Here is a 72,089-nt window from a genome sequence, read left to right as displayed (position 1 = left end):
AGAAAATTTTGGAACGAAAGTTATCTCTATCTTAGGGAAAGCCTCCAACAGTAGCTATAGTAATCCATATAATCTTTTAAGAAAATGATTTCTTCTTGAAGAATGCGAATCCATAACTAACAGTAAGAAAAATTTGGACTAAAAAATGGGCCTTTTAGGGGGCTTTACTCACTCTCTCTCATCCAAATGGGGCTACAATAAAAATTCTTCAAATGAACTCCAAATTTGTTGGACCTTTGTATGCACTCTTCGAGCTCATTCCATTTATCTATAGCCCACCATGATATTCTTCAAATTTTAAAAGATTCCAAATTGATGTGACCCCTTGATGTGACATCCATCCACGGTGTCACATCCAACAGTCACATTAATTTGGAATATTCTGAAATATGAAGAATCTTATAGTGTGCTATAGATCAATGGAAAGAGCTCAAAGAGTACCTATTAAATATCTAAGTTTTGAAAAAATTGGAGTTCTTTTGCAAAAAATTCACTATGGCCCTATTTTTTAGGTGATATTACTGAGTCAAACTTCTTAAAATACCCATTTTTGAGTCTCAATTTTTTCTAATGAAGGACTTTGTGGGTTCACTCATGAATATATAATATACCATGTGCATTCATAAATAAGGAGTTCTAAAAATACAAATTTTATATGTTTTTTTACATCTAGAAGGGCATTACGTAAGGGGATTATTTACAAATTGATTTAAAAATGGTTGTGTTTTATGTAAGGAAAGTTCACATATAAGGATATTTATAAATAGGCCTTGGCTACACATGATATGGAATATATACATACTGAACCCCTTGAGATGAAGGTTGTTGTTTGAATAACCTTGTAGATTACTACTAAGTATAGAAATGGAAGAAGAATTATCCTTATAAGAAAGTCCCTTGTAGAAACCTTCACATCACATATTGAAACTAGTTTCTTGACCTTGTGAATCCTAAGAATAGCTTTAGGGAGTTCTCCCTTTTGTTAAACCAACCAATTCTCCCACTAGTTTTTTATAAGAGCAAATTTGGGTGTGGGTTTCTCCCCTCTCTAAAGGATGCATTTTGTAAGCCCCATGCCAGTTTTTGCAATTTCACCTCTCTTTTTCTTTTCTAGCAACCACTAATATATGAAGTAAAGTTTTATTTTCAAAACTTTACTCATGTGAGTACTAGTGATATTAGACTTATTATTGATGAGAAAAATTACAGACTATTGGTATTTAAAGGACTCTTTCACATTCCATTCAGGAACTTTGATCTTGATGAGGCCATGGTATCACTCTTAATAGGTTTCAATTAATTTCTAGATAACCTAAGACTTGAAGCCATTAGGCAAACAAGTTGGGATTAATTTTGGAGGTTTCTTGAAGGAGGTCTTGAGGATGATGGAGGTTCTTGACCAAAATAGTAGGTCGTGGTCAAATGGAGGCCCATTTTGAAGGTTATTGACCCTATCTCAAGTCTAAACAGGGATTAGTGGAGTTAGACCTTGGTTACTTTTTGAGCCAGTTTCTCTCTCTTCTTTCTCTCAAGTTTTCCTCAAGCTTTCATGGTGGATCTTGGCTTCTTCCTTCTCCCAAGCCCTTCAATGGCTCAAATGACCTGTAAGACTGAAATCTCCAATGTGTAAGCTCTCAATAGAGTAGCTTAGTGCTTAGCTTGTAGTCTTTTAATTTTTTGAGTAAGAGAGGATGTGTTTGAACTAAACACATTCCCCCCTCCTCCATGAAAATTTTTAGCCAATGAGCTATTGGCTATGGCTATACTAAGCTTCCACAAAGACTACTCAATATTCCAACAAGTACTCAGTCTCATGTTCACTCTCTTGATCATTCTTGATCTCCCAAACCATGGCTATAGAATATTTATGACACTAGTGAATTTTTCTTGAAATTTCTTTAAGAGATCAAAGGGCTTTTACTCTATCAAGCTTCCTAGAGCTTCCTCAACACTTAAGGGATCGACATTGATCCATTCTTGGACTTGAAGCTTCAAGAATAGTTGGCTATTGAGTCAAAACAAGGCAACAAGCTTTAAGCATCAAATTCTTGGATTATTCTCTTCCATTTCATGGGGATTTTTCTCTAAATCACTCTAAGGACCTCTCTTCTAATTCAAGAATTCAAGATTTTGAAGAATCCAAGCAATGTATTCAAGATTGAAGCCCAATCTTCTCTTGAACTAGAAGTATGACAGGGATTGAAGAATTTCATTGAAATCTTCATCAAATAAGCTTCAAATTTCATGGATTTTCATTTATTCTATTCATTGGAGCTGAAGATTAGATCTAGACTTCATTCTTGGATCATATTTGGAGCTAATGGGTGGGATTATGGAGTCTATTCTTCTCTTGATCAATTGGTGGATTCAAGAAGAAGATCTATCAATCTTTGTGATTGAGGTTTGACTCAAGCAACATTTTCTTCTTCAATCATTGAAAGAGGTATTTCTATTACTCTTCTTTAATCTCTCCAATTCTTCATTCAATTGTTGTTGCATTTCCTATTGCTGAAGGAGAGGTTAAGTAGAGTACTCTTGCATTGAGCTTCAATTTCAGCATTGATTGATTGAACCATAATGCTTAAGTATTGAGGCATTGAATCATGAATACCAAGCATGGATTGATTGATGAATCAGCCCATTGAAATTGATGGTATCATTCTCCTTGCATTTTTGATTGATCAATCCATAACATAAACCCATGCAATTTCCTTTCAATGTTGACTAGCCCTACCGTGTATATTTCGACTAAGAAAAAAGGTCGAAGCTGGACGAGATAGCAAGACAGTAGTGAGGTGACCCTCCCTTGCTATTTATGCCTCTATAGGGGTGCATAACCTAGCCCGCAAGGAACTTTGCACACCTTCTAGAGTTTCAAAGCCCATCTAGGTGCCCGTTCTGCCATTTTATCCCTCACATAGGTAGTGGACCATGGAACACCACTTGGGAAAGAGTGGATGATGACTTATGATACCAAACAGGGCAAAACAAGGCAGTTGGTGATAGTTTTGAACAGATATATAGGTCTACAGGTACTTTGAAGGTGATCCTAGATTGGTGAAAGAGCCTACAGGTTGTATTTCAATGACCATAGATGATTCTTAATTATCTATGACCAAAGGGGTTGAAACAGGGTGGTTGAAACAGGGTCCAAACAGTGAGTCTATAGGTTATTATAGATTGTTGCCTCATCCTCAACAGTCGTAAAGAATCAATTACAAAAATGGGATATTTCACTCTAAAAAATTTCTTGTTATACTTTATGTGTATAGGATGAGTTAGCTTTGAACCTAGCTATAGAACATCTCATTTGGACCTACGGTTCAAAAGTTTTGGCCATTTTAGTGACAAGTGGTCACTGTAGACAAAGCCTGGACAGGTTGACAGGGTACACTATTTTGATCTGAAGCAACCATATACCTCTTCCAAATTTTTAATCTCAGTAAATATATTATATCTTCGTGTTATTAGCTTTGTTTGGAGCTATCAAGCACTTAGATTAGAGGAGTATAGCTCTAGTTATTGACCATTCTTTGTCAGGTAGTCCTGAATTACTACAGTTTCCATGATGTCAAGGAACAAGAAGAAGGAGCAAGTATTGGAGCACATTAATGAAGGATTAGAAGATTACCATGCTAAAGATAATCCTACCATTGGGGTCACAAATGAAGGACAATAATTTATGGGCAATAGTACAACTAATGAGGAGATCCAATGGCCAAGGGTTCCTCTGACAATGAGTCTATAACTAAAGTAAATGTTGCTCATGACTCCAATGATTTCCAGCAACTATCAAAGCAAGTTGGTAACATGAATGAAGGTCTAATCCGACTTACCCATTCAATGGATGACATGTTTGGCAAGATGATTACACACATGGAGTAGAAAAACCATAGGTTGGATACCAAATTTGAACGGCTGGTTTTATAATATTCAACAACTTGGGTAACAAATTGCAAAGAAATCCACCTTCACATGCTGCAGATGTACCTATTATTCATGGCAATGTGAGGCCCACAACAACCCACCAGTATATACCATCCACTTTTAAACATGGAGGACCTTCTAAGGTGAACGAAACAATTCAGCCTCATACCAACTCTTGGAATAGAAACAGTTCAAACTTCACTAATTCAAGAGATAAGGGACAACAACATTATTCCCTACATGGTGACAAAAATGAGTTTGTACATGGATATCATCCTTTCTATAAAGAGTTTGGTTCTCAACATACTCAAGTTCATAATGTAAGAGATGATCAAGGATAGTATGCACATGATAAAGCAAGGAATGGAGACAGTTTCTAGCATGCTGAGGATCATGATGATAGGTTGGCACATGGGATATTCACTCATAAACAACAATCAGGGAACTCATTCTTTTGACGTCAATCTTTTGGAAATAATCAAAATGGGTAGCATTCATCTATGCCTAATAATGGGCAGTAAGAAATGAGTGATACTTTTAATAGGCAACAAACTTTTGGATATACCAATCATAATGGGTAGCACTATCATTATGACAAGGAATACAAGGATAAGATCAACATATCGAATTTAAAAGGACATAATCCTTCATTGACCGAACTTGAGGAATGGATCAACAAATTGAAAATATATTTCACTCTCTACCCACGCAATGATCAAGCAAAGATTTGTTATGCAGCCCTACACCTAGAGGGATATGCGCATACATGGTGGAGATACATGAGAAAGATTGGAGATAATTTTCAGTCTTGGGAGGACTTCAAATCACCCATGACTCAAGTGTTCGTGTCACCCATGGAGAAGGAAAGGCTTGAAAGGAAATGGTATGATCTTATGAAAAGGGTTTCTACCATGAGGGAGTATTCCAGCTAGTTCTTAAATATTTCCATGTATGTGGAAGGCATTTCCAATTTAGCCAACTTGAACAAATATATTTTTGGTCTTGATCCAAACCTTTCAGCTGAAGTTGGGGCAGTCAGCATGCCTACAAATGTCCATGTAGCCATTCAATATGCTGAAAGTTACAGCAAAAAATAAAGAAGGGATTTGATTTCATTTCAGCCTAAAACAAGAATGAATTATCAATCAAATCAGCCTATGAGATTTGGACAGTAACTAAGCCAACAAAGAGAGGGTTTTAGAGCTAAAAATAGGTTTCAAAATAATTTCGGCAAGGTTCCAACTTACCCTACAGAATATGCTTCAAAATAGGGAAATAATTTTAGATATAATGCTGATCCAAAAGTAGAACTCAAGAGGGTTGAAGGTGCAACTAAGCAATATCCCAATAACAATAGCAACAAGGCACTTCCCGATGACAAATCCAAGGGTCTATGCTATAAATGTGGAGAGAAATGGTCTCTTGAGCACAAGCAGAAGTGCAAAGGATATATGGCAAAGTCTAATATGCTAAATATTGAAGATTCTAATGAAGAAGAGATACAAGAAGGATTTTTTTTGCAAGTAGAGGTAGTTTCTACTTGTGATGAGATGCATGAGCATGATGATCAGGACACATAGGAGGAATTAGAGTCGGTTAATAGTTTCCCATATGAACTAGGTGGTCCATTTGATCTTGGTGGATCAAAGATTGATGATCGTTTTATGGTTTCTTGTCAGCCCATGTTATGTTCTATATCTCAGGATGCATGGATGGGTTGTAAAGGTGAAATTACACTTCAACTCAAGGGTACTATAAATTTAAAGGTTGCTCATATTCTCATTGATATGGGCAACACACATAGTTTTGACAATGCCAAATCATTGTATGAGCTGAAGTTATTACCTCAAGAAATAGATGCCTGAGTGAAGGTACAAGTGGCTAATGGTGCTCAAGAGTTGAGCAAAGAGATATGTTAACAGACTCCTATTGAATTATCATGGTCTTGCACTATTATGATGGACTTGATTGTCTTAGATATGGGTCCTATTGACATCATTATTGGGTGCGATTGACTTAAATAGCTTGTAAATTTTTATTTGGATCTAAATCAGATGTTCATGGAGTTTACTTGGAATGGGTAGCAAGTAAAACTTAATGGCATGGAGAGAAAGAAAGTGGAAATAATTAGTAAGAAGAAGTTGAGGAAGGAAATTAATGCTATGTTTTTCATTTTCACACTTTTTCTATCAAAGGCAAATGAAAATCAGCAATCTACTACATCTAAGGAGCAAGATCCATATCTATGTGAACTCTTGGAAGAGTTTAAGGACATATCTCAGCCACCTACATAATTGCCTCCTCAATGTGAAGTGGATCATCCTATTGACTTAATGCCTAACACTAAACCCATCAACAAACCTCCTTACAAGTTATCCAAGTATGAGGGAGAAGAAGTAGAGAAATAGGTTAAAGACTTGCTAGAAATGGGGTTTATTCAGCCTAGTCAGCCACATTTTGCTTCTCCCATACTACTTGTCAAGAAGAAAGATGGGTCATTTAGAATGTGTATTGACTATAGAGACTTAAACAAGAGCACCATAAAGAATAGGTATCCAATTCCCCACATTGATGATTTGTTGGATGAACTCAAGGATGCAAGATTTTTCACTAAGATTGACATAAGGTCAGGATATCATCAAATCAGTATGAAAGTAGGGAATGAGTACAATATAGCTTTTAGGATAGAAAGAGGTCTCTACCACTTCCTAGTTATGCCATTTGGACTTTCAAATGCACCTACGACTTTCCAAGATCTTATGAAAAATATTTTACAACCATTCTTGTATAAATTAGTCTTGGTATTCTTTGATGATATTCTCAACTATAGCAAGAATAGAGAGGAACATCTGAAGCATGTCAAAGAAGTCCTTCAACATCATATTGGGGAATATGGGAATTTCCCATAAGTTTGGGACACGTGGTCAAATCTTTGGATTTGTCATAACTTGAACACTATAACTCTAAATTTAGCGCTCTATAGCTCAATAGATTTCATTTTTCAAGCACTTTCCAATGATAGGTCAGATCTTATGGTTTTGAGAAACTTATGGGCACGTTATTCGAGTGCCACCTTTTCAGTATTCAAAAAATGGGAATTGGGAGATTCCCAAACTCACTAATATTGTGTTCTTCTTACCTTAAGAAGACACAAGCTTTTTGCAAAGGAAAGCAAGTGGAATTTTCTGGCTAATGAGGTAGAATACTTGGGTCATATAGTGAAGTTGGATGATAAGGAAAGAGAACTCCATATCTATGAGTAGGAAATGTTAGCTATTCTTCATGCAATCAAGAAGTGGCAGGACTACATCCATTTTAAGGTGAAGAATGACCATCGTGTGTTGAAGTATTTCCTCTCTCAGCCAAATCTCTCTGCCAAACAAAGACAATGTTTAGCTACACTTCAAGTATATGATTTTGAAATTTCATATATGGTAGGCAAGGATAATGTAGTGGTAGATGCCTTATCCAAGATGTGAGCATGTTCCGTCTCTAGCATCTCTACCATACATAAGGATTGGATCCATGACATTCAAGAAGAATATCTTTTAGATTAGCACACTGCCAATATTATGAAGAAATTATAGCAAGATGGATCTGAATTTCCCAATTTCAAATGGCAAAATGGACTCCTTTGGTTTAAAGGGAGACTATACTTGACCCCTCAGTCATCCTTTAGGTCTAAAATTTTACAGGAGATGCATTCTTCTTCTTTGGCAGGACATACTGGATTATTTAAAACCTTTGACAAGATCCATAAATGTTTCTATTGGAAGGGAATTTGGAAAGATATCAAGGAGTATGTGATGTAGTGCTTACCATGCCACCAGAATAAAGATTCAAATTTATTGCCTAATGGTCTATTTCAGCCTTTGCCTATCCCACATGGTAAATGGACTGATATCAGCATGGATTTTACTATAGGACCATACCACTAAGCAAGGCTGGAATAGCATTTTTGTTGTGGTTGATCTTCTTAAAAAATCGGCCCACTTCTTACCTACCAAATTCCAATATTCAGCCAAACAGGTGGCAAATCAGTCTGTGGAAGAAATTTTCAGACTTCATGGATTACCTGTGAAGATTTTTTCTAACATGGATTCCAAGTTCATGGGTACCAGACTAACTCCAAGTACTGCCTATCATCCACAAACAGATGGCCAAACTAAAAGGGTCAATAAATGGTTAGAAATCTACCTTAGACACTTTTGCCATGATACACACAATGCATGGGATCATTGGATTCATCTTGTGGAGTTCTATTACAATGATACTCATCACATGAATATTGGTATGTCACCATTTGAGGCATTGTATGGATATAAAGTCCAAGTACCTTCAGCATTGTTTCATGATGAAGTGAATCCTCTTGCTCAAGAAGAGTTGGAAAAGATGGAAGACTTAATGAAGCAGTGCAAAGAAAACATCAAGAAGGCACAAGAGACAATGAAATTATATGTGGATGTTAAAAGAAGGCATGTGGATTTTGAAGAAGGAGAATGAGTATTTTTGAAAGTATCTAAGTCTCGTTATGCTTCTCTCAAGGGTGGACATAATAAGCTTGCTCATCGCTATTATGGTCCATATCAAATCACAAAGAAAGTTGGAGATCTTTCTTACCAACTTGATTTTCCTTCAACCACGCACATTCACAATGTTTCTCATGTGTCTCAACTCAAGAAATACATTGGGCCTGACATACAAGTTCTTGAAGAACTACCTCCTCTTGATGAAGATAGTTTAATCATCTATGAGCTCAAAAGGATTATTAGCAAAAGAGAGAAGGTTCTAAGGAACTGTATTGTTATGGAATATCTTTTCAAGTGGAAGGAATTTCCTATGGAAGAATCATATTGGCAACATGCTTCATATTTAGATCAGTTTCCATGGCTTCTTCAAGAAGATAATTAGTTCATTGCACATTGGCCAACTTGTTGTTATAATTTTTTGTCATGAAAATAATTGACCTATCAACATCAAAATTGGATTTTGATGATGTGGATGGATACCTTATGAAGTACACTTCATTTCTATATCTCATATGTGTCATTTTGACATTTCTATTCAAAGGTATGGGTCATTTACTATCACTACCCTTTTCAAGAAAGCATTCTAGATTTCCAATGTTTTGAGCTTATTTTTGAGATTCTTTTCAATGGAAGATTATCTTCTTCAATGAAAAACTTCAACAAGTATATTCAGCATTGGTCTCTCACTTCTTAACATTTATTCAATTGTTCTTTCAGTCTTCAAAGTTTTGAGGACAAAAATTTTGGGCAGGGATGGATATTCTAATAAAGTAATTTTCATGCTACTTTAGTTAGGAAATTAGCCTAGTTTAGACTGGAGTATAAAAGGAAAGAGGGTGCCAATGTAAATCATATTTTAATCATTTTTCACATCTCCACTTCTTGGAGCTTGAAGGTATTTCCTTCCCCACCATTGTAAGGGGTGAGTTCCTTGCAGCAGCATCTGTCATCAAATGATTCTCAAGCTTCCATGGCTTCAACATCTCTTGTAATTCTTGGTTGTAAGACATCTTGAATTAAGAAATGGCAAGTTATAGTTTCTAGCATTTCTTATTGTCTAGCATTTCATGTTAGTCTTTGTATAAGTTTCCATTGAAGTGGCAACCTTCATTACACCATCATCATCTTCTTCTACTTCTCTCTCTCCCTCTATGAAAAAAAATACATGTGAGATGGTTCTTTGGAACAAAAAGACCACAAGAAAGGTAGTTCTAAGAACTCTAAGGAGCTTTGTTAGCTTTGATACAACAATATATATATTATTGGGAGTGTGGGCTAAATTTAGCACCAGTTTGTACTCTCTCTCTCTCTCACTCACACTCTCTCTCCCCATAGGATATTGCAAAACTATGCATGACTATAGTCTAGTTGCTTAGAACAATTTATATTACTTTCTCATGTGAATGAACCTTGGGCAATTCTTTGGCTCCCTAGGTAGGTAGATAGGTGATGTATAGAATGTTTAGATTTTAAGTAACCAGTCAAATTCATGGCTATATAAAATGATCTAGAGATTAGATCTAGAAAATCCCATTGTGTTGAAGAGTCAAGCTCAATGTCTTTGGTCAATTGTCTACCTTAGTTGAATAAGATTAAGTCATACTGACTTAACCATGGTTAGATCTAGGTTACTCATTTTTTTTGTTTGAGTGTGTAGTACTACAATTGACTTGATTGTGTGTGATGATAATAGATTGAACTTGGAGCATGTCTGCTACCCTTCTGGATTGGCCTTTCTCCATCTCTCTCCCTGATTCGTTACATGGTATCAGAGCTTCAATTCTTTGAGGCTTTTGGTGATAGTAGGCACGACGGCCTCAGAGTACGAATCCGTGAACTGAGCTTGGAGGTGATGAAGAGATCCTATCTCTTCACGAGGCTCAATGCCATAGCCTCCTCTAGGGTCTCTCCAAGGAAGCACTCACTGGTGTAGAAAGCTACCGTATCAAAATGGTAGTAGCCAACCTTGATGGCATCCTGCATGGCGACCTTCTTCTCTGCATGGCTCAACGAGTTGAGGAAGTCTACCATCCCCATGACTAGCAAGGGAATCGATACTCCATTATTGAGCTCAGCCTCCTGCACTGATCTAGCAGCCGTAGCTAATAGCTATATCAGAACATAGAAGATCCAAGGTGAATAATCAAGTACTAATGCTTGCAGGCCCTACTTAAGGAACTTGTGTGGAGTAGTTGCACACAACAACTTGTGAGACAAACTTCCATTGAAGGAAGAGTCCTAGAGGTCCAAGAAGTATTGCGCCTTGCTGGCTGTTTTGATTGCATATGCCACAAGACTTGTTTAGTGTGACAAATGTGAGACTAAAAATCACAAGATCAGCAGCAAGTGCCTCAGTGTGGCAGATGTGAGACTGTAAAAACAAAAAAAGCTGAGAAGCCTAATAATATAGAGATCAAACTAGATATAGTCCCTAATTTTGTACATGTGGTATGCTGTCCAAAGGAAGCTAATTGTTTCCCTATGCTGCATCAAGTTTTCTACAAATGCAATGAGTGTAAATCTAGCAAGATGATGGGTTTGTCCAAGTGGGAAACAAATTGTGGCAACAAAACAAGAAGAAATGGAAGGACAATATAAAACTGAAAGATTCTTGACTAGTTCTGCAGTTTTAGTTTCACACTTTCGATTGCCCTGATTAGTGTCACCATGTTTTATTAGCCCCAAGTTGGATTATCAAATCATTGCAGCTAACATTGTATGATCACACTGGTTCATTTCAAGGAATGCAATTTTTTTTAGAAATTCTATAATTTCATTAGCAGTTGAAGTTTGCTCTCAATTGTATGCTATAGGGGAGGTCTCAGTAGAGAATGCATCAGGAGGCATTGATGATGTAATAGTACTAGATAACTCTGTGTCAAATGAAGCAAGAAACAATGAATCACTTGTAGCTAACATCAATGCTGAAGAGGATGTTAAAGACAACACATCAATATCAAGCTCAAAATGCTAAAGCTTCATTTTTTGTTGTATGTAACTCTGGTTGAGTTTGTTAGGACTATCTATGCATGTTTCATGCTAGAAAGCTGAACTTTAAAGGAAGATTGGCAGTTATAAATCTTTTGTGAATTGCAAGGGTCATTAAAATGCATTGCCTGCTGGCATTTTGGGAGACTGACTCTCTACATTCAAACTTGTTTTGTAAAGGTGAAACTTTGGAATGGCAAACACAGGAGAGAAGGACACTATCACTAAGATAGTAGGTGAGAAGTTGTACTATAAAAATTTTGTTCTATGGAAATTCAGGATGTCTAATTTCTTAATTGGAAGAGGCTATTATGACCTAGTCACAGGTCTTGAAGATGAGCCCAAGCTACCAAAGGATAGACCTCCAACACGTTATCAATTAAAGTCACATAGGACATGGCTGGAAAAGGCTAGCAAGGTCTTGCATTGGCTATCCTTATGTGTCAGACACAAAAGCTATGAAAATTACAAACTATACTTCACCAAAAGCTGCTTCACCAAAAACTTCTTGGGACTTATTGATGAAGAATTATGGGCATGTCACTCATGCGAGAAAGACACAATTGAAGCAAAAATTCAACTACATATCCAATAATGAAAGGTCTATTTAAGTCTATGTCAATGAGATTAGAACCATTGCACAATAACTAGGCTCAATTGGAGTTGAAGTTGAGGATGATGATTTAGTGGCCACTATCCTCCATGGTCTTGGAGAGGCGTATAAGCAATTTGACACTTCCATTTCAATACGTCAGGAGCAGCCTAACTTTGATGAACTTGTGGCACTTCTATTGCATGAAGAAGTGAAACTTGGACTCAATACAAGTTCCAGTGGGTCTAAAAACAGTAGGGACAATGTCTTCTATTCAAATAAAAGGGGTAGAGGTGAAAGAGGAAGATCAAACTTTAGAGGAAGAGGTGTTGGAAATGCATATGTAGCCCGTGGATAGCAAAGTACTAGATGGTAAAATAGGTAGCCTCAAGCAAATAGAGGTGCCTCAAATACTCGTGGAAGAGGGGATTATTCATCTAGAGGAAGAGACACTTGGTAGCATCCTCAAATGATTCATGGATAGTAATCAAATGCAAATAAAGATTGTCAGTATTGTGGCAAATACGGGCATGTAGCTAAGGATTGCTACAAGAAGCAAAATGATCAGATAGCAAGAGGGAGGCAACATGGTAATTATGTTTCTTCTAGTGGTATGCAAGAGGATGACAGGTTGTTTGCTATGCAACATGTGAAGAAAGGGTTGCCTACACAAGGCAAAGTAGATGATGTATGGTATAAAGACTCAGGGGCATCTAACCACATGACTCGAGTGGTTTTATGCATTGGCAAAAGGTGCTCATGGATATTTTTGCATAGGGGATGATACGTAGCATGACATTATGCATAAAGGTATTGTTCCCTTGATTATGCATGGTGACAGGAAAAAAAATCTCTATGATGTATTACATGTACCCTCCATAACCAAAAACTTGCTTTCTATGGGACAAATGGCTGAACAGAATCTACAAGTTAGATTCAATAGAGATGGATGCTACATTGAAGAGTATGGTCAAGGATGCAAACTCATTGCTAAAGGCAAAAGAAATGGTAGGATGTTTACATTGGATACAAAAATTCCAGCATTGAATGTTGCTATGTACTCACATGACAATGCTGCAATAAGGGACATTGAGATATGGCATAAAATGATTGGTCATGTAAATGTTCAAAAGCTGAAGAATATGCATCATAAGCAAGTTGTAATTGGACTCCCTAAGTTCAAGCATGCGGAATTGGGACATGTATGTCAGTCGTGTCAATTTGGGAAGCAATCGAGGTTTCCATTTATGAGGCATGTAAGCACTACTACTAGACCATTATAGCTTGTACATTCTAATGTATGGGGATCCTCACAACATGCATCTCTTGGGGGATCACGTTACTATGTGTCATTCATAGATGACTATAGTAGATACACATGGTTGTATGTGTTGAAGCACAAGAGTGATGTCATGGATGCTTTTTAGGACTTCAAGAGACATGTGGAGAAAGAATTGGCTTGCTACATCTCATGCTTGAGATTTGATAGTGATGGAGAATGTGTCTCTAAAGACTTTGATCACTTCTTGTTGGCAGCCCATGGGATAAAAAGGAAATTTACATGCAAGTACACACCACAACAAAATGGTGTGGTAGAAAGGAAAAATAGGGTGATAATGGAATTGGCTAGATTCATGTTGAATGAGAAGAGCCTAGAAAATGCATATTGGGCAGAGGCTGTAATGACTGCTGTGTATGTCATGAATCGCACCAGCAGCAGGGATACATGAGGTGACTCCTCACGAGAGTCTTTATGGGATAAAGTTAGACATTACCATCTTAAGGTTTTTGGATTCTTGGCATATATACATGTTCCAGATGAAAAGAGGAAGAAGCTTGATCCAAAGGCAGAAAAGGCCATCTTTATTAGGTATGCACAAGATAGGAAAGCATACAAATGCTACAATCCTTCTACTCATGAGACATTGGTCTCAAGAGATGTAGTATTTGATGAGCTAAAATCATGGCATGAGAAGAACACCATCTTGATGAATGATGATGATGCTTGTTAGGAGACTTATGTACATGTAGGTACAAATGAGAGTGTAGAAATTTCTAGGCCTTTTAAAGATGCTACTACATCTGTTAGTCCTTGGACAGGTAGATTGAGGACTTTAGCATCTTTATCCACTGACAATGATGCCACAAAGCCATATTTCACGGTGGATTCCGTGCCACTGTGGATTCCGTGAGGTTTTACGGTGGATTCTGTAAAATTTGATGACCGGGGCTCATACACAAAGTGGATTCTTTGTGCAAGAAGTTGATGGGGACACATGTCCTTTTCGGGCGTTTCATTAATTTAGTGTGTACATAGGTGATTCCATAGCGGGTGATTCCGCAAAATGCATATTAAATTAATAAACGTTTATGAGTTTAGAGTACGCACTCGTAATAAATTAAGGTTAGGATTTATTTCTAACCAGTTGATTTATTTATGTAGCTAAAGACTGCTAGGTATTCACTTTTGTCGGTTTAATTGTATTATTTTACTAACGATTGTGAATGCTTCAGTTGATGTGTAGAGATAGCAACAGTGGCGGAGGAAAGCATTGGAGGATAGCGAGTATTCGATCTATGGATTATATTTTGATAGGCGCCACGCCTATATTTTGTCATGTCTATTGAGGCATAGATTATTTATTATTATTTTGTATGCGCCCATGTACACGGTTATGTTATTTTTATTTGGACATTGTATTGGGCGTGCCAGACTCTATGGGCACCGTCCATTAGCTTTATTCCTATTTTTGTAAAAGCAAACTCAAAAGCTAAAAGCTTGATATATTTTTGTAAATTGGGCTATTATTGAGCATGAAGATGAAATATGCATAAAATACATGCTTTGTGAAGCGCTCACACAAGGCATGGGGGGAGATTGCACCCAATTGGTCTCTTGCTCTTGTCGTTCATGCTTTTTACCTTGTAACTTGTGCAAAAAGTAGAGTTCATTGTTCTTGGGGACCTTCCGGGATTCACTACACGAGCATACAGTAACCGATCTGTGCACCAGTGGTATCAGAGCGGAGCCGAGATCAAGAGCTTCCAATCACTACTCATCTCGTGCGAAGGCGGAGCTCCTGGAACGATCGGGCTCTACGGTCAATCTCGTCATGAACCGTCGATACAGGCAGACTTCTGGCGATCAAGAACCCCTGTTTCTGTCATTAGATCGCGGGCTATACAGGTGGAGGACCGCTCCTTCATCTCCTTCATCAAGTCGTGGACAACCAGAGATAAGCTTTATTATTTCCATAGCTCATTCTTTCAAAAAGCTTAATAGTAAGCTTATAAGCTTTAAAGAAGCTTAAAAGCTTCACGAAATCGGTATGCGAGGTCTCAGAGTATGTCCGTTTTTTCCGCGACGGATCAAAACGGCCCCCCCCACGAAATTCGCCGATTAAGCTTCCTTAAGCTTAATCCATTAAGCTTAGTCTACTTAAGACAAGTCATCTCTGCAAGTCAACAACTCCAGGCCACACACCACAGAAATCAAGTTCTGCAAGTAATTTCTGATCAAGTTCTGCAAGTTCCTCAAGTCGAATAAGTTCTGCAAGTCTGCAACTCTGCAAGTCACACAAGTCTGCAACTCTGCAAGTCAGACTAGTCAAGTGGAGTCATAACTGACTTGTGCTCAAAAATCCTAGAAGGACTATTCCTGCGCAGAAACTCCGAACTGCAAAGTTGTTCGTTGGAAGGTACTCTACCCATACGCAGGTTTGCTGAAGCATTTTCAGCATACGAAGAAGGATAAATCGCAGATTTTTTGAAGATTGAGAAAGCTATACCCAAAAACACATAAGCCTTGTATTCCCGAACTTGAGCTACGCTCATCCCGCTAACTTGATTTTGAGTGAGAAAGGTCTTTTGAGTTTTACAGGATGACGGAACCACATATGGATAATGTTATGGCTGAAGGCGACCTACTTGAATCTACGATGGAGCAAAAACTGGACTTAATCATGATGCAATTGGAAGAAGAACGAAGGGCTAGGCAAACATTGCAAGTTCAACTGGCAAATTTACAAAGAGAGTCTACCGACAAAGAAGAACCTCAAGCTGAAGATCTGATTTGACGTACCATCGACGCCACTCTTGAAGCTCAAACCATTCGCAAGGAATCAAAGATAAGTAAATGAAGTTTTAAATTTCGTACTTTCAATGGCATACGAGAAGGAAAAGGATCTGCTATATTTAGTAAGATAGATCTTAAGTCTGGTTATCATCAGGTGAGACTAGATAAGTCTGACATATTCAAGACTGCATTTAGAACACAGTTTAGTCATTACGAATTTTTAGTCATGCCATTGGGATTGACTAATGCACCTGCTACCTTTAGTAGAGTGATGAATCGTATCTTTTTGAAATATCGGTATTGTGTAATTGTTTTCTTTGATGATATTTTGGTGTTTAGTCAAAATGAGAAAGAACATTATGAGCATTTGTCATTGGTTTTTCAGTTATTGAAAGAAAATCAACTGTATGCAAATCCTGAAAAGAGTGAATTCTTTAAAACAGAAATTGAGTATCTAGGTTATATTGTATCATCTGATGGAATTAAAGTTGATCCCAAGAAAATTGATGCAATATTGAATTGGCGTGTACCTAAAAACGTGCATGAGTTACGCTCATTCCTTGGTCTTGCTAGTTTCTATAGGAAGTTTGTACGTAATTTTTCATTACTTGCATTACCATTAACCAAACTTCTGAAGAAATGTATTCTTTATCAATGGACTGAAAATCAACAGAAATCCTTTGCCTTACTGAAACATGCATTAACCCATGCCCCTGTTTTACAGTTGCCTGACTTTAATAGACCATTCTTTCTAGTAGTGACCGATGCTAGTGGATCAGGAATAGGAGCCATACTTATGCAAGACAATCATCCTATAGCCTATTCTAGTTGTAAGCTGAAACCTTCTGAGCTGAAATATTCCACATATGACAAAGAACTATTAGCAGTTGTACAAGCATTAAGACAGTGGAAATACTACTTAATGGGTTTAGAATTTATGATCAAGACCGATTAGTAAAGTATTAGACATTTACTTAGCCAACCCCAAATCTCTGACCGACATATCAAATGGACCTCTTTTATTCAAAGTTTTCATCCTATCATTCAATACCAACCTGGAAAAGAAAATGTAGTGGCTAATGCATTGAGTAGAAGACCTGCCATTCATAATATTTCTGTCATATCTTTTGATTCTTTAATTGCTATGAAAGATACATATCATCAGGATATTACTTTTCATGCTGAATGGAATAAATTAGTTCAAAATAATTTCATTTCTATTGATTCATTGTCATATAATGATGGATTTATGTTTTATGAAAAGAGATTATGTGTTACAATTCCATTCTGATATTTTGTTTTGAATGAAATTCATTGTCCCCCATATCAAGGTCATAGAGGTATCATATCTACCTTACGTATATTGACTGAAGATTTTTATTGGCCGCATATGGATGCTGATGTATCTAACTTTGTTTCTGAATGTTTGATTTGTCAAAGAGTTAAGAGACATCATGGTAAACAGTATGGATTACTTATGCCTTTGTCTATTCCATCTAAACCTTGGGAACAAATTTCTATGGATTTCATTACTGGTTTACCTAATACTAAATCTAACCATGATATGATTTGGACAGTTGTAGATAGATTTAGTAAACAAGCATATTTCATTCCATGTAAGAAAACTTTAACAGCATCACAAGCAGCACAGTTATTTTTGAAAACTGTTTTTACTAACCATGGATTGCCAAAAGTTATTATTTCAGATTGTGATTCTAGATTTTGTAACAACTTTTGGATTACTCTGTTTGCTTACCTAGGCACAAAGATTGATTTCTCATCTGCATTTCATCCAGAAAGTAATGGACAAACAGAAGCCACTAACAGCACAATTCTAGATCTTTTACGTGCATGTACTATTTCTAAACCTCAGACACGAGACACTCATTTGCATTTATTACAGTTTGCATATAACAATACGCCACACACATCTACAAAGAAAGCACCATTTGAAGTGATTTATGGATATAGATTATCTGCACATGTTGCATCTTTGTCAAATAGAATTCAAAGTGTTGATGATATTGCTAGTATGCATAACACTATTTTTGATGAGGTTAAAGATATGATTGCTAAAGCCCAGCAATCATATACCAAACAAGCCAACAAGAAAAGACAAGCAATGAATTTCAAAGTTGATGATTATGTTTGGCTGAGAATAGAAAAACGTAGATTGCAAAGTGTAGACAGACATCCAGTTGTTAAATTAGCCCCTAGATTCTATGGACCATTTAGGATCATTCATAAAATTAATGACAATGCATTCAAGTTAGAATTACCATCTCATTGAAAAATTCACAATACATTTCACATTAGTTTATTGAGACCATTTAGAGGCCAATTACCTGTACACCCTGTTTATGAAAATTCACCTTTATTAGAGGAAGAGACTGAAATACTTGAACCAGAAGCTATCATAGATACTTACTTTATGACCACTAGAACTGGCCGAAGGTATTCTAGATATCTAGTTAAATTTAAGAACCATCCTGTAGAGGAAGCACAATGGATGCACGCTAGAGACTTAAATGCTTTCCCCACTCTGTTAGCTCCACATTGAGCTAATAGCAATTGAGGTCAATTGCTATCCCACCCCGGGGGTATGATGCCAGGAGGCATATTTCACGGTGGATTCCGTGAGGTTTTACGGTGGATTCCATAAACTTTGATGACCGGGGCTCATACACAAAGTGGATTCTTTGTGCGAGAAGTTGATGGGGACACCTGTCCTTTTCGGGCGTTTCATTAATTTAGTGTGTACATGGGTGATTCCATAGCGGGTGATTCCGCAAAATGCATATTAAATTAATAAACGTTTATGAGTTTAGAGTGCGCACTCGTAATAAATTAAGGTTAGGATTTATTTCTAACCAGTTGATTTATTTATGTAGCTGAAGATTGCTAGGTATTAACTTTTATCGGTTTAATTGTATTATTTTACTAACGATTGTGAATGCTTCAGTTGATGTGTAGAGATAGCAACAGTTGATCCTAAGAAAATTGATGCAATATTGAATTGGCGTGTACCTAAAAACGTGCATGAGTTACGCTCATTCCTTGATCTTGCTAGTTTCTATAGGAAGTTTGTACGTAATTTTTCATTACTTGCATTACCATTAACCAAATTTCTGAAGAAAGGTATTCTTTATCAATGGACTGAAAATCAACAGAAATCCTTTGACTTACTGAAGCATGCATTAACCCATGCCCCTATTTTACAGTTGCCTGACTTTAATAGACCATTCTTTCTAGTAGTGACCGATGCTAGTGGATCAGGAATAGGAGCCGTACTTATGCAAGACAATCATCCTATAGCCTATTCTAGTTGTAAGCTGAAACCTTCTAAGCTCAAATATTCCACATATGACAAAGAACTATTAGCAGTTGTACAAGCATTAAGACAGTGGAAATACTACTTAATGGGTTCAGAATTTATGATCAAGACCGATTAGTAAAGCATTAGACATTTACTTAGCCAACCCCAAATCTTTGACCGACATATCAAATGGGCCTCTTTTATTCAAAGTTTTCATCCTATCATTCAATACCAACCTGGAAAAGAAAATGTAGTGGCTGATGCATTGAGTAGAAGACCTGCCATTCATAATATTTCTGTCATATCTTTTGATTCTTTAATTGCTATGAAAGATACATATCATCAGGATATTACTTTTCATGCTGAATGGAATAAATTAGTTCAAAATAATTTCATTCCTATTGATTCATTGTCATATAATGATGGATTTATGTTTTATGAAAAGAGATTATGTGTTACAATTCCATTCTGATATTTTGTTTTGAATGAAATTCATTGTCCCCCATATCAAGGTCATAGAGGTATCATATCTACCTTACGTATATTGACTGAAGATTTTTATTGGCCGCATATGGATGTTGATGTATCTAACTTTGTTTTTGAATGTTTGATTTGTCAAAGAGTTAAGAGACATCATGGTAAACAGTATGGATTACTTATGCCTTTGTCTATTCCATCTAAACCTTGGGAACAAATTTCTATGGATTTCATTACTGGTTTACCTAATACTAAATCTAACCATGATATGATTTGGACAGTTGTAGATAGATTTAGTAAACAAGCATATTTCATTCCATGTAAGAAAACTTTAACAGCATCACAAGCAGCACAGTTATTTTTGAAAACTGTTTTTACTAACCATGGATTGCCAAAAGTTATTATTTCAGATTGTGATTCTAGATTTTGTAACAACTTTTGGATTACTCTGTTTGCTTACCTAGGTACAAAGATTGATTTCTCATCTGCATTTCATCCAGAAAGTAATGGACAAACAGAAGCCACTAACAGCACAATTCTAGATCTTTTACGTGCATATACTATTTCTAAACCTCAGACATGGGACACTCATTTGCATTTATTACAGTTTGCATATAACAATACACCACACACATCTACAAAGAAAGCACCATTTGAAGTGATTTATGGATATAGATTATCTGCACCTGTTGCATCTTTGTCAAATAGAATTCAAAGTGTTGATGATATTGCTAGTATGCATAACACTGTTTTTGATGAGGTTAAAGATATGATTGCTAAAGCCCAGCAATCATATACCAAACAAGCCAACAAGAAAAGACAAGCAATGAATTTCAAAGTTGATGATTATGTTTGGTTGAGAATAGAAAAACGTAGATTGCAAAGTGTAGACAGACATCCAGTTGTTAAATTAGCCCCTAGATTCTATGGACCATTTAGGATCATTCATAAAATTAATGACAATGCATTCAAGTTAGAATTACCATCTCATTGAAAAATTCACAATACATTTCACATTAGTTTATTGAGACCATTTAGAGGCCAATTACCTGTACACCCTGTTTATGAAAATTCACCTTTATTAGAGGAAGAGACTGAAATACTTGAACCAGAAGCTATCATAGATACTTACTTTATGACCACTAGAACTGGCCGAAGGTATTCTAGATATCTAGTTAAATTTAAGAACCATCCTGTAGAGGAAGCACAATGGATGCACGCTAGAGACTTAAATGCTTTCCCCACTCTGTTAGCTCCACATTGAGCTAATAGCAATTGAGGTCAATTGCTATCCCACCCCGGGGGTATGATGCCAGGAGACATATTTCACGGTGGATTCCGTGAGGTTTTACGGTGGATTCCGTAAACTTTGATGACCGGGGCTCATACACAAAGTGGATTCTTTGTGCGAGAAGTTGATGGGGACACCTGTCCTTTTCGGGCGTTTCATTAATTTAGTGTGTACATGGGTGATTCCATAGTGGGTGATTACGCAAAATGCATATTAAATTAATAAACGTTTGTGAGTTTAGAGTGCGCACTCGTAATAAATTAAGGTTAGGATTTATTTCTAACCAGTTGATTTATTTATGTAGCTGAAGATTGCTAGGCATTAACTTTTGTCGGTTTAATTGTATTATTTTACTAACGATTGTGAATGCTTCAGTTGATGTGTAGAGATAGCAACAGTGGCGGAGGAAAGCATTGGAGGATAGAGAGTATTCAATCTATGGATTATATTTTGATAGGCGCCACGCCTATATTTTGTCATGTCTATTGAGGCATCGATTATTTATTATTATTTTGTATGCGCCCATGCGCACGGTTTTGTTATTTCTATTTGGACATTGTATTGGGTGTGCCAGACTCTATGGGCACCGTCCATTAGCTTTATTCGTATTTTTGTAAAAGCAAACTCAAAAGCTAAAAGCTTGATATATTTTTGTAAATTGGGCTATTATTGAGCATGAAGATGAAATATACATAAAATACATGCTTTGTGAAGCGCTCACACAAGGCATGGGGGGAAATTGCACCCAATTGGTCTCTTTCTCTTGTCGTTCATGCTTTTTACCTTGTAACTTGTGCAAAAAGTAGAGTTCATTGTTCTTGGGGACCTTCCGGGATTCACTACGCAAGCATACAATGACCGATCTGCGCATCAGACAAGGGTATGCCGATGAGGGGCATAAATGTAGATAAAAGAAAATGCAAACTTGATGATGTTATAGGGCCACTCACTTATGGTTATGATTCACTTGGCACTCACAGCTTGGATAGTGTGTTTGGTATTCCATTAGTTGTGACTCTTGGTGTGAGATATAGATACATACCACCTCATGAAAGAGGAGAGTTTCTTACTGCACCTCAGTTGAGGAGATAAAAAAGAGTCAGGAAGCCTATGGATAGGCTTATATATAGTGGCTATATAGTTAGGCACTATGAAAATATGGAAAAAGTCACTAGCTTCAAGGAATCCAATAAATTTTCTAAAGCTATTTTGGATTATCATTAGTGTAAGGCAATGGATGAGGAATATTCAACATTGGCTGAAAATGACACTTGGGATTTGGTTGATTTTCTTGAAGGAAAAAAGGCTGTTGGTTGCAAATGGGTATACAAAGTGAAGTGCAAATCAAATGGCACATTGGAAAGATACAAGGCAAGACTTGTGGCAAAAGGGTATGCACAACAATATGGTCTTGATTATGAGGAGACATTTAGCCCCGTTGCTAAAATGGCAACCGTGAGAATAGTGATTGCATTGGAAACATCTAGAGGATGGAGTATGTATCATATGGATGTCAAAAATGCTTTTCCCAATGGTGATTTGGTTGAGGAAGTATGCATGGATCAGCTCCAGGGCTATGTACATCTAGATTTTCCTACATGTGTGTGTAGATTGAAGAAAGCATTGTGTGGGCTAAAGCAATCACCTAGAGCTTGGAATGCTAAAATAAGTGTATGCTTATAGAAACTTGGTTTCACTATGGGCAAGGCTAATCATAGCCATTCACAAAGAAGACAAGGGCTGGTTATGTGATATTAGTCATCTATGTGGATGACTTCATTATTACAGGTGATGATGTCATGGGAATTGGAGAGATCAAGGAAATGTTACATGTTGAATTTCAAGTCAAAGATTTGAGTGAACTAAAGTATTTCCTTGGGATTGAGGTTGTTTCTACACCTCATGGTACTTGGTTGTTGCAAAAGTAGTATGCATAAGACATGTTAGCTTAATATGGTATGTTGGATTGCAAGTCTTTGAGCACTCCATTGGAACAAAATGATATAGAAGCGAGATTAGAGGATCCATAGAACCTTAGTTCTTGTAAGAATCTCTTCATTTAGCCATTGTAGTTAAGGCCTTGTATTCCCCATTTGTAGGTGAGACACTAATTGTATTATGCTTCTTGAAGCACCAAGAGATTACTCCACCTCCAAGGAAGAACCATTACCACTCATGTTTTTTCTATCAACCAAATGAACTGCATAACGCGAGTCATTGAATCTATGTAGATTCTCATTATCATATACATACCCCAAATGATAAGTACCTTTCAAGTACCTCAACACCCTTTTGATTGCCACCCAATGAGACATTCTTGAACTTTGGATAAACTGACCAAGTGAATTGAATGCATAACAAATATTAGGCCTTGAGATAGTTAAATAGATGAGGGAGCCAATGAGATAGCTATATATTGTAGAATCACAAAGAGTGTTGATTTATATCCCTAGTTAGCTTGATGGTTGTTTCTATGGGTGAAAATTTATCTTTGGAGCTAGCTATAGCAAATCTTTCAAAGATTGACTGAAGATACTTTTGTTGAGAAATGAAAGCATCTCGTGACTTCATGCTACAAATTTCAATACCAAGAATAAAATGAAGTGTCCAAGGTCTTTTAGTTCAAACATATAGAAGAGTTCGGCCTTTACAACCTCCACCAAAGCATTATTACTTTTTGTGAAAATATAATCATCTACATAAAGTAAGAAAAATACAATGTTGTTACCTTTACTCTTGAAATAGGGTCCTATTCTTCCTCTTTGCACCATTGTTTTTCTAATATTTATAACTCTAAGTAAGCTATCTTCTTATCCCAGGTCTCCCAACATTTCTTAGGATTCCACATCCATTAGATGAATGAGAATACAATCCTTCACACTCAACTTCATCATATGGACAACAAACATAGCCTTCTTGTTCCATTTGGCAAGTTTTTCTTTGGTAACCCCACCTAGTTTTGATCTATCCATTGAGAATAGCTCCCAATACTCTTGAAAGAAGAGGAGTGACTCTATCTTCACTTTCCAAGTGGCATAGTTGGTGCCATTCTTCTTTTCAAATCCCACCAAATGCAAATTATTTACACTAGGTATCATTTCTAGCTTTAAGGAAATAATGTAGTGAATGGGAATTTTCTCATAAGAAAAGCTCACACTAGGTAGGATCTATGATGTTTTCTCTAACACCATGTGAAGGTTTCAAGATGTAGTTATGAAACCTTATATGCCTAAAAAGGAAACTTACGGGACTTTACTTTAGGAAAATTAATGTATGGAAATAAGTTTAAACAACTCGAAATAAACTAGGCTCTTACAATGATATGAAAGAGTGCTCAAATAAGCATCAATGAATTTTTATTATGAAACTATCTTTCATGTATCAAAATTATTATGACTACACAATCATGTACTTTGGAACTATGTGTAACATGCTTAGAAACTACATGTAAGATGGTCCATGAAACACAAAGGCTATAGGCCATCTATATGTAAGGTGGTTTTGATAACTATGAAACTACATGTTACCTGCATGTAAGGTAGTCTTGATAACTATGAGGAGCCCTTAACTATTTGAAATGTAGTTCAAAACATGTAAGGTAGTTTGTATGGAATATAGTAAACCACCTATAATATGGTTTTATGGAATATATAAACTACATGTGAGGTAGTTCTAACAACTTTGAGGGGCTTTACTAGCTCTGATGCAATAATACATGCACTATTGAGAGTGTAGTCTAATTTTACCACCTCTTTATATGCTCCTTTCTCTATCACTTTGAGACAATGTAGGACCATGTAGGACTACAAACTAGCTACTCAGTTAACATAACTTTATCCTCTAAGTGAATCTCAAGCAAACCTTTGGTAGGTTAATGCTCCATTGATTAGGGAACAACTTTTCTTCGCAGTCCACATGAGGGAATGGCTATAACTCTACATATTCAACTCCTCGAGGTAGATTAGGTGCACACCAAATTTTTAGCAATTAGGTGACTAGCCAAGTTTGTAGCTGTATAAAATGATCTAGAGTTCAAATGTGCTACATCAAGTAGTTAATCTATATATTTCCTATGAAAAGAAGGTAGCCATGGATTTTTTGAACAATTCCTCATGTAGGGAACATGTATCGTTTGGACCTAATATTATTATGTGAGTGGCATGGAGATATTAGATAGTCATAAGTCAAAGTAAATAATGCCTTTTCAATCCATAAGTATTATTCAACACAACGGTTTTTATATTTAACCAAATACCTATTATACTTAGTACACATTTTGGTAGTGGACCAGTCAGCCACACATAACTTTGGATACTACAACTTCAATATCTTCGTCAAGTACTAGAGGTTCATTTATAGTCAAGTTCCCTTGAAAGGTTTCAATAGACTAATATGAAATCAATTACGGATTTTCTAATGAGAAGAAATGCCTAATTTGAATGCATTGTCATTGATCTTATGTATAATGCAAAATGACCCATAATATATTACTGCTAGTTTTATTATATGATTTCTTTCAATGGATTTAAATGTTCTCTTTTCACATGGAGCTAAACTAAATCATCTTCTTTGAATAGCATGGCCTTGCACTTCTTATTGGCTTGAGTTATACATCTTAATTGAGATTATTTATTTTTTTTAGAAATCTCTTCTAGGTTTTTGGTCATTGTCTAAAGGATCAACTTGTAGAGCATCAATGGCTATTATGGACTTTAGAATGGGTAGCTACTTACCATAAACCATCTACAGAGGTGACTTGCTAGTAGCTCAATGTGGATTATTATTGTATATAAATTGAAGGATATGTAAAAGGTCACGTATTTAACACCATGATTGAAATATATAGAATAACATAGACCCTTAGGTACTCTATACATAAAGAATGTTTCTTTATTTGACATGAGAACTCCTTCAAACTTGGAAGCTTGGTATAGAAACTAAAAATATCTTACACATGGTTTATACAAAATGAAGAGAGGCATCTTTGTTAGAATATCAAGCTCCCGTTACTCTTCAATCAGTCTATCTTTATGTGTGCCACCGACATTAGCTGATACAACTGTACAATGTGTGGCATTCAATAAGTTGGTGTAGTCAGTGACTTAACAACAGTTAGTCTTAGTTATTCATACCTATGTGTGTTTAAAGTCTCTTTCAGTTTGCATGATGGAAGGATAAAGGAAGAAGAACAACAATGAGCTGAGACTCATCTTCCACTCCACTCTGTCTCTCTCCCTATCTTCCAACATGGGATTAGAGCTTGAACGCCTCAAGCATGTGGGTGGCCATTTGACATCAAGACATCAGATCTGAAGAAAATGTCATCAAAGGAGATTGTGCTTGCAGTCCTTTTTTTTTTGCAGAAGCTATATCTCGCTACATAAATGGTTTTTGGAGCAACAACCCGTGATTCTTGACTATTTTAATGTGGTCTACAACTTTGCATAAGAAAGTTTTTTCAAATTCCTCACATATTTTGAGATATTCAGCATAGACTTGTGCAAACTAGCTATTTACTGCAATAAACAACAGGTGATTCCAGGGCACTGGTGGCTTTCATCCTAATAATGTATATGCCCTTATTATCATGCATTTGAGCATGATGTTGGAGTGTTAAATGATCAGCCTTGGAGCTCATTTGCAGGCTGGAAACAGTGAGCTCGTTGCTGTCCTGAATTCGGAAACAATATACCTTCAGGGTTGAAGTATTTGTGATGCTTATTTGCTAGTGACAAATGCTTGGATCATACCACTTGAGTGGTAAATGATTTTTGGGATATATTGAGTGCTAAAAGTCCAAAGTTTGGACTGATTTGTTGCTAGTTATACCAGGGTATTGATTGGTTATTGTCTGCAGGAAGAAGGATACCTATCATCTTCACTTGATATACATGCAATATACTATGACCGGTTGGACATGTATCAACTCTTGCATAGAGTGGCAACTGAATGAGATGTTAGGTCTCAATACTCTTGTTTTAAAAAAGAAAATACTACTAGTTATAGCAGTGGGCTGGCTGTATTTGGTACTGCTACTTGCATACATTACAAACATTGATACTTGTATGGACATAGTTTGTTGCTAGGATGTTTTGCCACTACCATAGAATGTTTTGAACTAATTTGAACTTGGTTTATACTCAGCTGACTGTGTTTTTTCATTGTTGGAATATAGTTTATAGCAAACAAGTTGTCAAGAAAACTATCCTAAATTACAGGAAAGTGTCCTGAATAGTAGGAAACTAGTCCTGAACTGTAGGAAAAGGAGTCAGATACTTACAGGTTGTATACATCACTAAATACCTTAGCTGCAACTATGGAAAATGCTCAAGGCACTGATAATATCACTCAAATTGTGGGAGAAAAACTGGATAACAAAATTTTTTCTTTATGGAAGTTTCGTATGAAGAATTTTTTTGTTGGTAGAGGTTATTAGGACTTATGTATAGGTGATGAGGCGGAACCTAAAATACATGAAAGGAATCTGACAAATGATCAAAAAAGGGCTCATAAGCTATGGACTAAGAGAGTATGCAAGGTGTTACATTGGTTTTCCTTATGTCTATTAGATGCTATGGCTATACAGATTACTAGATGCAGCTCCCCAAAGGATGCATGGGACATACTCATGAAGAATTATGGAAATGTAACACATGCAAGAAAGATTTAGCTAAAGCAACAGCTCAATAACATGTCTAGGAATGGCAAAAGCATTTAGGCCTACACTATAGAGATCAAGAACATAGCAGATCAGCTTGCCACCATTGGATCTTCAATGTCTAAGGACGATATGATTGCATTGACATTGAATGGACTTGGAAAAGAGTATAATGCATTTGATACATCTATTTCTGTGAGAGCTCAATCCCCTAATTGGGATGAGCTAATTTCTTTTTGCTACTACATGAGGAAGTTAAGCTTGGGCTGAATACATGTTCTAGTATGTCTCAAAGCAAAGACACTGTTCCTTACTCTAGCCAGCATGGCAAAGGCATCAAAGGCTGTGGCCCTTTTTGAGGTCAAGGAGACACACAAAAAACTTATAGACAACATCAACATAATGCATGTCATGGCACAAATACATAGGGCCAGCACTGGTGACTTTAGAGGCAGGGGGAGATCACCCCATGGTAGAGGTGGTGGATCTGGTTCATGGTAGTCAAATGATTAGTCAAACATAGATAAGAACTGTCATTACTATGGTAGATATGGACACATTGCAAAGTATTGTTACAAGAAGCAGAGAGATATGAAGGCAAAGGGCAACAAACATGGGCACTATGCATCTTCTAGCGGTGCTCATGATGATTTTCTTCATTAGGATGTGTTTGATGCGAGTTTTCCAAGTGTGAAACCCGACTCCTTTGAAGTGAGTTGTTGGAGAGTCTTTTCGCATGTTGGATTTGCAAGAACAGTAGCAAATCAACTCCAAATTTCTCAAATTTTATCGATGGAAGAGCAGATTACAGTGTGTTAAGAGACACAAGTAATGACAATGTGAAAACACACTATGTAAAGACTATGTCTGAGTTGATGTCAAACTTGAATCTTCTTAGTTTGGGGTTGTGGATCCTTCTTCAATATTTCTAGGTCCTTGCCCTCCTTGATTTGATATTAGGAAAATGGATCAGAGTGGCAATGGGTTGCTCTAGGTGGTTGGAGAGAGAAAATGATAAGATTTTTGAGCTTAGGTGAAAAGGGCTATGGAGTCATAGTTAGGGTTTCTGGGGGCATCCTGGTTTTTCTGACATTACAAGAGCTATACTTGATCATTTTTAAAAAATTTATATGGAAATGAAGCTGACTTGATGGGCTATCAATGCCCTATGGTGGTTATCAACATCGCCGATTGTAGGTGCAATGTCAGCAATATGAACGACATCAAGCACATTTTGGGCAGTGAATTGTTGTAAACACAATTCCAGGCTCTACGACAAGAAATGTCAAGCTTTGATGGGTGAAGGAGGAGCACTTGACCTGGGGAATGATCCTCTAGAAGAAAGAAAGAGGATATATTTCTTGGATGGAGAGATCCAACTCCTCCAAGTGAGCAGGGTCTTGTCTGGCTATGGCAGCCATTGAAGCTTCACTGAAGATAGAGTGAAAATTGGAACCATGAGTTGACCTGAGGTTAGGAAAAGCTGGAAGAGCAAAGAGAAGAGCTAGGTTGAGCTAAAGCCATGGTCAATTGAGCTCTGATACCATGTTACAATATGCGAGATCTAGAGCATGGCAAATGTAGAAGTTATGGAGGTTGGAAGAGCAAGAGTGAGTTCATGAAGACACTAACATGAGTGACTATTTCACAAGTGAATTAGGTTCCAAGATGGAAGCTTGGACTCATAAACACAATCTTGTGTATTGACTGACAATGACAAAAAATTTACTGAAGGACAAAAGTACGATGACATTGCATTAGAAAAGAGAGCAAGTACAATGCTTTAAAGGAAACTAGATGGTAGCACTTCTCCTACTATGCATATGGGATTCTAGTCCTGAGCCCACACTACTCCATACAAAGAGGCTAAGTAGGTGTGATTGCAAGAATCTCAACATGATGGTGATGCTCGGACTCAATTACAAAGGTAATTGTTTTTTTTTTGTATATTGTATTAACTGTTTTATATACTATACAAGGATAAATAATACATTGGTTAAACAAAGCACTTACTTGTACACCACTATTTTTTGGGGATTCTCCTAGTTGTGGTTGTTTCTCTACTTCTTTACTTATGCTCACATCTTTCAATAAACTATGGAATGCTTCATCTTCTACATGTCTACTTTAAGATCCCTTTAGTACTTGCAAAAGTCTAAAAGTAACTCAATAGCAACTATCTACAACTCCTCAATAAAATCCTCACATGTCTACAATATATACTCTCCTTGGGGTTAGACTTTTTGTGTTCAAGGTGAAGAGTTTTTACCTTGCAACAAGATTTAAGAGTTTGGCTCCCAAGTCCTTTGGTGGTATTTTGATATTGATTTTGTTATCATATTTCTTTTGTGTTCTCTAAATATTGTTGGAAGAGAGGGAGAGAGACAGAGTGGAGCGGAAGATGAGTCTCAGCTCATTATTATTCTTATTCCATTATCCTTCCATCATACAAACTAAAAGAGACTTACACACATAGGTATGACTAACCAAGACTAATTGTGGTTAAGTCACTGACTACACCGAATTATTGAATGTCACACTTTTGTATAGCTGTATCTAACTAATGTTGGTCACACATATAAAGATAGACTGACTAAAGAGTAACGAGAGCTTGATATTCTAACACTCCCCCTCAAGCTCAAACCATTTGATAAACTCCAAGTGGCTATTTGAAATATATGAACTTTTCTTTACCAAGAGACTTCGTAAATATGTTGCTACCTGGTCTTCACTCCTCACATGAAGCAAGTCAATCTACCATGTAAGAACCATTTCTCTGATGAAATGGTAGTGAACCTCAATATGTTTGGACCTAGCATGGCAGACAAGATTACTAGCCAACATAAAACTACAGAGGTTATCACAATGCAATCTCACTCTACTTTCCAATTGTATTCCCAAGTCTTTCAGCAGTTTCATCAACCAAACTGCTTCACAAGCTGCTATGGCAGCTCCTCTGTACTAAACAATGCAACAGTAGGCTATTTCTTAGTGTGCCAACTAATCATCCTGCTACCCATTCCAAATGCATAACCACTGGTTGACCTCCTGTCATAGGCACAACTAGCCCCAGCATTAGTAAACCCTGTCAAGCTAAGAGATTTTCCATATGCATAAAACAACCCATAATTTGTAGTACCCTTTACATATCTCATGATCCTCGTGACTACATCTAAATGTGGTTTGCAAGGCTTTTGCATGAATTGACTAATCAACCCCATTACATAACATAAGTCAGGATGAGTAATAGTCAAGTATATCAAGCTACCCACCATCTATCAATACATGGTCACATTCTCTATGTCATTCCCAACATCAATCTACAGCTTGGCATTCTAATCAAGAGGTGTCTCCATAGGATTCATTCAGCCATACCATACTTCTGTAACATGTCATGAGCATACTGCTTCTATAGCAACCATATACCTTGAGGCATAGAGACTACCTCAATCCCAAAAAAATACTTTAGTTCACCAAGGTCTTTGACTCTGAATTCAGTCTGTAAACATGATTTAATTTCACCATTGCCCTCTTCATCATCTCTAATGATGATAATATCATCTACATAAACCACTAGAAACACATATCCATGATCTGTCTTCTTCGTGAACAGACTCTAATCTTCATCAACCAATCTAAATCCATGTTGCTGTAAATAAGTGTTGATTTGAGCATTCCACGATGTAGGTTCCTATTTTAGTCCACATAAAGCCTTTTTCAGTAGCTTACATTCATGTGTAGGAAAGTCCAAGTGAACATAGCCTCAACCAAATCACCGTTCAAGAAATCATTCTTGATGTCCATTTGCCATAATTTGTAGCCTTTGCATGTTGCCAAAGCAATGACAATTCTAGCTGTTGCCATTTTAGCCACTAGATTGAAAGTCTCCTCATAGTCAAGGCTATATTGTTGTGCATACCCTTTTGCAACCAACGTGACCTTATAGTGTTCTAACAAACCATTTGACTTGCACTTAGCCTTGTACACCCATTTGCAGCCAATGGGGACTTTGCCTTCATGCAACTCAACCAATTCCCATGTCTCATTTTCAGCCATGGTTGCATACTCCTTATCCATGACAGCACACCAGTTATCCTCTATAGCTGCATCATTAAGCTTTGTAGGTTCTTTCTAACTTGTCACACTAGCCATATATGCATAATGGCAAGTTGAATAACTAGTGTATGTAAACCTGTCAACTGGTTTTCTGACTTGCTCAAATCTCCGTAACTGTGGCTCACTCTGATCTTGCCTCTCATGAGGTGGTACATAATGACTCTGCCTTGCTCTAGGCATCATAATAGACGAAATGCCCAACTCACTATCCAAACTATCACTGCCAGATGACTCATAACCTACTACTATAAGTGGACCTGCCACATCCTCAAGCTTCTTTTCTTTTCCCTTATCTAATCTCCCCCTCACTGACATATCCGTGTTAGTGGATGTAGGAGTACGACTCCACAAGCTGTATGGGACAAGTAGGCAAGGAACATGCAACTTAATCTAGAAAGGCTTGCCTTTATCCCATAAGCACAATGGAGGAAAGTGGTACCATCTTGCGACTATAAAAGAGTGTACTTGACAATCATTTGAATGCAATGTTGTTGCACTTTGTACTTTCAGTCTTGTCTCTCTCTACTTAACATTATATTTATGAGTCTAAGATAATTTATCTTGGAACCTAACTCACTTGAGTAGTGGCGAATGTCTCTAGTCTTAGTCATCATCATGTCTCTTATCATTGAATTTTACCCTCCATAGCTAAACCTTGCTCAAGGATCGGTGTTTCTCAACACTTTCTACTGAATTGAAGTATACCAAACAATCAAATGCTTCGATTTATTTAAACAACCATTACCATTTTCTTTCACCTCCTACTCCAAACATGCTTATTTTGGAGGAAATCTTCTATTCTTGAGCACATTAGAGAAGTGAGTACCTTAGCCATTTGTTTTTACTCCTGTCCTAAAAATAGAACCAAAATGCTAAGGTGTGTGCAAAATCAACAATGGAACATTAGTTGAGTTCTTCTTTCTTAGGAGTTTAACCTCCTTTTGCTACCAACTCTCACCTAGTTTCTCACCTCTCCTCTATAAACTACTAAGTTCCTCTTCTTTTAGGGTTTCAACCTCCTTTTGCTGACCAACTCTCACATAGTTTATATTCTCTCCTATATGAACCACTAAGTTGACAAGCAAACAAGCAAGAAAATTTATATATCTTCAAGGTAGTAGTGGACATCCCTTAGTCTCTTTGTTGTAGCTAGCTTGATCCAAAGCTTGAGATGGTTCCATGATCCTTGTGTAGCATCCTTTTCTTGGAGAACTCAATCGCACTTGGCTCACTTCAATCTCTAGTCTCCATTGCCAAGAAGAAGAAGAAGAAGAAGAAGAAGAAGAAGAAGAAGAAGAAGAAGAAGAAGAAGAAGAAGAAGAAGAAGATGATGATGATGATGATGATGATGATGATGATGGATGTGGAGAAGCTAAGAACACTTCACCCTTGTCCCTCACACTTTCAACCTTAATCTCACATACACACACATATGAGCAAAGGAGAGCAATAAGGTTTGCCACACATAGAAGAATTATTCTTTCATTATTTTTCCAAGATTATATACATGGACGCTTTTGGGGGATCTTTTTAACATTGGGCACCCACTTGTGGGTTGAATCTTGAGTGGCCTCTTTGCCTTGAGACTCTGTCTATTAGGATCACTTGTCATTCCTAGAATTCCACAAGACTCTTTTACACTTTGCATGGGACTCATGCCCACCAACCCTTGCATGAAAGTATAGTATGACTTATTACTCATCTGAAGATAATCCTACAATTTGTTGCGCCCTTGAGTTTCTTCACTATGCTTCTTCTTCACTCATCTTTCCTTTTTGTCGTTGATCTATTTTTCCCCTAAGGGAAGGATTGCCTCTAAACAACATAGAGTGCAACCCATGACAAAGAAAAGAGGAAGGGGAACATGGTTGCAAAAGAAAGGAAAGGAGACTAAGAGGAGAGGATGATGAGATGGAGCCCTCTTTAGAAGAAGAGGATCAAGGAAAAAAGAAAAAGAGAAAAAAGAAAAATGGGATAAATTGAGGACTCATAAAGTTGGAAAAAGCTACAATCAACACAACACTACAAGCATCCATAAGGGAAGCACTGGAATAGCAAGCCATACAGTCCAAAGATAAAGAAGAAACCATTATAGCCATATGCTTATCCTACAAAAAACAAATCTACAAAAGGAAAGACTGCCATTAGATGAGCGCAAGAAATAGAGTCCCGTCTGCAAGCGGCCAAACGGCCTATGCTTCTTGAATCAATCCAAATATGGGTTTAGCATCGGGAAATGATTTGCAATTGATCAATGCCAGTGGAAGCCAAGGGATGGGGATGGCCAACCCTAACGGCAGAGTGAACGTGGTGCCAAATGTGCCTTTATTGCCAACTCTGCCTAGTGTGACTATGCCTATGGCTATTTAGATGCCTCCAAATGTGGAAAGCCAAGTAGCGAACCCTAACGTCGTTCTCGTGGGTCAGCAACCAACACAACCAATGCCTAATCAAATTGTGCGGCCAAGGGACCAATGGGTAGATGATCAGGGCTATGAGTCGAGTTCGTCAAATGTCCTTAGCGAAGTCAAGGACATGATGAAGCACTACACAGATATGATCTCTAAACAATATCCGCAAATAGTTGTTGACGTTAATTTCTTAAAGAAAAAACAGAATCTGATAGGGAGTCGAACCCCCAAAGAGGGTGCACCCTCTAGATTCAGCTGCTGCAAATGGTGTGGTAGGCAACATTATCCACCTAATTGCCCAAATGTCAAGTGCAACATTAGCGAAAAGTCCGGCCATTTAGCAGCCACCTGTTGGAGCAAGATCAGTTCCCTCCAGCATGTTAATCATCGTGAGCAAGGAAACAATTTTCAGCAGGATGATGGGCCAAAACAAATACTCCAAAGGGGTAAGGCTACTGTCAAGGAACTACCAGGTGGCAGTTGGGTGAGCCTCATGGAGGCTCTACAGGTTAGTGGCACTGAAGCTTCTAGCCTACGTGCTGTAACAAGAGGCCAAAAACGTAGATAAGGTGACAAAGATAATGTAAAACCTATCGACGAAAACCTTAGGCAGGATGATAAAGGAACGCAAGTTCTAAATCGTGATAAGGAAGGGGGACCTCTAAAGCCCGTAGAGAGTAAGGCTCATGCGAAGAGAGATAAAGAGGTATTGAGAAAGAAGGTGAGAGTTAAAAAAGAGGCAATAAACATGGTGGGGTGCCTCCTTCATGTGTGATATGTGGCACTTATTGCCAATATGTGTGGGATACCCCCTTTGAGGGGTTTTGGGGAAGGTGCCATTGGACTTTTTTCCAGCTACAAACGCAATATTAGAAGTACCTAGTGTACATTTAATTATTATAGACGCTCCTGGACTACGAGGCCGGGTGGTGGTGGAGGTGTCTGTTGTGTGCATGAGGTCCCAGCTAGTGCCATAGCCAGTGCTGGCCCATTTTTGGTGTTAGTGTGAGGAAATTAAAGAAACCTACTAAAAATACCCAAAAGAAAAAACGCTAGATATCTTAGAGGAAATATATCAATATATGGAGGAGTGTAAAAAGGGGTTCTAACCCCTTAAGCAATAAAAAGGAGAAGAAAGAAAAATCTTTGAGGGGTTTTTTATCACCTTGCGAAGGCCTGGTAGGTTCCTAGGGATGAGACAAGGCCCAGTGCCGATGCCTTGTCTTCCTAGGGGTGGCAACTAGTTGAAAAGCAAAGAATAAAAGAAGGTTGGAGAAAAAATAAAAGTGAGCGTTAGAAACGGATTAAGTGTCGTCTCGCAAGGACTTGGTAGGTTCTTGGATACTGAGACAAGACCTGAGGCGGATGCCCTATTCTCCTTGGGTCACTACGCTTAGCTTCCTCCTTTTTACATGCTCAAGTATGGAAAATAAGAGGTTACAGAACCAATGTGCTAAAATATAATATTTGTTAATCAGGCTATAGGAGTCCTTGCCTAGTAGGAGCTCCTAGTTGAATTGTCCTTAGTCGAGTAGGTAGTTCAGACCACCATTGAGGATGACCTCTTTGATAGTTCTTTTCAGCTTGGTTGTGTTGGAGCAACAGGTCAGTGACTAGCTTTGGCCTCTTATCAGATTATGCTAGGCCTACTCCTCGTGGATTTCATGCCTTGGTTTTGGCAGGGGGTAGGGTGAGAGTTGTGATGTGTTTTGATGCATATCTATTTTATATTAGCTTGATGCTTCCTTTGGATTGTTTATGTGCAGATTTGTTCGTGGGATTCGACGGGTTGAGTCACCCTATCCCGTGGTCACCAATGAGAGATGATTTTTTACTCTAAGAAGTGCTTAAAAATAGCCAAAAAATCCCCACAAGGGTTGGCATTATAAAGCAATTACCAGATCGGAAAGCTAGGAAGAGTGGGACAGGGCCCAAATTTGCAGATTTCAACGTCACGAAACCACCCGTCCAGACGGATCTCAATTTCGACGTCGTTTGCCCCCTCAAAACTGAAAAACCCACTTGCCACAAGTGTGAAAGCACAAGCCATGAACTAGATAATTTGGGTTTAAAAGATTAATCTTGCTTAATATTGGGTAAAAATCCAAAAATATGAAATGCCATGGAGGGGGGGGGGGGGGGGGGGGGGGCGAGGGCGTCAGTTTTTCGGTGCCTCCCAAATCCCCATTTATTTTGTCATTTCTGATCAGACAGAGTGGAGAGGAATCCTCTTGGGCCTAAGATGCCTTTATTCTTCGCCCTCCATCGCCAAAATCTGATCAAGAATTGATGCACTAAGCAAAGAGAATGAAAATCGATATTTCTCTCTCCTCCCTCTCTCTCCTGCAAGGGGCAGTTCATGCCCATGAAGAAGAATAAAGACCGATTGAAGAATGCTTGTCCAGCGGTGTACCGGATTGCTTCCAATTCGAGTGGGAATGAAGATGGATGATTGAAGATGGACTAAGCATTAATGGTGGACTTTTTTGCTATCCCGAATCGGATTTTAAATAACCCGCAAAGAAGGAAAAAATCGGTAATTCTATTTTACAAAGGAAAATTGCTTGTTTTTTACATTTGATTGAGTCACTATTGTTCTTATGGAGTGAAAATCGATAGAAATGCTGTTCACTATTTGTTCTCTGCTTCCATGATGAAGAAATAAAAAAACATAAAGTCAAAATGCTGGAAATAATTTTTAGAAACCTGTAAAACACGATTTTTACGAGGAAAATGGGATTTTTGGTGTTTTCGGGTGGGATAAACCAATATACATGGGATAAAATGCTAATAAAATCTATATTTCTATTTTCCTAAGAATCAAAAGCCACAACTCTAAAAATCTATCAGTTTTAATTGGAAAAATAGAGAAAATTAGAGAAAATTGAAAAAATAAGAGGAAAAATAAGAATATACCTTAGAAAAATACGAAAAAATATAATAAGTGGTTGTGGATGTATGGTGGGAAAAAGCATGAGGTTTGGCCTCAATTTTCCCTATCTTTTTGTTACAGTGTGTGATTTATTGCTCTTTATACACTAAATAATGACAAAACAACCTCTATACACCTATGCAACGAAGCAAAACTTAAACAGTGAGGGGGAGTAGGATTTTGTGCAATAGTTTGAGGGTTGAAGTAATATAAATTTTGATTAGTTTTTTTATGCATAGCATTTAGGAAACGGCCTAGTTGGAAATTAGGGATCTAGTAGTACAAGGTTTGCCTTGGCGCTAGATTCTTGCAATGAAGCATATACACGTATTAGTTGGAACTCATGGAAAGATTGTTTGTGTACTAGCACATAGGCTGATTTCGAAACATAACTGTTTGTACACGATGAGACATCCACTATTGCATTGATCATACATGTGATATCAACTCTTGGAAATGCATAGCAATTGTTTGAATTATAGTTGATCCAGGTTTGAGAGGGTGATATTTCCCTTGCCATAGGTTAACCGTTCATTCCTTGGGGAAAATTATTAGTGAGGAAACATGGTATCTCTTGGATCTTGCTGACAAAGAGGGGAGTCTTGTGTGAATGTGTTTATATGTAAAAGCAGCGCATCGAGGGGCCAATCCCCAGGATGTAGGAGAGTTGCAGTGGGGTCACAGCAATCAGTCGGTGGGGTGCCTCCTGTGTCTGTGATATGTGGCATTTATTGCCAATATGTGTGGGATACCCCTTTTGAGGGGTTTTTGGGGATGGGGAAGGTGCCCAACTACAAACGCAATGTTAGAAGTACCTAGTGTGCATTTAGTTATTACAAACGCTCTCAGACTGCCAGGCCGGGTGTTGGTGGAGGTGTTTGTTGTATGCATGAGATCCAGCTAGTGCCATAGCCAATGCCAGCCCATCTTTGGTCCCATCACTTCTTATAAAGGTTTCCAAAACTATAACAAAGTCATTTCTAAATTGAAGGCATATGCATTGAATTATGCCTATGTTATATGTATTATTACCCCCTTAGGAGATGTGTATAATTCATTGTTAGACCATGTTCATTTGGGATGGATAGGATTAGAGTTGCAATCTTGCCATATCCAATTTACACATGCTCATCTTATACACACACATATATACATGCATATACACATAGTCACACACATACACATGCACACATATGCATGCATACACATAGGCACATAAGCACGTGTGAGTTGTGCATTAGGGTTAACTTTAAGAACCTATCTATACTTTTCTGATACACAAGCTGAGTCAAAAATTCCAATCTACACTTTAGAAAGTGAGGGAAATTGTTATCTAAATCAAAAGAATCTTAGCAATTAGGTAGTAATTTTTTATGGGACATAAAAAGATAGAGGACTTGTAATGGTAAAATTTTCTTGATAATAAAGTAACAAAAGCATACAATAAAAGATCATTCAACCATGTAATGGAAAGAAAAGATTATGATTGAAGTAAAATAAATCACAAAACAGACAATCATCAAAACTCAAAATTTTACAAGAGAAAACACATGGATATCATAGTGATCAACTAAATGCAATGTTAGCTTGCATTGTCTATTGAAACCTTAGGCACTTATAGTCATCACCCATTTTGAGTTCTTACTCTAAAGGTGCTTACTATTAGAATACTAAAATATCCCTCACCTCTTTATCAAGAGAGCCATATCTCTATCTTAAAATTTGATGCGACCTTCTCTTGAAATGTTAGAATATCTCTACTCTCACATAGTTAATCAATAATAATTTATATTAACATTATGTAAAGATAACCTAACAGCTAAAAACTATCCATATTATGCATGCACATGCAATTTAGTCCTTGCTCAATGTTAGTACAACATGAACGGTATAAACAAGTGGAAAATGATGCAACATTTATCCTACTCAATAGCTTATATGTGTAGCAATAATAGAGTGATGGTCTCAAAGATCTTCTAAATAGTGTTTACAACTTAATAAAAGCCTCATTGTAAAAACGCAATGAATATTACAAGGGCACATGTCACTTGAAGAGCCCAACAAAAAGTATCAATACTTGCCTAAAGTCTTAGCCAAGTATATAAATAGTTATAATTAAATAAGTCAACATGAAGTGCATAATGCATTTACCTATCTCAAGAATCTATCTAGGAAACTATGTGAATCTCGAAATCCTCATAAAATAGATACTATTTGCATATATGCATGTATAGTGCTATATGACCAACAAGCCTTGCCTTAAAATGCTATGTATATAGTTGCTTTCCTTGAGCTAATCAATCTTTATCAAAGCACCTCTGACAACTTTTTTCAAATGGAATGTTTGAAAATTGTATTGGCTAGTCAACAAACTAAACATAACAAAGTGCTTTTAAAAAAAAAACATGAAAATAAAAATGCATTAGAATGCTATTGATGTCCATCAAGTGAGAAATGCAATAGTTTAGTATTTCCAAAGAAAAACATGTTCTTCAAGCCAAAAGGCAAACTTTAACAGCAACATGAGTAGATTGAGGACTACAATGTACCATTTCATATATTAATTTATATTGTTCTTCAATAATAGTATTCTTGAACTTCCCTCCTTTGGACTTAGGCTTGGATCCAATTTTCTTTGGAAAGTATCAAAATCATAAAGACTCTTGTATGGCATTAAAATTTTTATGTCTACCATTGTTTTTAGATAGCGATGATACAAAATCCAAAGAGACGTACAATCAATTTATTGGACATGTAAAGGCATAAGTTACTCTCTAATTTCTTCTTTTGAAATGTTCAAAATTTCAAATATGTATGGTAATGACACTTTTACACAATTATAACAAATAGAAGTCATTGAGCTTAGCTAGTTGTTACCTTAATTGGGCCACTCCAAATTTTTAGTCTCACCAAAATGTAGGATTTTTGCAACAATAGTCCTTAAATAATCAAGAGTCTTTAATTTAAAATTTGATAAGTGAAATGGTTATGTGGTGGTACCTAAATGGTGGAAGACTAATTTTAAAAAGTACCATTATTTTTTCTCTTTCCATTTGGGTTCCCACAAAAACTCATTTTTCAAAACTTTACTACTCAATAAGTACTTGTGCAATACTATTTATTCATGTAGTACAGAAGTTTTTAAAAAATTATTGGTCGTGACTTATAAGCAAGACATATGCACTATATGCTTCTTAGTTTTCCAAAATCATTAACTACAATTTGAATTAGAATTTAATTGCTTATGCATCACTAAACCACCTATATTGTTGTTAGGATCAAGTTTATCCTTTCTTTCCTTTTAATTAATTTCAAATATTTTTTATACATGTTAAAAAATAATTTTTCAATCTATCATTGGCATGTCGATTGCCATGCTATGTAGCCATGTGTACCCATATGTCTCATTTTTCATACTCTAAGCTTGTCACTAGTAATGGATCCAATTGATGATTCAATACACTTACATGTAGAGGCTATATTTTGTCTTCTTATTCACCTCCTTTTTCATTTAATGGTTTCCACTAATCTCCCTTCTTTTTCTCACATGTTCAATGGTTTTTACTAATCTCCCTTCTTTTGCTTGTAGTTACTTTCATTATCTTTACTTTTACACTCTAGCAACTATTGTTCACATAATAATATATATATATATATATATATCTCATGTGTTTGGAAAGCCTACCATTGCGATTCTTTGCCTCTTCTTCATAAATAATTACCACTATCATATTGTGTGACTTAATTTCAAAAAAATAATAATGCTTCAATATGTGATAGAATTTTTCTCACATTTTCAATAGCCTTTTATTTATCTCCCTTATTTTCTTGTAGTTACATGCATTATCTTTACTTTTGTGCTCTAGCAATTAATTTTCACATAATAATGCATTATCTTTACTTTTATACTCTAGCAACTAATTTTCACTAATAATTTTGATATCTCTCTCTCTCTCTCTCTCTCTCTCTCTCTCATGCAAATGGCAACTTTGTGGCATGGGCAAAATGGGACGTGCGTCAAAGGGGACTTACAACACACATACATACGAACGCAATCAAACACATGCTCTCATGCATGAACAACACCAAATCACAATCAAGACCACCTGCGTGTGATCGCGGGCTGGTAGAGGGGGGTTCACATGGGTTGAAAACCCGAAACACGATCAACAAAACAACATATCCATCAGGAAGGGGGCATACACGCGTGTGAGAGGACATGCAGGGGGTTAAGGATTAAGTAAGAGGATTAAGGGTAATGTGTGAGGAGTAAGGTTTAATTAATGGGAGGAAGGTTTGAATGGAGGGGGGATCAAGGGTTTGATGCGGGGGGTAAGGTAAAGGTGGGGGGAGGGTAGGATTAAGGTTGGGGTGGTAGAGATAGTGGTCAGGTGCAAGGGGGAGAGAGGGTAAGGGTAAGGGTGGATAGGGGGATGGAGGTGGGTAGAATGGTGGGCGGGTTGGGTGGTTGAGGACGAATAGGGTGGTGTGGGGTAGGGAAAGAGGGAGGAGCGAGTGAAGGGAATGAGGGGCGGGCTAGGCTCACGGGGCGGGTATGTAGGGAGACAAGCAAGAGGCATTGGGGGTGGGGAGACAAATAGGAGGTGGCAAGTGAAGGGAAGGTTGTAGGAGGCAGAGGTGGAGGCAAGGTGTAGGGGAGTGGAGTCAAAGGTGAGGGGCGGCCGTGACACTACTAGTAGACTGGAGGAAAGACCCTAAGTCACGGAGGTGGAGTGCGGGGCCGGGGGTAGCGGCGGCAAAGGGAAAGAGGAAGAGAGAGAAGGGTGGGAGAAAAGGGGAGGAGAGAGGAGGAAGGAGAGGGAAGGAGGGGAGATAGCGGGAGGGGAAGGAAGAGGTGGAAAGAAGGGGGGAAGGAGAAGATGATGGGAGGAGGAAGAAGGAAAGAGGGGAAGGAGGAGGAAGGAGGAAGGAGAGGGGATGAGGAGATGGTGGGAGGAGGCAAGAGGACACACAGAGGGACGGGAGAGAGAAAGAGAGAGAGAGAGAGATGAGAGAGAGAGAGAGAGAGAGAGACAGTTGGAGGTTTCTTGTTTTTTTTGTTTTTTTTCTAAAAAATATTTTGAGATTGAATTAAAAAGAAAACGCGCCCCCCATCCCGTGCATCAACACTGACCGGGGGGGGGGATATAAAATAATTTGTGGTGATGGGAATGTATGAGGATGGGTGAGAACCTGGGTGACTAAACACAAAATGGCAAACACCGAGCACGCGTGTCAAGGCAAAAATTGGCCATATATGGGACACGCGAGGGGGAAAAAATAAAAAACTGGATAGAAAAACTAATGTGGAGAGATCGAGGCATCGGATGAAGATGCCGTAAAAAGAAAAACTGGGCATGGGATGGGAGGAATGGCACATACAATGCATCAGGTGCGTTTGACAACAAAGATGGGTGTTCACGTGAAAAAGATTAAAACTTGGCCACATAAATTAATTTCACAAAATCCATTAGTTTTAAAAAAATGTGAAAAAAACAAATATTGGTCATGAGAAGGCGGACATGCGTGTCATGTCATGACATAGTTCTGATGAGAATATAACTCGTTCACATGGAAAAAATAGACAAAACACACCAAAAAATTCAAACAAAAATTAATTCCAAACAATCTATAAGTCGGAAAAAATAGAAAAAACTAAAAAAAACACACTCAAAAATCCAAATACAAATTAATTTCAAACAATCTATAAGTCAGAACAAGGGGGCAATAAAAAGGAAAAATGTTTAAGGAATGGTGGGCGACAAGGCTATCAAGTCAGAATGTGATTCCGGTGCAAGAAAGGTGTATTCACATGGAAAAAATGGAAAATTTTTATAAATAAACACAATTAAAAACGAATAACAAAAAATCAGATGCTTGAAAAGAAAGGAAGGAAAAATGAAAGATGTCTGGATGGACTAGTAGCTCAAGGCTATCCAAACAAAATACCATTCCAATGAGAAAAGAGCATGTTCATATGGAAAAAACCAAAAAAATCACAGAAAACGAAATCCGCAAATACACAAAAATAAATAACGACCAATCCATGCATTAGAAAGAGAAGCTGTAAAAAAAAGTATCTAAGAAAAGGAAAAGATCTGTGCTATCACATCAAATTGTTGTTCCTTTGTAAAAAAGATGCATTCGCATGGAAACACGTCCTATTGGTATAAAATTCTTCAGAATTTAATAGCTCAAGACTTGTGACTCAGAGAACTGAGGGCTATAAAAAGGAAGAGTGGCTAGTTCAAAGGGGTAAATAGGGCTATATAGGACCAAATCGCAATTTCAGTGAACATAGGATACATTCACATGGAGGATAAGCAAAATGATAAAACAATCAACAAGCAAAGACTGCAAAAATGGGGTAAAAGTGGGTGGGTGGGTGAGGAAGGGACACAAAGAAGATGGGATATTGTGTAAGGATTAATTAATAGGATATTCACAAATGTATGTAACCAAGATGTGCAAGGACATGTCCCCATACTTAAGACATGAATAGATCGGGTTGACTAATCAACATGGACCTAGCACTTGACCACGACCCATATCCATATGTCCCCACACTTAAAACTCGGCATACACATAAATGAACACAAGAGGTAGGGTTAGAAACACTTGGCCCTTTTAATGATAGAGATCATCGTTGACACGTGTTGGGGTGTTGAAGACATCCATAGGAGGTACCAAGGCTCACCACAACACACTTGTGACATGGCACAGACCATGCAGCAACACCCAAGGAGGTAGCATTGTTGATGAAGATTTGGTAAGCCGTCGATGACAAAATATTCATCACTTACGCTTAACAGTCACTCATGTTGGAATGATTGATGAGTCCCTCGCCCCATAACTCACATCGCTTGGAGAATGATTGTAACCCGTATCTCACATCTAGTTTAAAAATCAACAAGGGGGATGGCTCAAAAGGATTATGCCAACGTGCAGAGTAATGGTGCATCAATGCATCCTAACCCATCTGGCATATGTGTAAGAAGGAATGGCAAGGATCCTTATTGTACAGTACACCAAGTAGAATTATTTGTGTAGTGATGGCAACGGCCCGTCCTGTGTGTGCATTGGGAAACAGAAACATATCTGATGCCAATTGTCATAGCATCCCTCAATCCTCACCTCATGAAAAGGAATCAATCACACTCAGTCCCCCCTCTTTCTCATGCTCTGTTGATGAATACAAAAGGGCAACTAAGTTCCTCATACCCATTGATGTAATCCTCATGGCCACTTCTGCGAAGGTTGTATGCCTTGTGCGCAATTGATGGTGCAACTGTGCATTTCACCCTGTGCTAACATATGGTGCGAGAAGGAAGGAACATGCTCTATGCATTAAGAGGCCCAGCCTATGCGTGTAGTAACACTCCATTTACATATCTCACCTCTCTGTTGGTTTTATAAGGCAAAGACTAGTCACTCACCCCACCCTTTATCTCACACTCGTCTGATACATATAGAGGGTAGCCCATACTTACATCCCCATCTGGTTAGGATGAAAGCTCACATTACTCAAGGGATTATCGATGAAGAACAGTTTGTTTGGTTAATGATGTTACTTGTATCGATTGATGAAGAGGTGTACCCAAGGAGATAGCCAATAGATATGAAACTTTCCATTGCATGTGAAAGTTGCCATCTTTTGTAGGAGTCAGATGCACTGATGGAGTTGCAAGATATAGTGCACTAAGCGAGGTGGCTTTGGAAGTTCATCCTAAAAAGTTTGACTAATTCAGTTGATTTGGACTGCAAGGTATTGCCACCTTTTCCATAGCTAGCTTCCCATCGAAGCATGTTTGCCACCTTTTCTTGGAATGAGGCCTATTATTGTTGAGATATCGAGCTCCACTCGTGATATGCCAGGGTGACCGTTGTGCATTTATGTCACCGACTTGTCAGTTGTAGATGCGGTTGGTACACCGCCCATGAATAATAGCTACATGATAGCTATCCTTATCTACTCTAGTTCGTGGCTCAGTTAGTATGCCACCTTAGTTAGTTGAGTTTGGTTTGAGACCCATATATAGGGTTCTTCTATTTCTTTGTATTGGAGTTCTTTTGGCTTACACAACTAAGAAGAGGAAAACTGTTTTCAGCCTCCACCCTTGTGTGTATTCCCCCATTGTGCAAGCAAGAAAGCTTCAAGCGAGACTCCTTCCTTCTCTCCCACAATCTTGACATGGTATCAGAGCCTTGTTTGTGGTAAGGAGCTCAAGAAAGCAAGCCAAGCTCGCGGTGTTCTGGTAAGAGGAGCAGTGTTGCTTTCATTTTCTATTTCGGGAGCAGATCTCTGCAGGTAGCACAGCCGGAAAGTGCAGGAGTGCATTGTCTCAGGTTGAGACGCCCTTCGCAGTGAAGCAAGAGGGCAGTATATGCTGCGGATAAGGGCTTTAGCCCTTGACGACCTTGTTTTTTTTATTTGAGGCCATTTCGGGGCCTGTTTTGGAGGCAGAAGTTTTCTGCACGCACTCAGGAAAAGGCCCAGTTTTATGCTGTGCGACCACTGTTCTGCAGGTCGGTAAAAAGTTACTGTAGAAATTGCATTGTATGCCTATGCGCAGAGACATTGGGAGTTACAGAATCATCCCTGTTGGCTATTGATGCAAAATCGTCACTAGGAAGTGACTGTGTGGTCAAATACCACTTTCGTCAGTTTTGCAGATTTGCCCTTGTGAGGCTGAAGCTGTGTTCTTTGCAGTGACAGAATTTTTTGCAGTATTCTGTAATGGCATCTGATTCTCTCTCACAGATTGTCACTGAAAAGCTTGACAAGAACAACTTCCAAGCATGGAAGTTTAGAATGACGAATTTCCTTATGGGAAAAGGATATTGGGAATTTGTTGCAGGAAATGAAGAAGAACCAGTTCTTCCTGATGTTCCCAATCAACAGCAAATGCAGGCATTTAAAGCATGGCATGAGAGAGCCAGGAAAGTTATGTACTGGCTGTCTATCAGTATTTCAAACTCTATGATTGTGCATATTCAGGATGCAAGTACGCCAAAGGAGGCATGGGATACTTTGTCAAAAATGTATAGTACAAATACTCAAGCCAGGAAAATGCAGCTCAAGCAAGAGTTGCATAATGTGCAAAGAGAAAATATGAGCATCAATGACTACCACATGAAGGTGAAGAAGATTGCAGATGCACTTGCTTCCATTGGGTCGCCAGTGGAAGATGATGATTTAGTTTCTGTGACCTTGAATGGTCTAGGAAAGGATTATGCACAATTTCGAACATCCATTTCCGTCCGTGAAAGATTTCTTGATTTTGAGGAGTTGATTGCTCTTCTAATTTCTGAGGAGCAGAGAAATGGTGGTACATCTTCTTCAGGAGGAACTTCAAAAGAAGCTGTCTTCTACTCAAATGCTGGAAGAGGTAGAGGCAGAGGTAGAGGAGGCCGATTTGGAGGCCGTGGTAGAAATCAGAATATGCAGCAAACTCAAGAAAACCAGTCCTATGGAGGAGGACGTGGTAACTCTAGAGGCAGGGGGAGCCAAAGAGGTCGTGGTGGATGGCAAAGAGGCCAAAATGCAAACAGCAATGTTGAATGCTACTACTGTGGTAAAATGGGTCATATGGCTAAAGACTGTTATAAAAAGCAGAATGACATCATGAATGGAAAATTGCAACAAGGGAATTATGCATCTTCTAGTAGACAGGGTGATGACAGAAATGAGTATTTGTTTATGGTGCAGCACATGAACAATTCTGTGACAAGTGCAGAAGAAAGCAATGATGTATGGTATGTTGACTCAGGTGCATCAAACCACATGACAGGTCATGCAGAATGGATGGAGGATGCAAGGAAAATGGAAAAACCAAGATTTGTGGAGACTGGTGATGATACTGCGCATCCTATTGTGCAGATTGGAAAAATTCCTTTGTCTATACAAGATGGGAAAAAGAAATACCTGTCCGATGTATTTCATGTCCCGAATATCACCAAGAATCTGGTTTCTGTTGGTCAAATGGTTGAGCAGGGCTTGCAGGTCAGATTTAATCCTCATGGATGCTTTGTTGAGGATATTAAAAATAAAGGTCGCTTGATAGCAAAAGGAAAGAAGAAGGGCAGAATGTTTACATTGGATGCAAACATGTCTGAATTGAGTGCAGCAATGTTTGCACATGGGACCGGTGTAGTTGCAGATATTGATATCTGGCATAAACGCATTGGTCATGTTAATGTACAGCGACTTAAATCAATGCAGGCCCAAAATATTGTTGCAGGATTGCCCAAATTCAAGGTTGCAGAAATGCATAAGGTATGTGAAGCCTGTCAGTTTGAAAAACAGGCAAGGAAACCATTTCCTAGACATGTTCAAGAGAGTAAGAAGCCATTGGAATTAATCCACTCTGATGTGTGGACCACTAAAGCTGCATCTTTTGGAGGCTGTCATTATTTTGTCAGTTTTATTGATGACTATAGCAGAAAATTTTGGGTGTATTTTATGAAAAAGAAAAGTGAAGTTTTTGGGCATTTCAAAACTCTTAAAGCTATGGTTGAAAAAGAAACAGGCCTGCAAATAAAATGCCTAAGGTCAGATGGAGGAGGAGAGTACCTCTCAAATGAGTTTGCAAGGTTCCTGCAGGAGCATGGCATAAATCAGCAATATTCATGCAGTCATACCCCACAGCAAAATGGAGTTGCAGAAAGGAAAAACAGGCATATTGGAGAGATGTCTCGTGCCATGCTCAATGAAAAAGACCTGCCAGATTTTTATTGGGCTGAAGCAGTTGCTACAGCAGTCTATATAATGAACAGGACTCCCACTGCAGCAATACATGGAATGACTCCAGAGGAGAGGTATACTGGTAGGAAACCAGATATTTCTCATTTGAAAATTTTTGGTTGCATTGCCTATGTACATGTGCCAGATGAGTTGAGATCCAAGTTGGATCCAAAAGCTGAGAAGTGCATCTTTATTGGTTACTCTCTGCAGCAAAAAGGGTATAGATGCTATAACCCTTCTACTCGTAAGTTTACAGTGAGCAGAGATGTTGTTTTTGATGAGATGAGTAGCTGGTATAAACCAGTAAATGTGATTGATGATGTAGATGCACAAAATGGTAATGCTGCACAGAATTCACAGCAACAGTCACAAAATATTAGTGGACCTGGAGCATCCTCTAGCAGTGGTTCACATTCTTCACCATGGATAGGTAGATTGAGATCAGGAGAATCTTCTCAAAGCAATGCAGATAGTGGTATGCAGGTATCACGAAAAGGAAAAGAGAAGGTTGATCAGCCCATGTTTGATGTGAATGCAGGTCACTCTTATGTGGATGGTGAATCCAGTGGCTCAGAACAGAGCATTGATGATGAGTTGGGCATTCCTTCTATTGTTAAACCTGGAGTAAGGAAAACCAGGGATGTTTTGAGAGCACCTGGGAGTGAACCTACTTTGCGCAGGTCTACAAGAGCTAGGTATCCTGTGGATAGGCTGAAATATGATGGATTTACAGCCATTCACTATGCATATATGGTCAAAGTGATACATGAACCAGAACCCACTTCTTTTGAGCAAGCCATGGGAAAAGAAAAATGGGAGAAAGCCATGGATGAAGAAATGGATTCCTTGGAAGCAAATGCTACATGGGAATTGGTACCTTTGCCTAAAGGTAAGAATGCAATTGGTTGTAAGTGGATTTATAAAGTGAAGCACAATGCAGATGGTTCTGTGAACAGATACAGGGCAAGATTAGTAGTCAAGGGGTATGCACAAACATATGGCATTGACTATGAAGAAACATTCAGTCCGGTTGCAAGGATGGCAACCGTAAGAGCAACCACTGCTATGGCCGCATCAAAGGAATGGTCTTTACATCAAATGGATGTAAAGAATGCCTTCTTGCATGGTGACTTGCAAGAAGAGGTCTATATGGAGCAGCCACCAGGTTATGTGCATGATGTTCATCCTGAGTTTGTTTGCAGGTTGAAGAAAGCCTTGTATGGCTTGAAGCAAGCACCTAGAGCATGGTCTGACAAGATATGACAATATCTTGTCACTATTGGCTCTCAGATTTCCAAGGCAGATTTCTCACTTTATGTGAGAAAAACAGAGAAAGGTATTATGCTACTTGTCATTTATGTTGATGATTTGATTATGACAGGTGACAGTGATGAAGATATCCTTCATGTGAAAATGCTATTGAAGCAGAAGTTTGAGATGAAGGATTTGGGAGAGCTGCGTTATTTCTTGGGCATTGAGGTGATTAGATCACCAAGTGGAATACAGCTCTTGCAGAGGCAGTATGGATTGGACATGCTGTCCAAATATGGGATGACAGGCTGTAAGCCTATTTCAGTTCCTTTGGAGCAGAATGTGAAGCTGAGCACAGATGCAGGTGAGCTTCTAGAAGACCCTACTATGTACAGACACATAGTAGGAAGTTTGATTTATATGACTATTACCAGGCCAGATTTGAGCTATGCTGTTGGATTGGTAAGTCAGTTTATGCAGGCTCCAAGGAAACCGCATTTGGATGCGGCTAGACGCATACTCAGGTATGTGAAGTCCACATTGCAGTATGGACTATTTTATGAGACTGGGGTTCAGATACAGTTGCATGGATACATTGATGCTGATTGGGCTGGTAGCATTTCTGATAGACGATCTACCAGTGGATATGTGTTCTCTTTTGGGAGTGCTGCAGTCACTTGGAGCAGCAAGAAACAGCCTACAGTTGCCTTGTCGAGCACAGAGGCCGAGTACAGGGGTGCAGCAATGGATCCATGTGAGGTAGATTGGTTACATAAGCTACTTTATGATATGCATCAGCCTACAGATGGGCCAGTTGTCATTTATTGTGACAACATGAGTAGTATACACTTGGCAAATAATCCAGTCTATCATGCTAGAACAAAACACATTGAGGTGCATTATCACTATGTGCGAGAGAGGGTTCTACTAGGTCTTATTGATCTAGTTTATGTCAGCACAGAGGATCAGGTAGGTGACATATTCACGAAGGCATTGGGCGCAGAGAAGCTGCGCAATTTCAAAGACCTGCTTGGTGTGCAGGAATTGGGATTGAGCTCAAGGGGGAGTGTTGAGATATCGAGCTCCACTCGTGATATGCCAAGGTGACCGTTGTGCATTTATGTCACCGACTTGTCAGTTGTAGATGCGGTTGGTACACCGCCCATGAATAATAGCTACATGATAGCTATCCTTATCTACTCTAGTTCGTGGCTCAGTTAGTATGCCACCTTAGTTAGTTGAGTTTGGTTTGAGACCCATATATAGGGTTCTTCTATTTCTTTGTATTGGAGTTCTTTTGGCTTACACAACTAAGAAGAGGAAAACTGTTTTCAGCCTCCACCCTTGTGTGTATTTCCCCATTGTGCAAGCAAGAAAGCTTCAAGCAAGACTCCTTCCTTCTCTCCCACAATCTTGACAATTATGACAAGGAATTTCTTCCTGTTGTCCCATAACAGTTTTTCTCTTTTTCTTCTCTTTTTTCTTATTCCCAAGTATATGTCCACCTTTTCTCGAAGAATAGGTTGGCATGATAAGAACCGAATATATTTTCTCTCAAAATCAATACATATTTATATTATTTTTTCTTCTTTAAAAAATGGAAAAATGGTAGGAACACCATGTATCAAAACCATCCTTGCCACCTCTACTCGATCAGACAAGAAGGGAGCAAAGTAGGGGTGGGAGGTGGCTGTGAGGGGCTATAAAAACAAGGCCACCTCATCAGGATAAGCAGGAGGGCAATCAACAGTAATAGGCAAAGCCTTACCAATCGACACATAAGGGATGAAGGGGCTATCGGTGGTGATTGTCAGGATCGCTAGGGAGGGTAATACTTCTTTAGGCGATAGCCATTAATTAGGAAGGGATCATAAGAGGCATCCATGGCTTGTATCTAAATAGAGCCATTCGGGTTGATACCAAGTATCTTATAGGGGCCAATTTAGTGTTGTAGCTTTCCTGGAAACTTACCAAATCTCGAGTCATAGGCCATGACAAAGTCACCTTCTTTAAATTCCTTATGCTTGATGAACATGTTGTGGCCTTTAGTCGCACATGTGTTGCTTCCATACACTATAGGGCCATTCTACGAGTCTCATCTAGACATTCCAAGTGTAGGAGATGACACTGCAAGGACTCATGATTGTCTAGGTGTTGTTTGATAGCCATGCATAGAGAGGGTAGCTTTAACTCAACAGGGAAAATGACTTTTATACCGTTCACCAATTGGAAATGTGTGTGTCATGTAGCAGCCTTATGGGAGGTTCTATATGCCTAGAGGTCCTTTGTAAGTCGATTGTCCCAATCACAGTGATGTGTAGCAATTTTCCTTGTCAGGATCGAACACAAGATACGATTGGTAACTTTGACTTGGCCATTGGCTCTAGGGGGTGGTAAGGCATGGTGGACTTGAAATGGGAGATCTTGTACACCTCTGTCAATTCTTCCATAATCATGTTGAGAAAGTGAGTATCTCTGTCAATTACTAGCTCGAGGAGACTACCAAAATAGGTGATGATATTCTCATATAGGAACAAGGCCACGCTACTACCATCATCCTATTTGAGAGCTTTGCCTTCACATCACTTCGTCATGTAGTTTGTACATACCAAAATGTATATGTTCTGCTTTCTTCTAGTAGTTGGCTGATTGATGGGGCCAACAAAGTTGATTCCCCATTTCTCAAACAGCTTTCAGGAAAGAAGGGACTACAGTGGCATAACACTAGATTTGGTAGGATTTCCCATTCATTGGCAAGCATCACAACGTTTGTAGTGGTCATAGGCATCCTTGTGGAGGGTCGGCCACAATATCCTACGATGAGCAAGGCCTTTCTGTATCACTTCTCCTACAAAGTGTCCTCCCACAGGGCTTGTCATAGCATGCTTTTAGAACTATCCCAATTTGATCTCATGCCATACATCTTTGCAACATTTCATCTTTTCCTTTCTTATATAAAGCACCGCCTGACAAGGTATAGGGGTTGATTCCAATAGAAGATTCTTCTTCTCATGGGCTAGTGATACCAAGAGGATACTTTTGAGTTGCCAAAAGGTTGGCAATGTCTGCATGCCATGGGGTTACATTTTCAACCAAAAAGAGGAAAACATGAAGATCTCAATCATTCTACTCCTCTTCGTCGCTCTATGGGATTTGCGATAAATGATGAGCCAGCACATGAGAGTGACTAGGCTTGGGTGTGGTAACCACTTCAAAGTCAAACTCTTAGAATAGAAGGAGCCATCTTATCATTCTTCCCTTCACATCTACTTTATTCATTAATAAGAATAGGGCCTCATGGTCCACATAGAATTTAAAGTGCGTCAACAATAGGTAATGTCGAAACTTTTCCAAGGCAAATGCCATTGCTAGGCATTCGAGCTCCATCATTGTGTAGTTTCTTTCTCGATCAATTACTTTTTGGCTTACACACTAGATAGGTTAATCTAACTTTGAGGAGCCTTTTTGACAAAGGATAGCGTCTAACCCTTCTATTGATGCATCATTGTGCACATGGGATTTCTTTGTTTAATCAGGAGGTTGCAAGATGGGTGCTTCAATCAGATACTACTTTAGAGTGTTCAACCCTCTGTCACAATCAGTAGTTCATGTAAATTTTGAATCTTTTCTCAAGAGCTTGTACAAGGGGGTTTTCTTTGTTGCAAATTGTGCAATGAACTATTTGTAATAGCCCACATGGCCAAGGAGTCCCCTCAATTGTTTGAGGTTAGTTGGCATTGTTAAAGCTGCAATCTTCTCAATCTTAGCAAGGTTTGTTTCTATCCCTTGTGTAGAGACAATGTGGCCTAGAAGAACTCGTAAGAAGACTCAAAATATGCATTTATCGGGGTTGAGAGAGATCCCATATTCTCAATGAGAGCGGAGTTTTGATGCCGAGAAGTGCTTAAAAATAGCCAAAAATTACGAATATCAAGGGAAAAATATTCAACGTCGAAGGCGGCAGCTCCAACTAGGATGATTTTAAGCATCAAGTGCTTAAAAGACACCCAAACAACACTTGTTGATTTTTGATAATTTTTCAGTCTGACGTGCGGGTTGTGAGGAGTTACTGGCCAATGCAAAATGTCAAGCCGAATGCTTAAAAATTTACAGCACTCGATTTGGACACCGGACAGGGAAATGGCCACAAAATGGTCAAGATATGAATAGGTGGACACTTGGGAGACCAAAATTGGGCATGCCTTTTGAGTTTGGACCCCCCCTTCAAAATTTTAAGCATACAAGATGAAAAAACGTGGAGAGAGAAGATGAAGGAGGAGATGAAGGCATCATCATCTTCACGGTAAATTTTGTGCCCTCTCTCATCTCTCTTATGATTGGGGGGTTGCATACAACCCATGGAACAGATCTTGGGCCTTGATTCCCCCCTATGGGCCGAGCATATCACTGTCCTTCGCTCGTGCAATGATGGCTTGGATGAAGATCTCTGATTTTAGTCTTTCTCTCTCCTCCCTCTCTCTCCCTTAAGGGGTTGTTCTTGTGTGAAAGAAGACAATGAAGAATGGTGGAGGAAAGCTTGTCCAGATGAGACCGGATTGCTTCCGGATGGATGAAGACTTGAAGAGTGCCATTCTTGAAGATGCTGAGCATTAAATGCATGCTGGAAATCAGTCCCGTAATCAAGACCAGGAAACCGAGACCTGAAAATAAGCGGTAATGCTATTTTTATGAAGAAAAATGATCTTTTTATGCTATTTGCTTTATGAAACCTTGTTCATATGGGATGAAAGTTCATTATAATATTTTTTGCCATGAGTTTCAACTGTTTACAAAATGAAAATCAGAAAATATAAGGCTACATGGCCAGGATTAGTATCAAAATACATAAAAACATGCGTTTTAAGGGTAAAATTAAATTTTTTGCTATATAAATGAGAAAAATGATATGTCACACCAACTAAATCTGAGTTTTTGCTGTCAATGAACCTAAGGGCCACAGCCCACAATCAGTTTTCATTTTCAGTCATTATTTATTTAAAAAAATAGGAAAAATTCCAAAAAATGGAAAAAATGGGTTTAAAATTAGGAAAAAATAGGAAATGGACTGAGGAAAATTAGAAAAAATTATATCTACGTTTGTGCAATGTATAACGATGGCAAAGCACGAGGTTGGCCTCGGTTTGTCCCCGTTTCTATGTTTTGTGCGTATTCATCGGGTTCTTTTAAAAGGGAGAAATGCATAGAAACCCTATCTAACTGATCAATGATGCAAAATGCTAAGAGTTGGATGAAAAGGGGCTGAAACACTGAAAGATAAAGAAAAGATTTGATTTATGCATTGCACTTGGCATATAGGAAACGGTTTAAATAAAGAGGATGGTAGCATGAGCATATGGCTCGGTGCCTCCTTTCAACGCAGCACGCATTAGTAAAATTCATGGAAAAGAATGCTTTATGCACCATGCACGATGCTGATCTTTCTTTTGTCTGAGCACATAGCCATAAACGATTTGCATTAAGCATAATAATTAAAAGGTATCGGAAAAACCTCCTGGATGCATGGCACATGTCTTCCTTAGGTTGTGACCAATGATGAGCGTGATAGGATATCCAAAGCTGTAGGTTAGTCGTTGGGTCCTAAGGGGAAAGTGTAGTGAGAAATGGTACATCTTGGAACGTAAAATATTGGTACCTTGAGAGGAGGTTGTGCTCGTTTGTGTTATATGTTTTGCAACACATCAAAGGGCCAATCCCTGCAATGTAGGAGAGCTGTAGTGGGGCTCCGACTAGTAGTCGGTGGAGTGCCTCCTATGTGTGTGTGACGAGGCGTTATGCCTATGTACTTTGGGATCTCCCTTTGAGGAGTTTTAGGGGATCGTTGGACTATAAACTATAAACGCAGGAATTAAGCTTTAGGGCAGTTGGTCCTTTAGCATTAGATTGACGCTCCTGGTCCGCGAGGCCGTGAGGGTGTTTGTGTGTCATGAGCATGAGGTCCGGCTAGTGCTATAGCCAGTGCCGACCCATTTCAGGTCCCATCAGTGGTGCGTCTACCGGGAGCTACCTATAAGTGGTGGTTTGCAGATCTAGGGTTTCTAAGGACCAAAAGGAAGTTGGTTTATGTCTTTTAACAAGGACCGTCAAGCCGAAATCCAGAAAGCAGAACATGCTGAGAGAGCTAGACGGCGGTTAGAGATTGTAAGTCGTTATTCTCCTCAAAGGAGTATCCCGGTACGTATAAGAGGCAGTGGTCTTAGTCACCCAACTGCTCTACATAGTCTACCCACTTTTACGTATAAGAGGTGTAGAGGAAGCGTAAGTTCTTCCTCTTTTCCACTAAGTCTACCCACTTCAAGTGGGGGGGCGAATTCACCCATTCAAGCTCCTATTGCTAATCCGATTGTCACCATGGCACAACCCATTGCAATTCCTACAGGGACGCCGGATTTACTAGCCTTAGGAGTTCCCTTACCCATTTTTAATGGGTTAGCAGAAGAGGATGCAGAATTTCACATTTGTGAGTTCCAAAGATTGATATTCAATTATCACATCCAAGAGGAGGGACATCTCATGATGTTCTTTAATATGATGTTAAAAGGAAGGGCTGCAGTATGGTATCACAGCATAGAGTCCGGAACCATAACCACAATTGATCAATTCTATGCAGCTTTTCGAGTGGAATATGCCCCTGAAAGAGGTGGCCAATATTGGTTGCGGGTCTTGAATGTAACACGCCAAGATCCTCATGAGAATGTGAAAGCTTATGCCAAGAAGCTGAAGGAAGTATTCCATAAGTTACAAACTTACATTCCCATTCCGTCGGCTGCCCAATTGCAATATTTTTTGCATGGGTTGGATTTTAATATCCAAGTACAATTGAGCAGTGTGGCCTTGGCAGATATAGACACCACTATTACATGGGCAGAGGGAGTAGAAGCACGATTACAAACGGGCTACTCCTCGTGAATGAATGCTAATGGGGGTTTAGTACCTGGTGGCAATCCATCATTGACGAATGGAAGTCAAGGGATGCCTATGACTAACCCTAATGGGCGAGGGAGCGTGGTTCAGAATGTACCTTTGCTGCCAGCCCCTCCCAGTGTGACTATGCCTATGGCAAGTCAGTTGGCTCCACCAAATGTTGGAGGCCAAGTTTCAAATTCTAACGTTGTTCCTCTGGGTCAACAGCCAATGCCAAATCAGATTGTTAGGCCAATGGAATGACGGGTCGACGATCGAGACTATGAGTTGAGTGCATCTAATGTCCTTGGCGAAGTCAAGGATATGATGAAGCATCATACCGATATGATTTCCGAACAATATCGACAAATAGCCGTCGATGTTAATTTCTTGAAGAAGCAACAAAATCTGATAGGGAGTCGACGCCCTGAAGAGGGTGGATCCTCTAGATTTAGTTGTAAGTGGTATGGTGGATAGCACTTCCCCAGAAACTGTCCAAATGTGAAATGTGACATTTGTGGGAAGTCAGGTCGTTTAGTTGCTACCTATTGGAGTAAGATTAGTTCTCTCCAACAAGGGAGTAAACAGTTGGGCCCAGTGAATCATAGAGCACAAGGAAATAACTTGCAGCAGAATGATGCACCAAGGCAAATATTGCAGAGGCGAAAAACAACTATAGAAGAGTTGCCACAAGGCAATGGAGTCAGCCTTATTGAGACTGTGTAAGTCAATAAAGCTAAAACCTCTAACTTAAGAGCCGTGACGAGAGGCCAAAAGGCTAAAGAGGTTGACAAAGATAAGGAAAAACCGGTCGAGGGAAACCCTAAGTAAGGGGACAAGGGTACGAAAGTCCAGAATCCTAGCATAGAAGGGGGATGGCTAAGGCCGGTTGACAGAAAAGGTGACCCCAAGAAGGATGAGGAAGTGCCAAGGAAGAAGGCAAGAGCTAAGAAAGAAGCACCCAAACCGGTCCAAAGACCAAAAGAGAGGATGGTGTGGCGAGAAAAGAGAGCTTTGGCTACTTATCATGACTTTGATTTAGCAAGTTCTCTTTGCGAAGTCAAACTAAATTATCTCCAGAAGTATGCAAGGAATTTAAGAAGATCCTGCGTATCGGGTATATTGTAGAACCCTTGGGCATAGCACGAGTAGGAGAAGATTGGTTTGATCATGCTGAAAAGAACTGCCCTAGGGTTCCAGCTTATGTGGATGGAATATTGGTGGAACATGCTATTGTAGACACTGGATCCTCTGTCAATATCATGAGTTCAGAGTTGATGGAGAGGTTGGGTCTAGGCATCCAAAAGGACAACTCCACCCTCCTTAGAATGGCTGATGATAGTCTAAGACAACCAGAAGGTTGCGTTACTAAGGTCCATGTTATAATGGCAAGTGTAGAATGCTTTTTGGACTTTAGGGTGATCAGATTTTCAGGATGTCCTAGCTATTGAGTCTTGCTAGGTAGGCCTTGGATCTTATGAACAGACTGTCAAGTCGATATACCCGCGGGTCGTGTGGTTCTAGGTAGAGGTGCTAATTGAGTAATAGTCGATGCTTATCCTGAGTCTCCTCAAAGTGAAAGAGCTCCTTTATCTTCTACTGAATTAGAAACAACCGATGATCCATCTGGTAGTGAGACATCATCCAGTGACAAATCTAAAGAGGGGTCCACTACAGAGGATATCTATCAGATAACTCTAAATGAGCCGATAGAGCCGCAAGATAGGATAAGAGACGTGGATGTGATTGAGTTGGACCTTGGCAAGCCAAATGATTCACGGCCAATTAAATTAGGTTCCATGCTCAGTTCAGTAGAAAGGGAGGACTATGTGTTCTTGATTCAAGAATTCTGCGACATCTTTGCTTGGAGTTGTGATGAGCTGAGAGGAATTCCTCCTAGCCTAGCTGTTCATACTATTCCTGTAAAAGAAGGTAGTTGTCCTGTGCGTCAGAAAGTAAGGCGTATGCCTTTTGAATTGAGGGACGGGTTGTTTGAGGAGTTACAGAAGCTAAGGAAAGCTGGTTTCAGCACACAGAATGGTGTTCACCAGTTGTTATCAGGAAGAAGAAAAACAACCAGATCTAACTATGTGTAGATTTTAGAGAGCTGAATAAGCCGAGGTTAAGGATTACTACCCGTTGCCATTTATTGACCAGATTTTGGATCAATTAGCAGGTAGGAAAATATATTCATTTATGGATTGCTTTGCGGAGTATAACTAGATGGCAATTGTAGAAGAGGACAAGTTGAAAATGACTTTCATTACTGTCTTTGGTACTTTTGCATACCACGTGATGGCCTTTGTTTGTGCAATGCACCTAGATCATGGCAACGAACAACAGACAAGACCTTTGGTGACATCTCCCGAGACGAGCTGAAAGTATTTATCGATGACCTGGGAGCAGCCATTGTAAGGGAAAGGATGTTGATTATCTTAAGAAAATGCTTTGAGCACTGCAGACAATTTTGTATCGCTCTTAACCCACGGAAGTGTGTTTTTGAAGTACCTTTTGGGCTGTTGTTAGGCCATGTGGTCAGTTCAATAGGGATAGCCACTGACCTTGAAAAGATCAAGGTCATAGTTGCTATGAGTCCACCGTGCACTCCAAAAGAGGTTCATAGCTTTCTGTCATCAATAGGGTACTATCGAAGGTTTATCAATGCCTTGGCAGAAAGGACGTTGCCATTAACGAATTTATTATCCTTTAGTTGTTCATTTGAATGGAGCGACCCTTGTAAGGTAGCTTTCGAGGATGTGAAACATGAGCTAGTAAAAGTGCCCGTTTTAAAAGCACCTAAAAGAGGCGAGATGTTCTACATATTTTCAGCAGCTACCATGCATAGTATCAGCTTGCTGTTTAGCCCAAATTTGGGAGGAAAAGTGGTATCATCCGATAGTTTTTGCTAGTCGAAAATTGGGCATTTCAGAGATTAACTATACTTACATGGAAAAGTTGTGTCTTGCGATGGTATTTGGGACTAAGAAATTCAGGCACTACATCCTCTATGAGAAGGTATTTTTCTATACGAAGGCGGAAGGGCTTAGGTTGCTTATGAACAAGCTATAGTCGCCTGATCGTTTGGCAAAGTGGTTAATCACTTTGCAGGAGAGATTAAGAGTAAGCCACCAAGGCTGCAGGGTATTGTGGAATGCCTTGTGGATTTCGGGGAGCCGAAAGAGATTTTGGCTGAAGGAAGTGATATTGAGGAAATGTTTAAAATTGATACAGCTTCTATCCCATCTTGGTATGCTGCTATTACGCATTATCTATCAACAGGAGCGACAGGAGCTGGTTTATCAAAGTCTGAAAAGAGGAAAATCAAACAACAAGCTTTGAAGTTTTCCTTGATCACAGGGATACTAGATAAGTTGATTAAGAGTTTGAAAGCTCTTAACCAAGATCTTAGCCAACAAAAAGCCACAAAATGAAACGATGGGGGGGAGGGGGGGGCCAGTTTTTTGCGCCCCATTTCCCCCTCCCCCCCCATCATGCATTTTCAGATCAGAAGAATGGAGAGGAATGCTCCTGGGCCTAGAATGATTCTATCCTTCACCCTCCATTGCCACAAATAGATCAAGAAATGATGCACTGAGTGAAGAGATAAAAAACAAGTCTTTCTCTCTCCTCCCTCTCTCTCCTACATAGAGGCAAATCGTGTGCAAGAAATCAAGAAGGAGAGGGGCTAAAGAATGCTTGTCTGATTGCTTCAAGATGAAGAGGAGGATAAGGAAATAGGTTCAGCACTGAAGAATGGTCGGTGTGTGGGCTACTCAGAATAATTATTAAAAAACCCGCAACATGCAAGACACGCGGTATGCTTCAATTTTATGAAGAAATTTGCTTGTTTTTGTTGTTTCATGGTCCAAATGTTGTTCATATGTGATGAATTTTTGTTTGAACCTTGTTTGCATCATGATTGAGGGATGTAACTATAGAAATACAGAACCCCTAATGATTTAGAGCCGTTATTAATTCTTTAAAGCCCATAAAATATCATTTTTAATGGAAATTAGTGGTTTTTTTCAATTTTGAGTTAGGAGAAAGGAGTGGAAATGGGATAAAATCAGAGAAAATGTTAAGTTTCAGTCAAAATAATAAGCTAATACAAATAAAACAGAAAATATCTATTTTTCATAAATAATAAATAGAAAAAAATAGTGAAAAATAGAGGAAATTGGGGTTTTCGTGCTCAAAAAATGTGAAAAAATAAGATTTATGTGCGTGAATGTTTGGCAAGGTCAAGCCTCAGTTTGGCCTTGTATTTTTTGTTATACTACGTGTTTATTACTTTTTACATGCAAAAATGATACAAAACAACCATTTATACCTATGTACCGCAGCAACACCTAAATGGTGAGGGGGGAGGAAGTTTGTGCGATGATCTAATTGTTGAAAAGATACAAATTCTGATTTTCCTCTTTTTGCAGAGCATTTAGGGGTCGTTCCATAATTAAATATAGGTGACTAGTAGCACGGAAGTTCTAGTACTAGTCCCTAAAGCAGCGTAGCACGTAACACTTAGTTCAAATTCATGAAAGGGCTATTTTTCACACCTCACATGGCTGGTTTTTTAATCATAAAATGGTTGTGCACAATTGTCATACATTTTGCATCAAGTATGCCATGTGGTATCTACTGGAATGCATTGCAATTGATTGATAAACTTTGACCAATGTTGAGAAGACATGAAACCTAAGCTGTAGGTCTAGACGGGTGTTTCCATTGGGGAAAGTTTTGTGAGGCAAATTAAAAATCTCTTGGAACGCTGAATTATGAAAGAGTGGAGTTTGTGCGAATGTTATATGTGTTTGCGATGCATCTTGGGGCTAATCCTCCCCGAGGTGTAGGAGAGTCGCAATGGAGCCACAGTAATCAGCCGAGAGGTGCTTCCCTATGTGTGTATTATGAGGCATTATGCCTATGTGTTATGTGATCTCCTTCTAAGGAGAATGGAAGGTGAACATTGGACTACACATTGGATACAAAAGCAAAATCATCATAAGCATTTAGTGCAAAGTGAGTTTTAGACGCTCTTGGCCCACGAGGCCGTGTGGTGGGGTTGTCTATCGTATGCATGAGGTCCGCCGGCTAGTGCCATAGTGAGTGCTCCGGCCCATTTTAGGTCCCATCAATCTTGGTTCAATAGGGACCAATTAATTAGTGTATGCCAAAAGATAGTGAAATAGACCCAAAAGACCATCAAGTCGAGCTTCAAAAGCAAAAAAGAACTCAATGGGCTAGACCGTGGGCCAAAATCATTAGGAGATATTTTCCTCAATCGAGTAGTCCAATATCCCTACAAGGGAGGGGCCTTAGTAACCCCATCCCTAGGAACTATCTGTTAGGAGGAGGAGGAAGTTCTAGTACTTTCCCTCTCCCACGTGGTCATCCCACTTCAAGTGGGGTAATAGTTACCATTGTTTAGGGACCTTTAGCAAATTCGGACATCATGGTGCAACCCATTGCAATCCCAGTAGGAATGTTAGACTTGCCAGCCTTGGGATTTCCTCTATCCATTTTTAATGGGTTAGTAGAGGAAGATGCAAAACTTCATATTAACGAGTTCCAAAAGTTAATGTTTAACTCTCGAATCCAAGATGAGGGACACTTGATGATGTTTTTTTATATGACTCTGAAAGGACAAGATGTAGTACGACATCATAGCCTAGAGGCTAGAATCATAACTTTGATTGATATATTTATTATACCCTTTCGGAGAGAGTATTCCCCTAAAAGGGGAGGTCAGTGTGTATTGGCTACATGTTCTCAATGTAGCATGTCAAGAACCTCACAAGGATGTTCGAGGCTATGCCAAGAAATTGAAGGAAAGTATTTCTTAAGTTACACACTTGTATTCCCATTTTAGCTACTACTGAACTGCAATGATTTTTGCATGGATTAGAATTTAAAATCCATGTGAAATTAAGTTTTCTTACTCTTCCCGACATTGATACAACTATTACATGAGCAGAGGAGTTAGAGTCGCGATTACAAGCAGCCTATACCTGTAGGGTACTGGTTGGAGATACTTTGTTATTGACAAATGGTGGTCAAGGGACACCCATGAGTACTCCCAATGGGAGCAAAATCATGATTCAGAATGTTCCCATGTTGCCAAGTCCTCCCAGTGTGACCATGCCTATGGTCACTCAGATGGCTTTACCAAATGTTGGAAGCCAAATGACAAATTCTAATGTTGTTCTAGGGAATCAACAGCTAATTCCCAATCAAGTGGTTAGGCCAATGGAATGACATGTAGAGGATCACAACTATGAGTCAAGTGCCTCAAATGTCCTTAGCAAAATCAACCATATGATGAAGCACTATACTGACATGATCACCAAACAATACATGAAAATAGTTGTTGATGTCAATTTCTTTAAGAAGCAATAGAATATGATAGGGAGTTGATGCCCTGAAGAGGGCCCCCCCTCAAGATTCAGCTGTAAGTGGTGTGGTGGCCAACATTTCCCTAGGAATTGTCCAAATGTTAAATGTAATATATGTGGCAAGTCCAGCCACCTAGCTAGTATATGTTGTTAAAGCAAGATTAGCTCCCTCCAGCACGGAAATAAATAGACAGGTTCAGTCAACCATTGAGCACAAGGGAATAATATCTAGCAAGATGAGGGAACAAAACAAATATTGCAAAAAGGGAAGGCTATCATAGAGGAGCTACCTAGTGGAGTTAGCCTTATTGAATCTATATGTATCAATGGCACCAAAGCTTCTAATCTAGGGTCATTACAAGAGGTCAAAAGGGTAAAGACGGTGACAAAGACAAGGTAAAACCTCTTCGTCCCCTTTTTGAGTCTTTTTCCTTAAGCAATTAATGATATATGTGCATATAATGGTTACTTTCTTTTGTTTGTTGGGGACCGGCACTCGAGGCATGAAGTCCCAAGTTTAGGCTCTGTATGTCTATGGGAGGTCTGAGTAGTCATTGCCTCCTACAAAGGCATTAAGAGGCATTGAAATACATGTTTTAGAAGGCAATTCTAGTGACCCTATTCTGCTAACCTACTAGATAGCCGTTTTAGGAGTTCCTGTTAGTTGTCAGGTAGTTAGGAAAGCTAGCTAGAAAAAATGATGCTGCAAAGAAGAAAAACTCTAAATATCTGAAAGAAAATATATGAATATATTGTTAGATATACTCAATGATCCACCCTCATAAGGTGCCACCAATGATCCATGGTGCTCAAAGTTGTAAGGCCCCCATTATGAGGAGAAGCCAAATGTGAGCCTGGACATTGGTTGAGTCCTGACTTATATATCAAATAAGGTCTATGTGACCAAATGGCAAAAAGGTGACCATTGTGGGTCTAATCTTTGGGTTGGACTGAGTAGTTAAGCTGGTAGCAACTCGAGGCACATTGCATCGAGTTGCGGGGTAAGGAAATGAAAAGGAGCCCCTATTTTGGGGTCCGGGGGCTCATATGGTAGGTCAATCATGCCGAGCTAACCGCCATCACAGGCTATAAAAGCTAAACCCCTTGACAGCCACCATTGATCATCTATCTTTCACCCAGTCAGAGTTGTTCCAGCTAGCCTTAAGCTCTTCACCTATCTTTTGTCTAGATCACCATCTAAGCTTCACTATGGAAGCACGCGGGTGGACAAAGCCATCTATGTAATTAGTTGTTTGGAGCTAAAGAATTTTTCTAGTTCTCCTCTTATCTGTACTCTCTATCTCTATCTCTTTCTCAGATTTTATTCGTTGCGTCATGTAATTTTTACGTGGTATCAAAGCCCAGGGGGCTCTAGGGATCGAAGAGTGCGCAAGAGACAAAGGATTCAACAACAAAGAGAAACAATGTCATCTTTCGAAGCGGTTCTGATGCATCATGAAGTGGTGTAGGAGGTGGTGTTGTTGTACAACACTGAGGATTCCTCCACCAACCTTCAGCAAAGGAAAGTTAGATGGTACAAACTATACCTTGTTGAGATATCGAGCTCCACTCGTGGTATGCCAGGGTGACCGTTGTGCATTTATGTCACCGACTTGTTAGTTGTAGATGCGGTTGGTACACCGCCCATGAATAATAGCTAGATGACAGCTATCCTTATCTACTCTAGTTTGTGGCTCAGTTAGTATGCCACCTTAGTTAGTTGAGTTTGGTTTGAGACCCATATATAGGGTTCTTCTATTTCTTTATACTAGAGTTCTTTTGGCTTACACAACTAAGAAGAGGAAAATAGTTTTCAACCTCCACCTGTGTGTGTATTCCCCCATTGTGCAAGCAAGAAAGCTATAAGTGAGACTCCTTCCTTCTCTCCCACAATCTTGACATACCTTGTGGAAGTTCAAAATTACAACTATTCTTGATTCTTATGAGCTTTAAGAGACTGTGCTGGGGTCTGATATAGAACCACAGCCTACCCCTGACCCATCAAATTCTAGTGTGATGATTCCTCCGAATGCACATCTTCTACGAGCTTGGAAATGAAGGAATGCAAATGCATTGTGTGCCTTAGTTACAAGCTATTTTGGCAGTGTTCTGACTTTGATTCAGCATACAACCAAAGTATCAGAGGCTTCGAATGTACTGAGGAGTCAGCATGAGACGTGAAACCAAACAAAGATTCAAAACTTGGAGAACCAACTAGCAGTAGAGAAGTTCGCTGAAAGAGAGACAACTGAAGCATTCATCACTCGATTAAGAATCTGCACAACCAGATGGACATGAAATTCATAAAGGTATGATTAGTTAGCATATAATGGTCACCTCAATGTGCTTAGGCTATATTAAAATTCTTCCTAGTATCGCACTTAGTATGTCGATTTAATATTTCTGATCCTAAAGGTCCTACCCATGTTCTTGAAATGTTAGGATTGTCTAATCGGCCGTGCAAGAATGATCTAGGGTTTTCACCCTAAGGATCAGATGACCAAAATGCTAGACACCCGCGCGAGGAATCTAGGGAACCCTAGGGCCAAAACGTTTATCGGCCTAGTAGGGTTAGGGTTTGAAATGGGTCAAGAGGACTCCCAAGCCCTTAACTTGATCAAAGGTATTCTTGATAAAGTAATACCATCCCCACAAGTTAGATATTGACACCTATCTCGTGCAACAAGCTGCAATGTCGTATGGTCTTGTGTCTAAATAGTATTGCCACTCCTTAGACCAAGTTTGGCGAGTTCTAAGTACAAGTCTAACTTTTCTAGAGGATGAGTAGTCATCCTGCTTCTTAACTGCCAAGCTAGGGGAGTTACGAATTTGCCAAGAAAGCAATTGATCAACCAAGTTAGGGCGATGAGGTTGCCCAGGATTTATTGACCTTAATTTAAGGAAACCTAAGGTAGAGATGATTTGGGTCAACAGGGTATAAACCCTAACCTAAGGAAAAAGGGTAAACAAGCAACTTAGCTTACAAAACCCTTGGGATCTTTCCAAGTCCCGATTGATCCAGGATCGAATGCTAAAAGCATTCGGGGAGAAGGAACTACACCTTAGCAGTTGGCCGTGCAAACGCCCACTGGAATGTTCTTGATTGTACAATTAGATGCACTGTTTGTACTTCTCTACTCAAGGAACTAATTCAGGAAAAATACATCTAATGCTTCAGGTTAAGAGCTTGGAGGGAGAGGTAGTATCAGTTACCTCCGACTGTCTGGCTAACCCTATCCAAGGGGGTTGTTAGCCGCACCGGGTACGTGGACCGAACCCGCCGTGAGAGGTCTCTCCGTGGGTGCTACTTGGAGCAGGAGGACGTTTGGGTGCCAGGGGAGGCTCTGGCTGTAAATCCCTTGCCTCCGAATCCTGCACAAGAGGCCGATGTGACTCGAGATGGGATCTCGAGCCCCGCATACTAGTCAACGGGCGGAACTTGGAATAACGATCCCTGAGGATTACTGGAATAGCCTTTGGGCAGGTTTATTTGATGTATTCCAAAGATTGATAAATAAAGATCAAATGTTGAAAAAGAAACTTGCTTGACATTTTTTTTCTATGTTAGTGCTTAAGTTACGTGAAGGAACCAGTGATTAATTAGTTAATTAAGGAAGCTATTTTTGCTTGTCAAACTAAATGTGGTAGGTAATTAGATAACTAAAGAAACTCGAGGAAAGTGCGATGGATGTGACCCTGGGTCCGTCCTATGGAAGGGTGATCCCGGTTGGTCGGGAACGTTTCTCAAAGGAAATTGACAGCGAGGTAACAATGACCTAGAATCTATAGAGCTAGAGTCTAGAATTTTTCCGGTTTTAGGGGAACGGAATGGGACTATGCCTTACGGGCAGAGAAGTCGAGCTTTGCATCCCTCTCATTTTCCATTCTCCTTGAACCAAGTGCAGTATAAATCCGCTTCGACCCTGATGTTTTGCGCAAAGTAGTTCGTTTGGGGCTCAACGCTAACTACCATTCTAGGAACTTGACCATTAGGAAAACCCTAATTCAGGTCAGTCCTAAGTGGAAACGGCCAGAATGCTTCTGCTTCATGGTAGACTCGGGAAGACCTAGATCGCAAACCCCGTGACATTCCTTGGGAGTGCCGGGTGGCGCTTCCTAGACTCTCTTTTCAATGGGCTACTAAGACGTGTCCTACATGTGGACAGGGGGACATGTTACAATTGGTATTAAAGCAAACCAACGGAATCTAATATTTACAAGGAAACTTAATGAGGAAAAATGAACCATGTTGCGGTTAAGAACATTCCCTTACTTACTTATGGATGCTGGTCTGCAGAGTCGCGAAGCATGGAATAAATTATTGGTGTTCTAGGTTATGTTTATGACTGCAATGCGTGATTCGGATTATCGACGAAGGCTAGGCATGATGAATATTCTAGACCGTATCTACAATCCTTTACCCTTGTACATGGAACGGATATGGACAAGTGATTCAAGAATATATTACATAGCGGCCCACCAACTTACGTACCTTCGGACCAACTTGAAGAAAATCAAGTGGATGGAGGATTTAAAGATTCTGAAGTTGTACATCTTTGTCGAGGCTCACGCAAACGCAACCCTACATGTCGGTGGTCGAAAGGTCAAGCAGAACAAGTACGTGTACGAGGAAGTGACTCGAATAATCCCTACCGACAGAATCAAGGTGCTTGGACGTTATGAGAGAAACGGGTATCAAAGGAAGGGATACCCCAAGCTTCATATGACCTATCGATTCCTGAAAATCCATGAACCCTCTCCATATTACTAAGTCCCCGTAGCCGAATGTAACACAATCTTATTTTCCCCAAATTAATGTATCAACTTGTCCTACCTTCCCAAATAAATGTACTCAAAAGGGGCTATGCCTACATGAATGAATAAGATTTTTATCACTATCTGTCTTGGCTGTAAGTGTTGGTAAAGGAGTTAAGTGATTAGGTCACTTGGCAAAAAGCTGAACTAGGTATATTAATGTAATGTGAGAAATGTTTAGTAACATAAAGAATCTTATTGCCCAGATGCAACCTCAAGTGCAGATTCCTAGTCCGACCCCTACACTAAGTACAGCTGTAATTCAAGAGAAGAAGTTCCTTCTCAAACAAATCAAGCCACTTGAATTCGATGGTAAGGGAAGGACCATCCAAACTGATGCCGAGATCTGGATCGAATCCATGGAAGATTATTTCGAGGCAGCACGAACTACACCCGCTAACCAAGCAATGCTCGCCAAACCTGAAGCTTACCGACGAAGCAAGACTTTGGTGGAAACAATGGTGCAGAGACCAAGGGATCTCGAAAGGGTCAGTTACTTGGGAGAAGCTTAAAAGAGCTGTGCAAGGGAGATATCTGCCACATGCCTGCCGCACATAGAATATGAACGAATTCTATAAGTTAAAGCAGCTTGGACTATCTCTGGATGCATATTATTCAAAGTTTGTCTCTCTCTTAAAGTATGCGCCACAAATGGATATGACAATAGGTGTCAAAGTTTTGTGCCGGGTTAAACCCACCCATAAACACCCGTCTAGAATCAATGCGCCCAACGGATCTATAGGACGTGCTCATTCGAGCTACGCCAATAATACAGGAGGTGCAAACCAAGCCAAGGAGTAACAGAACTTAGTCTTACAAGGATTAGAACAAGGGATTATATAAGTCTCACGCTAAGAGAGCGCAAGGCCAAAATGAGGGACAAAGGAAGAAAGCTAGGGCAAACTCTGTCAACAACTTCGCTCCTACACAAGGTAGTGGGGCCGCAATATCGGTTGCTTCCATTGCAATGAGCCTGGTCACTTTAAAAGGCAATGTCCCAAGCTTAGCAGAGGACAACGTCAAGGGCCAGCCCAAGGAGCCACCCATGGACAAGGAGCCACAGCCAGGGCCAGAGGGAGAAATGCCAGTGTTTCCAACAAGGAGTTGGGTGACGAAGAAGACCCAACCATGGAAGCAAACATTGAGAAGGCAACTATTCACGCCGCTCTTCACAAGAAAGGCCTGAATCGCCAATTCTCAGTGATTCAAACCCCATTCTCCTTGAAACTTCTTCTTACTACCCTTCTTCTTTTTGTCACCATCATTTTTACTGGAGGAACCACCTTTGCCTTTTGCATTGGCAGAGAATGCAGCATCTCCATTGTTGCTTCATTGACAAGCTTTCAGCCTCAACTCCTCCTCCAGCAATAATGCACAAAACTCCTCAAAACTCAAAGCTTGAGGTCTCACCTGAGTATTAAGGGCAGTTACTAGTCCATCAAACTTTTGTGGACAAATTCGAAGACACCTCTGAGCTACCTCCTCGCTAGTGTTTTGTATCCCAATTCTTGCGGAAAGATGATGAAGAGAAACGACCTGGATTAAATCTTCTAAAATTGGAATTGAATTGTTTAGATCCATAATTACCATTGGCTTGGAATTGCTGTGGTCGTCTGTCTCTACCGCGTAGCTTATCTTCAGTGTCGTGAGCTAGTGAAATGGCGTCTTCAAGGGTAGCAGGCTTGAACATGTTAACTTCAGCGTAGTAATGCCCAAGAAGTCCAGACATATACTTTCGCTTATGTGTCATCTCTGGTACATCTTCAAGCATGCGTAGCTGTAGGAGTGCATTCCAAAAACGCTCTGTATACTGAGGTATAGGCTCACGATCTCGTTGCTGGAGTAGATCCAAATTGCTTAATAGCTTTCTCATGAAATTGCGGTGGAAGGAAATTTTGCATGAACTTCTTCTTGAAATCTTCCCAAGTAGCAGGAAATTCTATGCTCTTGCGTACTCCAGTCCACCAAAGTGATTCTCTGTCTACTAAACGATTAGTAACACACTTGATTTTATCTTTTTCTGGATAGGTTTCCTCATGGAAATAGTCATCAAACTGACTAATGAATGCTAGAACAGTCTTTCCTTCTCGTATGCCATTGAAAGTACGAAATTTGAAACTTCGTTTACTTGTCTTTGATTCCTTGCGAATGGTTTGAGCTTCAAGAGTGGCGTCAATGGTACGTCGAATCAGATCTTCAGCTTGAGGTTCTTCTTTGTCGGTAGACGCTCTTTGTAATTTTGCCAGTTGCGCTTGCAATGATTGCCTAGCCCTTCGTTCTTCTTCCAATTGCATCATGATTAAGTCCAGCTTTTGCTCCATTGTAGGCTCAGGTAGGTCATCTTCAGCCTTAGGATCATCCATATGTGGTTCCATCATCCTGTAAAACTCAAAAGACCTTTCTCACTCAAAATCAGGTTAGTGGGATGAGCGTAGCTCAAATTCGGGGTTACAAGGCTTATGTGTTTTTGGGTATTTCTTTCTCAATCTTCAAAAAATCTGCGATTTTTCCTTCTTCGTATGCTGAAAATACTTCAGCAAACCTGCGTATGGGTAGAATACCTTCCAACGAACAACTTTGCAATTCAGAGTTTCTGCGCAGGAACAGCCCTTCTAGGAGTTTTGAGCACAAGTCAGTTCTGACTCCAGTTGACTAGTCTGACTTGCAAAGTTGCAGACTTAGGTGACTTGCAGAGTTGCAGACTTGCAGAACTTAGCCGACTTAGTGAACTTGCAGAACTTGATCACAGTTGACTTGCAAAACTTGATCTCTGAGGTGCGAGACCTGGAGTTGTTGACTTGCAGAGTTAGGAGATAACTTGTCTGACTTGATTTGATTAAGCTTAATGGATTAAGCTTAGTGGGGGGGGGCTTAATGAAGAAAATGACACAGATTCGTCAGGGGGGGCCGTTTTTTCTGCCACGCGGAAAAATCGAAGATACTCCTACACCTTGATGACGATTTTTGAAGCTTCTCAAGCTTCCTTAAGCTTTTAAGCTTTAATACTAAGCTTTTGAAGGAAATTAGATATGGAGGTTATGAGCTTATCTCTCTCTGTTTGACGACTTGATGATGGAGATGAATGAGTGGTCCTCCGCCTGTACAGCCCGGTCCTTCGTGATCCGATGACAGAAACAGGGATTCTTGATCGCCAGAAGTCTGCCTGTATCGACGGTTTGCGACGAGATTGACCGTAGAGCCCGATCGTTCCAGGAGCTCTGCCTTCACACGAGATGGGTAGCGATTGGAAGCTCTTGATCTCAGCTCCGCTCTGATACCACTGGTGCGCAGATCGGTCGTTGTATGCTCATGTAGTGAATCCTGGAAGGTCCCCAAGAACAATGAACTCTACCTTTTTGCACAAATTACAATGTAAAAAGTATGAACGACAAGAGCAAGAGACCAATTGGGTTCAATGCCTTGTGTGAGCGCTTCACAAAGCATATATTTTATGTATATTTCTTCTTCATGCTCAATAATAGCCCAATTTACAAAAATATATCAAGCTTTTAGCTTTTGAGTTTGCTTTTACAAAAATAGGAATAAAGCTAATGGATGGTGCCCATAGAGTCTAGCACGTCCAACACAATGTCCAAATAGAAATAACATATCCGTGCACATAGGCACATACAAAATAATGATAAATAATCGATGCCTCAATAGACATGACAAAATATAGGCATGGCGCCTATCAAAATATAATCCATAGGTCGAATACTCGCTAAACTCCAATTGCTTTCCTCCGCCACTGCTGCTATCTCTACACATCAACTGAAGCATTCACAATCATTAGTAAAATAATACAATTAAACCGACAAAAGTGAATACCTAGCAGTCTTCAGCTACATAAATAAATCAATTGGTTAGAAATAAATCCTAACCTTAATTTATTACGAGTGCGCACTCTAAACTCATAAACGTTTATTAATTTAATATGTATTTTGCGGAATCACCCGCTATGGAATCACCCATGTACACACTAAATTAATGAAACACCCAAAAAGGACATGCATCCCCATCAACTTCTCGCACAAAGAATCCACTTTGTGTATGAGCCCCGGTCATCAAAGTTTACGGAATCCACCGTAAAACCTCACGAAATCCACCGTGGCAGAGAATCCACTGTGAAATATGCCTCCTGGCATCATAGATCTAGATATAAAGAGCCTATAGTATCGTATGAGCTATATATCCCACACTATTTGTGTCAAGAATCGCGTGGTGGGGGGACTTGCTTGAGCTGCTGCGCCAAACACACACTGTATACACAAGAGGAAGCTCACTCAAGAACACAAGAAGAGAGATGGAGGCCGAAATGTTTTCTTGCTGATCTTTCTTCTTCTTCCACACATTATACAATGTACACAAAGTATAGATAAGATACAACATAAAGGAAAGTGGCCTTCTAAGTTAAACAATACATAACCGACTACACTAATCGACTCGCACTATATCTTTGCTAGCTGTAGGTAGGTGTAACAAACTAAATATAATAAGTGATGAGTCAGTGGCCATGTGAGTATCATAATGACCACCAACGTGCTAAGTGTAGACGTGCGGACTCATCTAGCCAGGTGGTCCATCATCAAAGTCCGCATGTGTTGAGCTTGCCATCTCAACAATTTGGAGGAGACACCTCCCTTAGAATAGTCAT

This window comes from Lygodium microphyllum, chromosome 3, assembly GCF_053477565.2.
Source record: "Lygodium microphyllum isolate KBCC chromosome 3, Lygodium_microphyllum_v1.1.10, whole genome shotgun sequence".
Classification (NCBI taxonomy): domain Eukaryota; kingdom Viridiplantae; phylum Streptophyta; class Polypodiopsida; order Schizaeales; family Lygodiaceae; genus Lygodium; species Lygodium microphyllum.
This window is presented reverse-complemented; position numbering follows the sequence as displayed.